General features: G+C 41.1%; 9 protein-coding genes across 10 annotated transcripts; all 9 read left to right on the forward strand.

The window, feature by feature from the left end:
• The first annotated feature begins 349 nt into the window (after positions 1 to 349).
• On the forward strand, positions 350 to 4,547 carry LOC117665600 (disintegrin and metalloproteinase domain-containing protein 21-like). Its single transcript, XM_034417671.3, has one exon. It carries the CDS (start codon positions 608 to 610, stop codon positions 2,708 to 2,710), a length of 2,103 nt encoding a protein of 700 aa, XP_034273562.1. The 5' UTR covers positions 350 to 607; the 3' UTR covers positions 2,711 to 4,547.
• A 1,750-nt stretch (positions 4,548 to 6,297) lies between these two features.
• Positions 6,298 to 10,240, forward strand: LOC117665599 (disintegrin and metalloproteinase domain-containing protein 20-like). Its single transcript, XM_034417670.3, has one exon. The coding sequence runs from the start codon at positions 6,381 to 6,383 to the stop codon at positions 8,655 to 8,657; it is 2,277 nt and encodes a 758-aa protein (XP_034273561.1). The 5' UTR covers positions 6,298 to 6,380; the 3' UTR covers positions 8,658 to 10,240.
• A 5,386-nt stretch (positions 10,241 to 15,626) lies between these two features.
• On the forward strand, positions 15,627 to 19,908 carry LOC117665597 (disintegrin and metalloproteinase domain-containing protein 20-like). The gene has a single exon (XM_034417668.3). The coding sequence runs from the start codon at positions 16,803 to 16,805 to the stop codon at positions 18,981 to 18,983; it is 2,181 nt and encodes a 726-aa protein (XP_034273559.2). The 5' UTR covers positions 15,627 to 16,802; the 3' UTR covers positions 18,984 to 19,908.
• A 441-nt stretch (positions 19,909 to 20,349) lies between these two features.
• LOC117656738 (disintegrin and metalloproteinase domain-containing protein 20-like) lies at positions 20,350 to 24,381 on the forward strand. Its single transcript, XM_087876107.1, has 2 exons — positions 20,350 to 22,285; positions 23,916 to 24,381. Exons 1-2 carry the CDS (start codon positions 20,513 to 20,515, stop codon positions 23,997 to 23,999), a joined length of 1,857 nt encoding a protein of 618 aa, XP_087732233.1. The 5' UTR covers positions 20,350 to 20,512; the 3' UTR covers positions 24,000 to 24,381.
• Positions 24,382 to 27,651: 3,270 nt separating this feature from the next.
• LOC132710704 (disintegrin and metalloproteinase domain-containing protein 20-like) lies at positions 27,652 to 31,158 on the forward strand. Its single transcript, XM_060687516.2, has one exon. It carries the CDS (start codon positions 27,896 to 27,898, stop codon positions 30,113 to 30,115), a length of 2,220 nt encoding a protein of 739 aa, XP_060543499.2. The 5' UTR covers positions 27,652 to 27,895; the 3' UTR covers positions 30,116 to 31,158.
• Positions 31,159 to 39,137: 7,979 nt separating this feature from the next.
• LOC148116440 (disintegrin and metalloproteinase domain-containing protein 20-like) lies at positions 39,138 to 42,117 on the forward strand. 2 transcript variants are annotated; one of them, XM_087891298.1, is made up of 2 exons: positions 39,138 to 41,412; positions 41,774 to 42,117. In XM_087891298.1, exons 1-2 carry the CDS (start codon positions 39,250 to 39,252, stop codon positions 41,927 to 41,929), a joined length of 2,319 nt encoding a protein of 772 aa, XP_087747424.1. In that variant the 5' UTR covers positions 39,138 to 39,249; the 3' UTR covers positions 41,930 to 42,117. The 2 variants fall into 2 exon arrangements, with proteins under 2 accessions (XP_087747424.1, XP_087747427.1); XM_087891301.1 differs by lacking the exon at positions 41,774 to 42,117 and having other exon boundaries at positions 39,257 to 39,858; positions 41,327 to 41,386.
• A 2,397-nt stretch (positions 42,118 to 44,514) lies between these two features.
• LOC148116441 (disintegrin and metalloproteinase domain-containing protein 20-like) lies at positions 44,515 to 47,292 on the forward strand. Its single transcript, XM_087876125.1, has one exon. The coding sequence runs from the start codon at positions 44,534 to 44,536 to the stop codon at positions 46,724 to 46,726; it is 2,193 nt and encodes a 730-aa protein (XP_087732251.1). The 5' UTR covers positions 44,515 to 44,533; the 3' UTR covers positions 46,727 to 47,292.
• An 8,028-nt stretch (positions 47,293 to 55,320) lies between these two features.
• Positions 55,321 to 58,212, forward strand: LOC132710613 (disintegrin and metalloproteinase domain-containing protein 20-like). Its single transcript, XM_087876130.1, has one exon. The coding sequence runs from the start codon at positions 55,391 to 55,393 to the stop codon at positions 57,644 to 57,646; it is 2,256 nt and encodes a 751-aa protein (XP_087732256.1). The 5' UTR covers positions 55,321 to 55,390; the 3' UTR covers positions 57,647 to 58,212.
• Positions 58,213 to 60,078: 1,866 nt separating this feature from the next.
• LOC148116442 (disintegrin and metalloproteinase domain-containing protein 20-like) lies at positions 60,079 to 63,368 on the forward strand. Its single transcript, XM_087891303.1, has one exon. The coding sequence runs from the start codon at positions 60,600 to 60,602 to the stop codon at positions 62,979 to 62,981; it is 2,382 nt and encodes a 793-aa protein (XP_087747429.1). The 5' UTR covers positions 60,079 to 60,599; the 3' UTR covers positions 62,982 to 63,368.
• Positions 63,369 to 70,557: the final 7,189 nt, after the last annotated feature.

The raw sequence follows: 70,557 nt of genomic DNA on the forward strand, positions 1-70,557 counted from the left end.
CAAAGCTACATGGATATTGCTGAGCATTCCATCTGCTATCCAGTAGATAGTTAAGCTTACTTATTGTTAAGTATAGTTAAGCTTGCTTCCCTTGCCTTTAATCAGTAAGATAATAATCATAACATGTCTTTGCTCTTGAGTTCAGTTTTCCAGGATGTATCTAAATAGAATACATGGTTGTATCCAATGGGATGGCCAGTGGAATGGGGAGGGAAAGAAACTTGAAGATATAGAGGTTTCTTAAAAGCACCTATTGTCCCCATCCCTCTAGTGTTGAGAATGAAACTTTGCTTCTTTCAGTGACTTGGGACTAGGGTGGTTTGGAATGACAAAATAGCCTACCTGATGGAATAGATCAATCCTATTGGACTCTGCCTGCCAACTAGAGGGAGGGGCTTTCCTGAAAGTTCTGGAATGCCCTCCAAGAAGATACAGGAAAAAGCCGTTTGCTGTACAGCCAAAGGGAACTCCATGGCTGCCCTCCTCCCACTACAGTGGTGGCGGCGGAGTTTTATTTTTATCCTCTGCCTTCCACCTTGCTGCTTCCATCACTGTCACTCTCCAACGTGAGGCAAGGCCTCCCCTCCCTTGGCCCCTGAAGGGAGAAATGGGGTTGGGTAGAGGATTTTTCTGTCTCATTCTTGCCTCTGGGATATTCTGGAGTCAGCCCATTTGTCATGTACCACCTCAGGGCTTTCCCTTCATTTCTTACGAAGTTATTATCCCAAGAAGGCTGGCACCCCGACGAGGCCGGGAACCGCAAGACCTTACTTATTTAATGGAGATAGAAGGGAAAGGCCATGTGGTACACCTCAGGCAGAAGAGGAATTTCGTTCCTAAACACTTCCCTGTTTTTACCTATAATGAGGATGGAGACATTGAGGTGGACTACCCTTTCATCAAGAATGACTGCTTTTACTATGGCTTTGTACACAACGAGCCTTCCTCTCTAGTCACCCTCAGCAGTTGCTCAGGAGGACTAAGAGGCTTTCTACAAGTGGGTAATAAGCTCTACGAAATCGAACCTCTGCAGACATCTACTTTTCAGCACATGGTCTACAGACTGGAAGAGAAGGGGAATGATATCCCAATCAGGTGTGGAGTAATGGAAGAAGACAAACATCACCAGGAGGCCATGATCCAGAACAGAGAGAATATTGTAAGCAAAAGTCCTTTGAGAGGACTATGGCAAACATATCCCAGGTACATGAAGATAGCGATTGTAGTAGAACATGAACGATATGTCCAATTTGGTAAAAACGAAACCGTCACTGCTAGGCAAGTCCTGGATGTTGTTCACCTTGCAGATTCGCTGTATAAGCCTCTTGGGATTCATCTGGTGGTGGTTGGATTAGAAATATGGTCACAAAAGAACCTCATTGCAATAGCCAAAAGCATCGACGAATTGCTTGACACATTCAATACATGGAGGAAAACGATACTTGTCCAGCATCTAAGGCATGATGTTGGCCACTTATTTGTATATAAGCATTTTGGGATTAAGTTTGGATTATCGTTTGTTGGATCTGTATGTGATCCTAACTGGGCATCTGCTGTTGAGGCATTTATTACTTCTAGTTTATTTTCTTTCACAATAACTTTTGCTCATCAACTGGGTCATAACCTTGGTATGCAGCATGATGAGAAATCCTGCACCTGTAAACAGCATTCTTGTATTATGGCTCCCTTCCAAAGCAACACAAGTAAGTTCAGCAACTGCAGTTATACCAGTTATTCTAAGCTAATGGATACTAGTAGAAAGCAATGTCTGTTAATTCCGCCAGAACATGAGAAATTGTATGACCTCAAAAACTGTGGCAACAAGGTGGTAGAGAGTGGAGAACAGTGTGACTGTGGTTCAAAGTTCCATTGTGAATCGGATGCATGTTGCCAGTCTAACTGTATGTTGCGTTCAGGAGCCACTTGTGCTTTTGGAAAATGCTGTGCTGACTGTCAGCTTCTTCCAGCCGGAACAGTTTGTAGAGAAAGGACTAACATGTGCGATCTTCCCGAATACTGCACAGGAATTTCAGAGTGGTGTCCTGAAGATGTTTATGTACAGGATGGAGCTCCGTGCTCTGATGGGGGCTATTGCTATCATGGAGAATGCTCTACTCACAGTGAGCAATGCAAAATTCTCTTTGGCAAGGAAGCAATGGTTGCCCCACTGGAGTGCTTCAAAGCAATAAATTCTCGAGGTGATCGTTTTGGCAATTGTGGCGTTTTTCCTGGTAATATGTATAAGAAGTGTCGGAACAATAATGTCTTGTGTGGCAGAGTCCAGTGTGTAAACATTGGTGAAGTGCCTAATTTGAATGAGCAGACCACCATCATTCAAACTCCTCTTAGCAACCATTTGTGCTGGGGTACAGATTCTCCAAGTGGAATTGGTGTAGCTGATATTGGAGCGGTGAAAGATGGCACACGGTGTGGCCTCGGCATGATATGCATTAATGGTGATTGCATCAAGGTCTCCCTCCTGAACTATGATTGTAATCAAACCAAGTGCCACGACAGAGGAATATGCAACACTCATAAACATTGTCATTGTAACTCTGGTTGGGCTCCTCCATACTGCCTAAAGAAAGGCAGTGGTGGCAGCACTGATAGTGGGCCTCCTCCACCCAGCAGTGTCAGTGAGAGAAGGACTAAAGGCATTGTAATAGTTATTTCTGCTGCTGTTCTTCTAGCTGGGTTTGGCATCTTATAAAAAACTGAATGTCAGATGACAGACTTTGATAACTCCGATTCCGATACGAGGACAAGTGTCCAGCCTGATTATAAACTCTTAGGAGGCTAGGAGGATATAAGAAATATCCTTTCAGTGCATTGTGCCGGAAATAATGCAATTTGTTTCTTGCAATTTGGCCTCTAAAGATAGTTTTACGATCTTTATCTCTGTAGCTTTCTAGGCTTATTGCCTTATGAAAAGCCTTATGACACTCTGAATGTCATGTGAGGTGGGCTGAACATTTAGAAATTACTGGGGAATATCCACAAGAGCGCTGTTGCGGTTCATTCCCCTCCTTATTGAAATGAGTGGTTGTTGCAGACTATGTGGATGTAATCCAGGCTATTGGGAAAACTATCAGATAAAAATATACTAAAAAAATTCAAACCTCATCCACTACTTTAAATGGCTCTTCCTATAAAAATTGCTGTATGGAGGGAAGAACCATACAGTTTCTTGTTCTTGTTAAAGCTGAACCCACACGGTACTTAGCAAATTGGTACCATAATATTTTGGATTCAAATACTTTTGGAAGTATTTCTTGAAAGTATATGCAGCTTATAAAATTTGATTGGAAATGGACAATGATAGAGCTGCTTAGAGAAGTAAAATGGGTACCTAGACAGATCAGGTTCACAATGGCATCTTCAGTTGATTTATCTGAATGGCCTATTATGATGAGATGCATCTTTACACGTGCACATTTTAAATGCCATTTTGAAAAGGCAAAAGTGCAGCTGGAGCTGATCGTTGTATATGTACTGTGAATGGGAAAAGGACCAGATGATGAAGTAGCAAAGTCAAAGGTCGCATTTTGCTCAGAAGGAACATTGCTCTAAACTCTACAGTAAGCAGTACCATTGGGCTCCTAGTGTTTGACATTTCTTTAGAAAAGAATACCTCAAAATTGCACACCCAAGAACTTTTTTCTCAAGAGCTGTACGGGTATCATTAATTACAGAGATTTGCAAAGGTGTTGAACACGAGATCAAATACTGCACAGAATCATAGTATAAATAATCGACCACAGACCACATTAACCTGTGACAATATATTTCTTCTAGTGGGGTTTTATATATTTAATGCAATATTTGAGGTAGTGGTGAAATTGTTTGGTGCTCGTACCAACATTCCCATTGACTTCAATGATATATAATCATGTGTAACTGTATTGGGAATCGCAGCATCTGCTTGCAGCTTAATTGTTACCTGCTATTCTGTAGTGACTCCAGTGTATTAACATCGATTGAGAAACGGTTTAGTAAGCATGAGAATAAATACGTTATTGTAAAATTGTGATGACAAAAAATTTAGTTTGTTCAGATTTTTTTCTGTAGTTTTTGCAGAAAACACAAGTGCAAACCAGCAGAGTTTAATATGCAATAGCAGCAATGCTCCTTCAGCAATCAAACATCTGAAATGAATACATTATTTCTGGAATTGGGTAATATAATATTGCTGTCATTATTTAGGAAAACTCAACCTAAATTTTAACCGTTCTGTATCATTTACAGTCTGCCTTGCCCACTCTTTTATCTTTGAATTTCCTTTCATAATCTGTACACGACCACTGCATTTGTTATCACTTGAGTTTCCTGTAAAAATTATTTTGTATTTCTGAACAGTAACACTTCTTCAAAACAGACCCAGTTTACTATATATCTTTAAAAGAGGGATCTCACCCAGCTATCATATATTACTTATCACATTGTATAATACAGTAACTACTTTCAAATGTGCTTTGTTATTGTATAACCATGAGAATTATTTCTTTTAGGGATTATTTCAAATTATTTAATAAATTATTTTATACTTATTCAGTTGTTGCGCTCTATAGATTTTTATTCTTCGGTAGTGATTTAATTAAAAAGGCATGTGGTTATTTCTCAGAGTATAACATGTTATTCAAAGTTTACTGAACCAGAGGTTTTGCTATGAATGCATCTTAGTCTCCTGGACCATGCAGCATCCATCCATAATCAAATTTTAGTTAATTATCTGTTTATTTGAAAATAGTACCCAAAGAACAAACCATTGTACATGATTTGTATGTCTGATGCTCTATTGGTACAGTGTTCTTCAGTCGAATGAATATCCATTTTATGTGGATAATGTATTGATTTAAAACTGAGTGTTTAAGAATAGAAAAGGGGTTTAATATACTAATTACATTGTGTTCAGTGTTCATTCAATTTTTCATAAAATTTCAGTTTTTAATTGTATGTGTGATAGAAGCTCTATTTCATCCTAAATTCTTTGCTAATGAATAAATATTCCAAATAGTTCTTTGTAATAGAGGAAGCAGAAAACAGTTTGTTTTTTTAAAAATCAGAATTCTCCTCAAATATTTTGCACCTAAATACTGAAAATTGGCATTATTATTCAAATTGCAAATAACAAGACCATAGTAATATTGCTGTGGCCTACTAAAGGAGGTTCATAGTCACAATACTAAACCAGTCACAATGCTAAACAAGTGCTTGCAGGGTAACTAATTCCCTTGGTTTCATGAACTTAAGGTACGTAATAATTTTCTTATCACAGGACTGCTGATCATTAGATCAGAATGCTTAATAGTACTTTTCTTAGGAGAAAATGGAAATAAATAAGAAAGCTATATCCCGGGATGGGAGGAGGAAGCTTTACTTTTCTCCTCATTCAATACGTTGCCAAATTTTTGAGGAATGACCCTAGATTGTAAAATACTCTTCCATGCTTTAATGCTGGGTACTTCATAGGTGTGGGTGGCAAACTTTGAGAGTCCTTTCCAAGGCACAGACAGATGTGTATGCATGTATATTTTTATGAATATTTCTATGTGTTTGTACATATATTTATTATTAATATGACATGAGTACATCACATACACTATATACAAGTAGAAAGAAATTTCCATCCACGTTGGAAGTTGGAATTCTAATTTAGAGACAGAAGGACATTTTTTATGGTGTTATGATTAAACAAGTGGAATGATAATCCTTGTTATATCATTCAGTAATTTATGCGTAGGTTATAATCTTCTGACTTCCCAATGCTGCTTTAGAGCCATTGAAAACAGTGACTATAATGCTCTTGCATGCAGCATACATAGCAATAGGAACCTGTCAGCAGGTGTAACCTTTAAAAATTAAAATGGCTTCCTCTAGGTAATGCGAAACCTCTTATAAAGAGGAGAAAAACATGAACAAGAAAAATAATTCAGATCTGCTGCTTTTCCTTCCCCAAGATATAGGATTGGTTTAATGGAATATTCATTTGATCATATTTTGATTCATATCTTTATTAATCCACAGAATCTGTGTCAAAATAAGGCCATCTATTTTTTTTTCTTAGTTTTGATGCTTTCTGAACTCATGTCTACGTTACCAAGTCATGATGAAATGTCTTAATTTATTTTTTTTTAAAAAAATATTTATTTATTAAATTTATTTCCCAATCATCTTGTTTCAAAGTAACTTGACATGGAACAGTATACTCTCTTCCTGCCTGTCTGTTCCATTCTTCATCGTGCAAGCTCCACCCACATTCCAAAGGAAGCTACATAACTGTTGCTATATACAGAATCCTTTTCATCATCTTATTTACATCTGAGATTCTTTCCAGCTTCTTACTACTCTGTCATCTACTTTAAGAGTGCTTCCTTCTGGAAATGAAATATGAGAATGTGTGCTTTCAAGATTTCCTTCAGCCTCGAAAAAAGACCATCCATCTTCTGTGGCTCTTGATATTTCTCAGTAATCTAACTGTGACTACCAGACAAATACTTCCTCGGGGCTTTATTTATGCTGCTTATGAGGTAACCATCCCACAGTTATTAACTCTAAAACCTGGACAACAGGAACGACAGAATGTCACTTGTCTCCTTCAGTTTGAGGGAAAGAAAATCATCATACACCTCACACAAAAAAAGAATTTTGTTCCTAAGCATTTGCCCATCTTCACCTACAGTAAGGATGGGGATCTGCAGCTGGACTATCCATTCTTCAGGGATGATTGCTACTACCATGGTTTTGTGCAGGACAGACCCTTCTCTCTGGTCACTCTCAGTATTTGCTCAGGAGGTCTCAAAGGGATACTGCAGTTAGAAAATAAGACATATGAAATTGAACCAGTACAGGGATCTCCTACCTTTCAGCATGTGATATTTCGTTTAAAAGAAAAAGAGACTGCTATCCAAATGAGATGTGGCCTAACACAGGTAGAGCAAAAACATCAAGAGACCATGTTCCAAAACATAGAGAATGTAGTTTCCAAAACTGCATCCAAAGGAGACTGGTGGCTACGCACTCGATATGTAGAAATTGCTTTTGTAATTGAACATGAATGTTATTTAATGTTTGCCAGAAATGAAACTGTTACTGCTTTGCAAGTTCTTGACATTATTCATATTGCTAATTCTTTTTATGAACCTCTTTCTATTCAGTTATCTGTAGCTGGACTGGAAATTTGGTCACAAAAGAACTTCATAACGATTTCTCCTGCCATAGATAGCACCCTTCAGGAGTTCACCGACTGGAGGAGAGACTTCTTGGTTAATCATCTAAAAAGTGATGTTGGTCACTTATTTGCATATAAGTCTTTTGAATTTTCACTTGGATCAGCTTATGTAGGAACAGTTTGTGATGAAAGGATGGGATCTGCTGTTATCTCATATAAGACTACCAGTCTGTCCATTATCAGTAGCATATTTGCCCATGAATTAGGGCATAATCTTGGCATGCAGCATGATAAACAGTACTGTAGTTGTGGTAACGCTTACTGCATTATGGCTCCAGTTCATGAAGTGACTGATAAATTTAGCAATTGTAGTTATAATGACTATTTTATCACAATGAATGCTCCATGCTTGTTAAGTCCTCCAGACCCTGATAGAATCTTTAAAATCAAATCATGTGGCAATAAAGTAGTAGATAAGGAAGAGCAATGTGACTGTGGTTCAGAAGCTCAATGCAAGCTGGATCCATGTTGTCAGTCTAATTGTACATTTCGTTCTGGTGTCAGTTGTGCTTTTGGTGAGTGCTGTGCTAAGTGTCAATACCTTAAGTCTGGAACTATTTGCAGAAAGAAGACTAAGTATTGTGATCTTCCTGAATACTGCAATGGGACTTCTGAGTGGTGTCCCGAAGACGTTTACATGCAGGATGGTGCCCCGTGTAGTAAAGATGCATACTGTTATCGTGGAAACTGCATATCTGAAGATACACAGTGCAAAATGATTTTTGGCTTCAGTGCAAAAACTGCTACAGATATTTGCTTCAGAGAAATGAATGCTAAAGGCGATCGCTTTGGCAATTGTGGCCTTAAACATGGAATTTACCACAAATGTCAAACTAAGAATACCCTGTGTGGCCGAATCCAGTGTGAAAATGTCCAAATCTTACCTTCTTTGGAGGAACACAGCACCATAATTCAAGTCCCCCTTGGTGATAAGCAGTGCTGGAGTACAGACTACCACAGTGGAATGAAGATGGCTGATATTGGAGCAGTGACAGATGGAAGTCCTTGCGGCAAAGACAGGATGTGCATTAACAGGAAATGTGTGAGCGTCTCTCTCTTGAATTATGATTGTAACTTCACCAAGTGCCATAATCGGGGAGTATGCAACAGTCACAAACATTGTCACTGTGATTATGGCTGGGGTCCTCCAGACTGCCTGAAGAAAGGGCATGGTGGTAGCATTGATAGTGGGCCTCCTCGACCACGCAAACGTTTAACCACTATTGCAAAAGCTGGGATTATTGGAGGGATTATATATGTCCTTTCTTCTGCTTTTGTTTTGGTTAGCGTAGGGATATATTTCAGATATGGATTTGTTCGCTTATTTAGAAGGCTTAGAGGAACTGAGTCAGCTACAGAAGTGAGTGTCAATCAGAAAAATAAAGTATATCAAATATGTTCAGAAGAGTTAATGGACATTATTATATAAAATGTATTTGAGCCTCTGAAATTTGAGTATTAATTTATAATGCTGGAAAAAAAATTGAATTTAATTTCAGGCAGTGTCATTTCTAAAAGTTCTGTTTTATTGCCTGGGAACCAACTCTCCGGTAAATGCTGAAAACATTTCATTGGGAATTTACTACATTAATTAATTACCAAAGAAGAAGAAGAAAATAATAATAATCTAACATTGCCTTTTCAAAATTCTAGCTGAAACATAGTATGGGTGTTTAGGAGAAGCTGATCCTCCTGAAGCAGGGTCTTCCAGCCTGGAAGTCAACTTCATAGCAGCCATTGCTCAAAGAGGAGGAAAATGTTGCAATGACCAAAAAAAAAAAAATCACTCATGATTTTTATGGATTGCACAAGTATCACCCTATATCACATTTACTACTAGTAGTACTCTTCTCATCATCTTTCCCATGTCCTAGACTTATCTTCTTCACATCAAGGGCCACCTGTACAAACAGCACACACTCTGTGTAGGAAAACCCCAAGCATGAACATGGCAGATGGCAGTGAGTTCAAGACTGGACCCTGCCCTGTGTGCTGTGCTGGAAGACTCCATGGAAGAATCAAATTTGAGGAGAGAATTTCTCTTGATAGGAAGTCTTCTTTATATAAGACACCCCTGTGCTTTAGAACTGATCGCTAGTCCTCTGTAGCATGAGGGACACCGATACCCTCCTTTGATTGTTGATCTGCAACAAAACCAAGTACCATCGTATCCTCCAGTGTTATCAGAGACAATGAATGGGAAATCACACAAGACTACTGAATGGGTCAGGAAGATGTCTTTCAGCCACAATAAGTGAGTACCTGCAATTTGGGGGCAGTTTTAGAAGAGATAACTGAGACATTTCCTAGTTCATGGGGTTCATGATGAAGAACCCCAATAGAGGCTTTTTTTCCTAAACTGAAATGGACATTTGCAACGGTTCAAGAAAAGACATTAGCCAGTGAAACTGCACTGCGCAAGTGACAGAAACCAGAAAGAGAAACTAAGGTACATGGTATCGCACTGAGTGGATTAAAAATGCAAAGCAACAAGCCCAGATAACATAAGAAATGCCTTCTTCGCAACCATTGAACATAGATTCAGACGTATCAATCTCTGTTTACACTGTAGAGGATTATATATTCTGCGCACAGATTGAAGGATGTAGAATGTAGCCGTTTATCAATAAGGTGATATGCTGTACAAGGTTCTTTAATATGACCTCAACACTGTACTAAGAAGTCAGATCACCTAGTTTCAGATGAACTTGATTTTTCACAGGATAATGAAGATCAGCAGCTGCATCATGTTCAGAATGTGTGTAAGAAGTAGCCAAGATGATGTAACAATGTTAATTGAAGCTTAGTAGACTTGAGATGAATGTTGACTTGTTCTGGACTACATTATGCATAGTTAGCAAGGATAATTTCTACTGCATATTTTCAAAAGAGCCTCCTCTCAAATTTATTTATTGATACATTAATTTATATGGACGTCCATCTATCCAAAAAACTCTGTGCAGCAAACCAGATGAAAACAAAGGGTTCCAATAAACCTCACCAAACAATGAATACAAATATACTGAAACTCATTAAAACTGCAAAATCACTAACTACATTCAACCAGCCCACTACTAACATCTTGACTCTGATGCCTATAGGAAAAACCCTTTTGAAAGACCAGTAGAGTTGAAGCTGTTCACATTCGGGGGTGGTGACGATGCTGTTCCATAGGCCAGGTGGCATAACAGAAAAGGCATGCTTTGGGGGATCACCAGAAGACATTGTTTTTTCAGTAGACCCCAAAGCATGCCTACTTTACCAGACCTGGTAGGATGGGCAGAAATCACCAGGGAGAGGCAGTCCTGCAAGAAATCTGGTCCTAAGCTATTTAGCACTTTAAAGGTAACAACAGTCTTCAACTGTCCTCAAGACTATTAGGAACCAGTACCATTTACACAGTAGTATTGTTGCAGAGGTATTAGATATGTATGACACTGCACTCCGGACCAGCTGAATGCTGTTCAAGGGCAGCCCCATATAGACCATGCTGCAGTAGTGCAATCAAATTACTAAGGCTTGAGTGACTAAGAGCATTGTCTTTCTATTTACAACTGATGCACAAGATGTAGCTCTGCAAAAGTTGTCCCAGCTAAGGCTGCAGTGCCACTGGCTTCTTGAGCAAGAATTGTGAGTCCAGGAGAACCCCCACATTATGCATCCTGACTGGAGGCATGTAATCCCATTCCCCATTATGGAAAATCACTAGATCCAGGGGAGGGGGCTAAAACACCCACTCAGTCTTACCAAGGTAGAGCTGAAGGCTTATCCATCCGGATTTACATAGCCTCCAGGCATTGGGAAGACATCTTGTATCACTTGGCCAGGCCAAGTGAGTATCTTCACCATGCTGATGATACTTAATCCCATGCTGAAAAATGACCTCACCCAGCAGTTTCATATAGAGCACGTATGTCAAATGTTGCTGTCATGTGATGTTTCATGACATTTTTCCCATTCACAGAGCTGGGGTGGGTATGGCCTGTGAGTGACGCATCCGGCCCGCGAGCCAACAATTTGACATTCCTTGTGTAGAGATTCCTGTAAATAGGAGGGAGGAGACAGTTGTGCTCTCTGGCAGCCCACTATGGCTAGACCATTCCTGTTCTACTAGTACTGATTGGAAGCAGCCTTCTAGGGAACAGGAAAACCACTGAAGACCTGGGCATCCCTCACTTAACTCTCTGAACTAGTTGAACACTTTGACTGGTGGTACTGAAAGCTGCCAAGAGATCAAGGAAGATCAGGGTGGATACAGTAGCCCCTTCCCAGGCCACAAGAGTAAACTAATATGATAACTGTTGTCAATGCTATATCTTGATATGAAACCCAACTGCTAGAGATCCAGATAATCCATTTCTTCCAGAGCGTTTTGGAGCTATGCATTCTCAGTTATGATCCCCAAAAAGAGAAGGTTGGTGTCTAGATAAGAATTGTCCAGTAGAGTTGAAACCAGTAATCGTCTTGTGAGTAAGGATAAAACTATCATCTTCTTGAAGACAGGTGGAACAACCTCCTTCCTACAAAGAGGCATCTGCCACATTGTAGTAGTCTTTATTTTATTTTATTATTTATTCAACTTACACAGCTGACCATCTTACACACATGACTTTAGGCAATGTATAATACAATAAATAAATCACATAATACAAAAAACACATAGCAACTGAACATATAAAATGACCACCAACACAGCCAAGAGGCAGGCTTTATCACACACCCCTAACCCCAATCCCAGGCCAGGGCACAAATCCAAGTTTTCAGCACCTTGTAGAAGGCCAGCAGGATCAGGCCCATCTAATGTTGGAAGGAAAGGTCTAAAATGCAGGTGCCATGGCATAAAGACTCTCCTGAGTCCTCCTAGGTGACATACCTTAGCTGCTGGCTATGGTCAGCGTGTGGAAGTTGTCATGTTTTATCTGTGATTATGCTGAAAAGAAAGTTGTTGGAAGCAACAATATAGATGTGTGGTATCTCTTTCCCAAATCTTCCAGATCATTGTTATGAAATAGGAAATTTTAAGAAGGAGCTCATTCTTATCAGAAGGAATCAACTCAAGAGATGAATATCATCGGTATTGGTCAACACTCACTCAAAGCGATTAATAGATGTTGAAAATCTATTAGTTTCTCTGAGGAATTGGGAGACTGTCGCAGGAAAGTACTGTTATACCATTTCAGTGTATTTGTTGAACCAATTCACATAAAATCCAGATATTCGCCTTTTGTCTTATGTGGAAAAATTGAACAAGAACTTGAAAATCATGTTAAGCATAAAGGTGTGGAGCAAAGATGCAGCAGCTATGGCCATTGTGGCATTGTTAAAACCTAATGGGAAATAAGAACTACAGAAACATAAATAAGGTACTTAAACATTTTATAATATATATTCCATCTTTATTTTCTACAAATAACTGAAGAAGACAAACATATCAAACACATTTTCCCCCTACAACAACTCTTGCTATACTTGCTACATAGAGTGTTTGCACAATTTTACCTAACTGAACCGTATCAGCAACTGGCTATTAATGATTTGATAATGAATGTCCAAACTGTTATTATCCATCACAGAGTATTCAGAGTTAAGCATATTCTGTTTGGAATCCCTGAGGTCGCAAAAATTTCAACATTTCATGGAGATTCCACATTTTGGGGAAATTCAATATTGTGTTATACTATGTTAATATTCTGGTTTGGGAATCAATAGGGGAGGAATTTGATCAGTGTGGTATTCATTAAAAGAGAAACAAAAATGGAATTTCCTCTATCCCCTTCTTAGCTGCCTTTATTGATGGTTTGGTGTAGTGATCTAATCAAGATAAAATATTAGCAATGCTTGATGCTCCAAAATTAAACGTGGCTTCAAGTTCCCTAGGATTCCTTAATTTTTATAATGAAAACAACTGGTGAGTCACTTCATCACTGTACTAGGCACTTCATCACTTGCTATACAAAGAAATTATGTGACTTTGGGTTTGCATCATAATGCTAATAGAAACACAAACCATCTTGTTACTCGGATCAAAATCAAATCAAATCAAATCAAATCAAATCAAACCTTTATTGTCAATACACATGTGTACAATGAAATTGAATGAGCCTCCCTTGGTGCAGCCCCCACGAAACACAGAATACATCTCAATAACTTAATAAATAAAAGAAAAAGAAATCCTTAAACCTAAATAAGTAATAACTAGCACACATTCCCATATACATATATGTACAGTATATAGCATTGTATTATATTACACCAGTATGAACATGTTGCACGTTGCGCTGGCCCTGCAAGTCTATCATATTAAACCTAATTGTAATGTTATGTTGCGTTCAGAAGCCTGACGGCCCACGGATAAAAGCTATTTTTCAGCCTATTCGTTCAGCTGGCTATGCTTCTATATCTCCTGCCCGATGATAGGAGAATAAGGAAATGCTGACCCGGGTGTGCATCATCCCTGAGGATTTTCCTCACTCTGCTAAGGCAGTGGGTCCCGGTGATTTCTTCCAGTGGGGTCAGGGGACAGCCCATAATTTTTTGTGCTGTGCTCATGGCCCTCTGTAATGCTTTTCTGCCCATGGCTGTCAACCCAGCATACCATACTGTAACATAAATATGTGAGGATGCTTTTTATTGTAGACCGGTAAAAGGAAGTCATCAGTCGTTGTTCGATCTGATTTTTCTGCAAGACCCTAAGGAAACGGAGTCTCTGTTGGGCCTTCCTGACCACCTGAATCATGTTATTTTTCCAGGTGAGATCTTGGCTAAGGTGGACTCCCAGGAATTTGAAAGAGGAGACCCTCTCTGTACAGCCCCCCTTGATGTAGTGTGTGGCAGGTTCCTCTCTCTGCTTCCGGAAGTCTAGCACCATCTCCTTTGTCTTGCTGGTGTTTAGATCCAAATTGTTTTCTGAGCACCATGTGGATAACTTCTGGACTTTTTCCTATATGCTAATTCGTCCCCTCCTGTAATAAGACTCAGTACAGTGAAATCACATTAGATGGATCAGAAGACATGCAGTCATATGTGTACGAGTACAGGTAAGGACTGAGCACATAGCCCTGGGGAGAGCCAGTGCTGAGTTTCAGGGAGGAGGATGTGAAAGACCCAGCCCTCACTGTTTGTGGCTGGTCCATCAGAAAGCCTTCAATCCAATCACAGGTGAGAGAGGGGAAATTCAAATCAGTCAACTTTTCGATGAGGATGCCTGGCAAAATGGTGTTGAAAGCCAAGCTATAGTCTATAAAAAGCATTCTGACGTAGTTCCCAGGTTTCTCTAAATGACTCAGTACAGAATGTAGGGCAATAGCAATGGCATCATCTGTTGATCTATTTCCTCTGTAGGTGAACTGATGTTGGTTGAAGTTTGATGGAAAGCATGACCTGAGGTATTGAAGAACCAGTCTCTCGAAACACTTCATCACTATAGACGTTGGTGCAATGGTCTGTCATCATTCAGGCTGTTTATTGCTTTATTTTTGGGGGACTGGAATGATAGTTGCTGCTTTCAGACCCTGATGGAACACTGGCCATTTGCAGGGAGATGTTAAAAAACATTGTTAGAACCTCTGATAGTTGGTCAGCACAGGTATTTAGCACTATCCCCACCACCCCATCTGGACCTGCAGCTTTATTGGAATCCATGGACTTCAATACAGTTCTCACTTGGTGTTTAAGCAGGGTGAGTGGCTGAAAGTCAGAGGGCAAATGGGCTAGGGCTACAGGGTCAGGTCTCATGACCTCATAGCGGGCGAAGAAGGTGTTCAACTCCTCTACCAACTAGGCATCGGAATTGACTGTCTTCAGCATATTGCCCTTATAGTTGGATAGATGCTGCAGTCCCTGCCACACCTGCCTCAGATTGTTGTCTGCTAGATGGTTCTCCACCTTTTGTTTATATTTTTGTTTAGCTACCTTGATGCCTCTCCGTAGATTTGCCCTGGCCTCATTGTATTTATCTTTGTCCCTTGTCTTAAAGATGGAATTCTGGGCTCTCAGAAGTATCTGTACCTCTGCTAACATCCAGGGTTTACAATTCCCATAGACTCTGATGCACTTGTCCACTGTTACATTATCAGTGCATGTTTTGATATATGAGAGTACGGTGTTGGTGTATTCATGAAGTTCTAGATGTTCAAATATGCTCCACTCAGTGGTTTCAAAGCAATCCTGCAACTGACTGAATGCACCCTCAGGCCAGATTTTAATAGTTTTCATGAGTGGCTGCGTTCTTTTCCTAAGAGGGACATACTTTGGGCGTAACAGCAGAGAGAGATGGTTGGATGTGCCCAAGTTAGGGAGGGGAATTGCTCTGTATGCCTGTTTTAAGTTTGAGTACATATGGTCTAAAGCGTTCTTCCTTCTGGTTGGGGACTGCACACACTGCACAAACTTAGGGAGAATAGTCTTTAGACAGGCTTGGTTAAAGTCCCCAGCCACGACAAAAGCACCCTCGGGATGAGTTTACTACTACCTTGAGATGACGTCCTATAGCTTAGAGAGCACCATGCTAACATTGGCATCAAGTGGAATATAAACAGCGATAATAATTATCACAATGATTTCTCTAGGCAGATAAAATGGCCTACATATGACAGTCATTAATTCCACATCTGGGGAACAATACGTATATATTACTCTGCTGTTAGCACCAGTTGCTGTATATCTAAATGCAAAGTCTTCCACTTTTGCTCTTACCGGAGTTGCCATTTCTATCAAATGGAAGATGGCATGGTAGATGGCATGGCTAGTTAGCCCCACTGTTGCATTGAGTACAAGTGGATGTAGCCAGGTCTCCATGACAATCATCACACAGCATTCGCAGATAAGCCTGCTTACTGCTATCTGCAGCTCTAGTTCGTTGATTTTATGATGAGAGATCTGGCGTTGGTCAAAAAAAGTTGCTGGTCTGTGGGGCTGCTTCCGTAGCTGAGCTAACAGACCAGCTCTACATCCACACTTCTGTTTCCACTCCTTTCGCCACTGTCAACACCTCCCAGATCCAACAATGATCCATGGAGAACCTGGAAGTCTCACCATGCAGTTTAGTATGTTATGGGACCAATGTTTAGCAACTCTGCATGGGTGTAGACACGTTTTTCTCCATACACTCCACTGTTCACAGACATCCATACACACATTATTCCAAACACAGCCCAACACCGGGAGCTCAGGGCCACAGTGTCTGCACATGCCACCATCTTGGATTATGCATCCAAGTGCATCTTGGATTATGCAGCCAAAACTCCAGAAGCAATACACTCAAACAGGCAATTTAAATAATCGATCATTATCCATTTATGGATTGTTTCCAACTTTCCTGTAAGGGGCATGTGCTCAAATTCAAAACTCAGTATTGTCTGTTCTTTGGTTGTCAGTTTTTGTTCTTGCTGTATTAAGCTCCACCCATATTCCAAAGAATTCCATGTATTGTTGCTATGGTCAGAATCTTTCAACTTCTGATTTGTACACATCCTTCCTTATTTTTTTCTACTCCACAAAAGTTAGAATGGACTCTCTTTCCACGAATAAGGTGTCAGAGGTTCTACTTTGATGGGCTTCTTTCTCTTGATGGGAAATGGATATGTACATTTCATGGCTATTTGTGATGCTGTTGAGGAAGGCCTTGGCTGAGACCGTTGAAGAGAGATGGCCTCCAGGCTTCAGGCGTATTTCTTATGAAACAATCATTCCAAGGAAAGTGACTCCCAAGTCCGGACATGAGGAACCAGAGCATGTAAGCTATTTACTGCAGATTGGAGGGAATAACCAAGTGGTGCATCTGAGACAGAAGTGGGGTTTGGTGCCTAAACATTTCCCTGTGTTCTACTATAATGAAGAAGGAGATCTCCAGATAGACCAACCTTTCATCAGAGATGATTGTTTTTATCATGGCTTTGTTCAGAATAAACCCTCTTCTCTCGTCACTCTCAGCTTTTGCTCAGGAGGACTCAGAGGTATTTTGCAATTAGAAAATAAAACTTATGAAATTGAGCCAGTTGAGGCATCTGCTATCTTTCAGCATGTTGTATATTCTCTGGGAGAAGAACAAGCTGCTATCTCGATGAGATGCGGACTAACAAAAGAAGAGGAATGGTTTCAAAAGGCCATTATGCCAAAAATGAAAAACCTACAGGATAGAAGTGCTTCCAAGTGGTGGCCGCACACTAGACATGCAGAGATTGCTTTTGTGATAGATTATGAACGATATTTGAAATTTAACAGAAATAAAACTCTAGTTGCTATGAGAGTAATAGATATTCTTCATATGGCAAATTCATTATATGAGCCACTGTCTGTTAAGCTGTCTTTAGCTGGACTGGAAATCTGGACCCAAAGAAATCCCATAAACCTTAAGTGGGACATACACAAGACCCTTAGATCTTTCACTGATTGGAGAAGGCGATCACTACAAAAACGTCTAAGGAATGATGCTGCTCATTTATTTGCATTCAAGCATTTTAGTGAGCTAGGATTAGCATTCACAGGAGGAATTTGTAGAGATGACTATGGATCTGCTGTTGAACAATACATAACCACAAGCCTGTTCACTATATCTTTAATATTTGTTCATGAGCTAGGACATAATCTCGGAATGAGCCATGATAAAAAATACTGTTCATGTGAAAAAGTTCAGTGTATTATGGCTGAAGTTCTTTCAGGCTATGATAAGTTCAGCAATTGTAGCTATAAGGATTATTTCAAGAACAGAAATGCAAAGTGTTTACTAGATCTACCAAATCCAAGTAGAATATACACCATCAAATTTTGTGGAAACAAGGTAGTGGATGATGGAGAGCAATGTGATTGTGGTTCTGAAAATCAGTGCAAGTCAGATCCCTGTTGCCAATCTAATTGTAAGTTGCGTCCTGGTGCTACTTGTGCATTTGGCTTATGTTGTAACAACTGTCAGTATCGAGCAGCTGGAACTATTTGCAGAACAAAGACCAGCAGTTGTGATCTTCCTGAATACTGCAATGGAACTTCTGAAAGGTGTCCTGAAGATGTTCATGTGCTGGATGGTGCCCCATGCAGAGATGGTGAATATTGTTATAATGGGAATTGTAACACTCACAACAAACAGTGCAAAACAATTTTTGGCAACACAGCAATAGCTGCTTCTGATGTTTGCTTCAAGGAAATGAATACCAAAGGGGATCGTTTTGGAAACTGTGGCCTTAAAGATAAAAAATATAAGAAATGTAAAGTTGAGAATGTCCTGTGTGGCCGTATCCAGTGTGAAAATGTGAAACACTTGCCTTCTTTGGAGGAACACAATACGATAATTCAAACTTCCATTGACAATAAGCAATGTTGGGGTATCGACTACCACCTTGGAATCGACATGGATGTTGGTGCAGTGAAGGATAGCACCCCTTGTGGCAGTGGCATGATATGCATCCATCAGAAGTGTGTCAGTGTAGCCAGTTTAATGTATGATTGTAATGTCACAAAGTGCCATAATCGGGGAGTGTGCAATAGCCGTCAACATTGTCACTGTGATAACGGGTGGAAACCTCCCAACTGTCAATATGAAGGCTACGGGGGCAGCATAGACAGTGGATCACCTGGACAACTGGATATGAGTAGACATTTTGCAAAAACTAGAGTGATAGGAGGATTAATATATAGTCTTTGTGGTGCTGTTATTTCTCTTGCCTTGGTTGTACATTTCAGAAATACACTAATGTACGTGTTTCGTAAACGGGGGGGCAAAATTCATCCAACAGAATCAACAGAAGAAGAATATCAACACTAAAACATAAACCATAACAACATACAAGGTATCAGATAAAAAGCTTGGAAGCCATGGATAAAGACTAAATGAACTAACTTGGGGGGGGGGGTGTTTTTGGCATCTTAGTCTTTACATTCCATTTTAACATGATTTTTCTTTCAGATGGATTTATGAAAAACCTTTCACGTTTCACATGTTCCAATGTACAATTTTTGCAACTGTGTCTGATATGGCTTCAACTCAGTTTGGGCAATTTTGCTACAGTCCCTAATGAAAATTATAATTAAACTTTGATTTAACATGGTTTAATCCCTGCTTATATAGGTGTCGATTGCTGGTGACCATGTGTTCTGGTACCACTGACTATTATAATAACAAGGATTCATCACAGAATATAAATCAACTAAAGCCCTCCAAAGTATAAACCAAAGTAAACCAAGTAGACCCGGTAACCCCATGGGAAAAAAAAAACAACAGGAGTCATCTACAATATTCAGGGTAAGGACTGAAACAACTATTAGGTATGACAGACAGCAAAAGGCTAGCACAGCACAGCCATGAACACCAACTAGCAGCGAGAAGACACAATGAAAATCCCACAACACATGGAGAGACGCAACTATAATTTGAATGGGGAAACGGTCATCCTAGACCAAGCTCATTCTCAAAGTGCAAGGGAATTCTTGGAATCTTGGTATTCAAACAAATCAGCCATCAACAGGCACCTAGAAATAAAACAATATTTGTAGACCATTGGAAACAGATAATGAAAAAGTTAAAAAGGAAGCAAAGATACCAAAACAATCTATTTTTAGTAGGCTTTTGATCCCACTCAACATCAGATGCATAGAATCTATAGAATCAAATGCAATCTTTCTTGAACAGGACAATTATTCTTCTTGTTGATCTTTCATGTAACATAAAACCACAGTCTGTTCAGCCTTTAAAATTGGCTTATTTGTGCTAAGAGTGCAACTTTGTGGTCTTTAACAGATTCTCCCTCACTCCCCAATAGTTGTGAAAATTCTTAAGGCAAAGACTGAGCCACTTGGTATGAAAAAGCCTCAGATTCTTTTATAGCCAAAGATGACCTGGATGAAAGGAGGAAAAGCCAAATAAGCATGAATTAGAAATTAGAAGCTTCAGCAGGTTATTGATTTTGAGCTCTTACAAAGCCACATGTCTTCTGATGTGATAAGCTACTTCACTATCCACTAAAATTATTGAACTTCAATTCACACCTTGGGCCAACCATAGAAAATATACAATTTATTCCTGTTAGATAAATTAAAGAACACTAGGATATGAAAAGTAGTTATTCTACATTGGTTGTTTAAACTCCGCCTCCATTCCAAAAATCTATTGCATTTCTGTTGCTACCGGTATGTTCAGAATCCTCATTTTCAAATAGGTTTCTCCCTCTCTCCCTCTCTCCCTCTCTCTCTCTCTCTCTCTCCCCTCCCTCTCCCTCCCTCTCTCTCTCTCTTTCTCTCTCTCTCTCTCTCCCCCTTTTCCAGAATAATGTCAGGTTCTACCCTCGTTCTGTGAAAATGAGTACCTGTGTGGCATTGTTGAGTGTGGTATTGCTGAAGATCATCCAAAATGCAGCTTCTAGACAGGCACCGCCTCAGGGCTTCAGATATGCCTCTTACGACGTGATCATCCCGAGGAAGCTGTCTCCCAAGTATGGGCAAGAAGAACCCCAGCATGTCAGCTACCTCCTGCACATTGAAGGAAATCCCCAGGTGTTGTTCCTCAGGCAAAGAAGGAATTTCATCCCAAAGGCCTTTCCTGTCTTCACCTATGATACAGCAGGAGATCTCCAGGTGGATCATCCATTTATCAAGGATGACTGTTTCTACCATGGATTTATACAGAGAAAGTCCTCTTCTCGAGTCACCCTCAGTACATGTTCAGGAGGACTGAGAGGTCTCCTGCAAATGGAAAATAAGACCTATGAAATTGAACCAGTCCAGGAATCTTCTACCTTTCAACACGTGGTGTTTCGGTTAGAAGTAGAGGAAGGGGCTCTCCGAATGGCTTGTGGAGTAGGAGCGGAACAACAGAGTCATCAACAAGACATAATTCCTGAAACACAGAATCTTGGAAACAAAGACGTTTTTGGAAAATCCTGGTGGCCACATACGAGATATGTTAAGGTAGCAATTGTGATTGATCATGAACGATATTTGAAATTCCACAGAAATGTATCTTTTATTACTTTGCGAGTTCTAGATATTGTGCATGCTGCAAATTCATTGTTTGATGCACTTTCTGTTCATGTATCAATAACAGGCTTAGTGATCTGGTCACAAAAAAATCTCATAAAAATTTCCCATGTAGCAGATGACACACTTGCCTCATTTAATGAATGGAGAACATACAATTTAGTTAACATTTTAAAGAATGATGTTGGTCACTTATTTGCTTATAAAGATTTTGGGATAACAGTAGGACTTGCATATATGGGTACTATATGTAGCATGAATGGGGCAAGTGCTATTGAATCCTATAGAACTCCCAGTTTGTTTTATATGTCTGTCATATTTACCCATGAACTGGGACACGTTCTTGGAATGCAGCATGATGAAGGATATTGTCATTGTGGAAAGAGTGAATGCATTATGGCACCCTATGCAGCAGAGAGTGATACATTTAGTAACTGCAGTTACAAGGATTATTTCCACTATAGAAACAGTGGGTGTTTATTTGTCCCACCAGACACTAACACAACATTTAAGTTTGAATCCTGTGGTAACAAAAGAGTGGAAAAGGGAGAGCAGTGTGACTGTGGGTCAGAAACACAATGCAAGTCAGATCCCTGCTGTCAAGCTAATTGTATGTTGCGCCCTGCGGCTGTTTGTGCCTTTGGACTGTGCTGTGCTAACTGCCAGTATCGTCAACGTGGAACTGTTTGCAGAGAGAAGATTAGCAGTTGTGATCTCCCTGAATATTGCAATGGGACCTCAGAGCACTGTCCAGAAGACATGCATGTGCAAGATGGCGCAGTGTGCAATAATGGCGTGTATTGTTATCATGGGAACTGCACGACTCATGATATGCAGTGCAAAATGATATTTGGTAGTGGATCAAAAGTCGCTTCTGAAGTTTGCTTCATAGAAGTGAATAATAAAGGTGATCGCTTTGGCAACTGTGGCCTTAAACATGGAATTTACAAGAAATGTGATACTGGGGATAGCCTGTGTGGCCGTATCCAGTGTGAAAATACACAAATTCCTTCTTTGGAGGATCACAGTACAATAATTCAAACTTCGACTGAATTTGAAGATTGCTGGGGCACTGACTACCACTCTGGGATGAAGGTAAATGATATTGGATCAGTGAGAGATGGTACTCCTTGTCGCAATAACATGATGTGTATTGAAGGTAGTTGTGTCAATGTGTCTACTTTGAAATATGACTGTAATGTCACAATGTGCCACAATCGGGGAGTATGTAACACTCTCAAACACTGTCACTGTGATGTTGGATGGGCCCCTCCAGACTGCAGAAATAAAGGCTATGGAGGTAGCATAGATAGTGGGCCACCTCCAGTTATGGTGCAGTCTAAAGCTAATATGAAAACCTCAGCTGTAGCTGCAGTACTCTGTGCTTTTTGTCTCACAATAGTTTGTGCTGGCCTGATTATCTGGTTCAAGGATGGACTAAGAATCCGATTTGGAAAATTTCAGGGAAGAGTCCATGCTACGAAATCAAAAGATGAGGGAACACAAGTAAAACTCACGCTTGCTTAGGATGCACAATGCATCGAGTATAATCACAAGAATTAACAGTCAATTTTTAAAAAGGCATCTAGAATTTCAATGTATTAAATTAAATTAAATTGTTTTAATTTTTTTACTTTAAAACTCCAAGTTCAACTTTGGGAGGAAGAGTTAATTCACCTTGTCCCAGGTTACCAGTTCCTATCAACATGCAAAAAGCTGTACTAGCAACAAAGCACAATTAAAATCCATCAGCTCTTTTATTACTGCTTCATTGTCTGCTAGAATATTTTTGTTCTCACTAAGAATTAATCCAGTCAGTCATAATAATAGGTTAAACCTGTTCTTCTCTTGCTGAAAATCAGAACATTTCTTTCCAGGATTGATGAAAAATTTGAAGGGTGCTTGTTCCTGTCCTCTCTATCATAGATCAATCCAGTAATAGAGCATCTCAAGTATCTTTCAAACAAGCAGTCTCTGGCCTGTTGTGGCCCATTTATGGATTGTTTCCAACTTTCCTGTAAGGGGCATGCACTCAAATTCAAAACTCAATATTGTCTATTCTTTGGGTGTCAGTTTTTGTTCTTGGATCACCTGGACAACTGGATGTGGGTAGACATTTTGCAAAAACTAGAGTGATAGGAAGATTAATATATGGCCTTTGTGGTGCTGTTATTTCTGTTGCCGTGGTTGTACATTTCAGAAATACACTAATGTACGTGTTTAGTAACTGAGGGGCATCCAACAGAATCAGCAGAAGAAGAATATCAACACTAAATCATAAACCATAACAACATACAAGGTATCAGATAAAAATCTTGGAAGCCATGGATAAAGACTAAATGAACTAACTTGGGGGGGGGTGGCATCTTAGTGTTTACATTCCATTTTAATATGATTTTTCTTTCAGATTGATTTATGAAAAACCTTTCTTTGAAAGGAAAGGACTTCTGATATATATTAATTTTATTAAAGAGGCATCCTTTTTATCTGAATTTCTGTATAACAAAAGAGGTAAACAGTTCTAAAATTAATTCATAACTTTCAATAGAAACTACCGAGAGAAACTAAATCCTGTGGTAACCTTCTCCAATTGGACAGTCACAATTGGAGTTGTATCAGCAGGAAATGATCAATGACACTTCCTCATAACCCAGAGATAAATCTCTTTCATCTCTACTACTAGTAACACTATGATGTCTTTGTATTTTTTGTCCTCATTTGATAGAATCATCTTCTTCACACCAAAGATCACTTGTACAATCAGCATGCTCTTGTTAGTAGGAAAAAATCACAAAAGACTACTAAATAGGTCAGGAAGATGTTTTTAACAGCTGTCAGGACCGAATCTTGGCTGGAAACATGTGAAATAGCCTTCTTGAGATGTTTGTTTCATAGTTCTTTGTGGATTTCTGCAACATTACGTTTCTTATTTGTGTTCCTGCTCTGCTTGTGAACTTGCATTCATTGCCACTCCTCTGAATATCCAATGCCAAAACCAGCTTTTTCTTCTCATCGCTCCTTTTTCTGAAACATCATACTTCCTCGTTTATTCCACATGCTGCAACATTTCTGCTTTTGCTTTGACAGTCCAAAGGCTTGTATTACTTATTTGTCCCCAGTACATTTATGTTATATTTATCCATTAATTTGCTTTCCAAAAATCCCTGGACTTAAATAAAGCTTTCAAAGTATCTTTTGATGTTTTCCTTCATAATGTAGAATACCTAGAAGAAACTGCTGTCATATTTCTTAATAGTTATTGCTTCTAGACTGGGAGGAGCTGTTTTCTTCAAGGCATCTGCCCATAAAAACTAACCAGGTCTAAAGTGCCACATGTATGTTGACTTCCACTCCCCATCTTTTTCTGCTACATTTACAGTATCATAGAAATTCACAGTGCTGCTTTTCCTAGAAATTCCAGTTGAGAGCCCTGAAAACTTTTTCTGAGGAAGATGACCATGGAAACAGCAACACATGGATTGAGAGGAAAAAGGAAGACGACAGCACTTCTTCAAGAACTGTAACAGTTTGTTCAATCCATGTTGTGTGCCAAGTCAGTTTCTTTGACAATGGATTTTTTTCCCTTTGATTCTTGCAGAAGCTTTCCCTTAACACATTTGGGAAACCATTTAAGTTCAATTTGAAAAGCCCCAGCCTAGAGGAGCAAATGATGAAAGGATATTTATACATATGCTTTTATTTTAGGAGGATGGTTGGAGTAGATGTAGAAAGTGGACATCTGTGTGTAACTGTGTAGCACACCCACACTTCCATCAATTCACAATCCAACCATCACCAGAAAATAATCAAAAGATGATGTTGATGATTTTCCCTATTCTTACAGTGAATGGGGTTCGTTCCACTGATCTAACTAAAGGCTTTGGATACCTGGAGATACAGTTGGGCTGGTGGGGGAGTTTGCAGTCAGAAATGTCAAGTCCAATAAATGTAACGCTTCCAATTATTTGGTAAATCCCTTAGGTATCACTCAAAGAGCTTTGATTACCATTGCCTTAATGGTTGTTCCTTTTCTTTTTTAAAGAAACCCTTGATTTTCTGTTTGTTTTTACTTTTTCCAATTGTTTTTCATCCTATTGACTATGTCCTAATATTGTTACAGTATATCTACAAATCACACTTTCTTATTTTTCAATAATAGTAATGCTGGCTATGGTGTCTTTCAGGTACATCTTCTGAATTTTAAAATCCCACAAGATCTCTTCCGCATCTTTTCAGGCATATGGTCCTAGTAATTGTAGATAACCGTCAAGCCAAACATTTCACATTTCACATGTTCCAATGTACAATTTTTTCAACTGTGTCTGATATGGCTTCAACTCAGTTTGGGCAATTTTGCTACCGCCACTAATGAAAATTATAGTTAAACTTCGATTTAACCCAGTTTAATCCCTGCTTATATAGGTGTCAATTGCTGGTGACCATGTGTACTGGTGCCATTGACTATTATAATAACAAGAATTCATCATAGGACATAAATCAACTAAAGCCCTCCAAAGTAAACCAAAGCGCGCACTTCCGAACCAGTAGAGAAGGTAAGTAGATTTCACCCCTGTATACAGGGTAAGGACTGTAACAACTATTAGGTATGACAGACAGCAGAACAGACAGCAAAAGACTAGCACAGCACAGCCATGAACACCAACTAGCAGTGAGAAGACACAATGAAAACTCCTTAATCCCAAAACACATGGAGAGATGCAACCATAATTTGAATGGGGAAATGGTCATCCTAGACCAAGCTCATTCTCAAAGTGCAAGGGAATTCTTGGATTCTTGGTATTCAAACAAATCAGCCATCAACAGGCACCTAGAAATAAAACAATATTTGTAGACCATTGGAAACAGATAATGAAAAAGCAAAGATGCCAAAACATTCATTTTTGGAATCTATTTTTAGTAGGCTTTTGATCCCATTCAACATCAGATGCATAGAATCTATAGAATCGAATGCAATCTTTCTTGAACAGGACAATTATTCTTCTTGTTGATCTTTCACGTAACATAAAACCACAGTCTGTTCAGTCTTTAAAATTGGGGTTGTTTGTGCTAAGAGTGCAACTTTGTAGTCTTTAACAGATTCTCCCTCACTCCCCAATAGTTGTGAAAATTCTTAAGGCAAAGACTGAGCCACTTGGTATGAAAAAGCCTCAGATCCTTTTATAGCCAAAGAATAGAGTAGAATAGAATAGAATTCTTTATTGGCCAAGTGTGATAGGACACACAAGGAATTTGTCTTTGGTGTATATGTTCTCAGTGTACATAAGGAGAATAAAATACATTCAAGAATAAAAAGTTACAACACTTAGTGATAGTCAAGGTTACTAATAAGCTATCAAATCAGACTAGGAAACTAATAAAAACAATATAAATTGAAAGATAAAAGCAACATGGTTATAGTAATAAGTGGGAAGAGATAGATACTAGTAAGGAAGAGAAGAATAATAGTAATACAGTCTTAGTAAATTATTTGACAGTGTTGTTGGGAATTGGTTGTTAAGCAGAGTGATGGCATTCAGGAAAAAACTGTCCTTGTGTCTAGTTGTTCTGGTGTGCAGTGCCCTATAGTATCGTTTTGAGGGTAGAACCTGAAACAATTTATGTCCAGGATGTGAGGGGTCTGCAGTATACAGATCCTCAATGGAAGGCAGGTTGGTATTAATTGTTTTTTCTGCAGTTCTAATTATCCGTTGAATTCTATGTTCGTCTTGTTTGGTTGGAGGTGCAGATAACAGACTCCATAATTGCTCTGTAGAACTGGATCAGCAACTCCTTGGTCAGTTTGAGCTTTCTGAGTTAGTTCAGAAAGAACATTCTTTGTTGAGCTTTCTTGGTGATGTTTTTGATGTTAGGTGTCCATTTTAAGTTTTGATTTTGCCTAGCTTGTCCTGCTGCTTCCTGTCTGTTAGGAAGCTTATGATCCATTTACAAGAGTGGTCAGGTACAGCTAGCTGATTTAGTTTAGTTATAAGAATATCTGGAATGATGGTATTGAATGCTGAGCTGAAGTCTACAAAGAGGACCCTTGCATATGTCTTTGGAGATTCAAGACGTTGTAGGATGTAGTGCAGAGTCATATTAACAGCATCATCTGTAAATCTATTTGCTCGGCAGGCAAATTGCAAGGGACCTAAAAGCAGATTGTTCTCAGGTGGTCGAGCACTAGTCTTTCATGACCTGGATGAAAGGAGGAAAAGCCAAATAAGCATGAATTAGAAATTAGAAGCTTCAGCAAGTTATTGATTTTGAGCTCTTACAAAGCCACATGTCTCCTGGTGTGATAGGCTACTTCACTAGCCACTCAATTATTGAACTTCAGTTCACACCTTGGGCCAACCATAGAAAATATACAATTTATTCCTGTTAGATAACTTAAAGAGTACTAGGATATTAATGGTAGTTATTCTACACTGGTTGTTTAAACTCCGCCTCCATTCCAAAAATCTACTGCATTTCTGTTGCTACCGGTATGTTCAGAATCTTCATTTTCAAATCTTAAGTCTCTCTCTCTCTCTCTCTCTCTCTCTCTCTCTCTCTCTCTCTCTCTCTCTCTCTCTCTCTCTCTCTCTCTCTCTTTCTCTCCCTCTCTCTCTCCCCCCCTCCCCCCCTCCCTCCCTATCTCTTTATCTATCTATCTATCTATCTATCTATCTCTATCTGTCAATATCTCTCTTCGTTTTCCAAAATATGGTCAGTTCCTACCCTCGTTTTGTGAAAATGAGTACCTGTGTGGCATTGTTGAGTGTGGTATTGCTGAAGATCATCCAAAATGCAGCTTCTAGACAGGCACCTCCTCAGGGCTTCAGATATGCCTCTTATGACGTGATCATCCCGAGGAAGCTGTCTCCCAAGTACGGGCAAGAAGAACCCCAGCATGTCAGCTACCTCCTGCACATTGAAGGAAATCCCCAGGTGCTGTTCCTCAGGCAAAGAAGGAATTTCATCCCAAAGGCCTTTCCTGTCTTCACCTATGATACAGCAGGAGATCTCCAGGTGGATCATCCTTTTATCAAGGATGACTGTTTCTACCATGGATTTATACAGAGAAAGTCCTCTTCTCGAGTCACCCTCAGTACATGTTCAGGAGGACTGAGAGGTCTCCTGCAAATGGAAAATAAGACCTATGAAATTGAACCAGTCCAGGAATCTTCTACCTTTCAACACGTGGTGTTTCGGTTAGAAGTAGAGGAAGGGGCTCTCCGAATGACATGTGGAGTAGGAGAGGAACAACAGACTCATCAAAAGGACATAATTCCTGAAACACAGAATCTTGGAAACAAAGACGTTTTTGGAAAATCCTGGTGGCCACATAGGAGATATGTTAAGGTAGCAATTGTGATTGATCATGAACGATATTTGAAGTTTCACAGAAATGAATCTTTTATTACCTTGCGAGTTCTAGATATTGTGCATGCTGCAAATTCATTGTTTGATGCACTTTCTGTTCATGTATCAATAACAGGCTTAGTGATCTGGTCACAAAAAAATCTCATAAAAATTTCCCATGTAGCAGATGACACACTTGCCTCATTTAATGAATGGAGAACATACAATTTAGTTAACATTTTAAAGAATGATGTTGGTCATTTATTTGCTTATAAAGATTTTGGGATAACAGTAGGACTTGCATATATGGGTACTATATGTAGCATGAATGGGGCAAGTGCTATTGAATCCTATAGAACTCCCAGTTTGTTTTATATGTCTGTCATATTTACCCATGAACTGGGACACGTTCTTGGAATGGAACATGATGAAGGATATTGTCATTGTGGAAAGAGTGAATGCATTATGGCACCCTATGCAGCAGAGAGTGATACATTTAGTAACTGCAGTTACAAGGATTATTTCCACTATAGAAACAGTGGGTGTTTATTTGTCCCACCAGACACTAACACAACATTTAAGTTTGAATCCTGTGGTAACAAAAGAGTGGAAAAGGGAGAGCAGTGTGACTGTGGGTCAGAAACACAATGCAAGTCAGATCCCTGCTGTCAAGCTAATTGTATGTTGCGCCCTGCGGCTGTTTGTGCCTTTGGACTGTGCTGTGCTAACTGCCAGTATCGTCAACGTGGAACTGTTTGCAGAGAGAAGATTAGCAGTTGTGATCTCCCTGAATATTGCAATGGGACCTCAGAGCACTGTCCAGAAGACATGCATGTGCAAGATGGCGCCGTGTGCAATGATGGTGTATATTGTTATCATGGGAACTGCACAACTCATGATATGCAGTGCAAAATGATATTTGGCAGTGGATCAAAAGTCGCTTCTGAAGTTTGCTTCATAGAAGTGAATAATAAAGGTGATCGCTTTGGCAACTGTGGCCTTAAACATGGAATTTACAAGAAATGTGATACTGGGGATAGCCTGTGTGGCCGTATCCAGTGTGAAAATACACAAATTCCTTCTTTGGAGGATCACAGTACAATAATTCAAACTTCCACCAGAGTTAATCAATGCTGGGGCACTGACTACCACTCTGGGATGAAGGTGAATGATATTGGATCAGTGAGAGATGGTACTCCTTGTGGCAATAACATGATGTGTATTCAGGGTAGTTGTCTCAATGTATCCATTTTGAAATATGACTGTAATGTCACAATGTGCCACAATCGGGGAATTTGTAACACTCTCAAACACTGTCACTGTGATGTTGGATGGGCTCCTCCAGACTGCCGAGATAAAGGCTATGGAGGTAGCATAGACAGTGGGCCACCTCCAGTTTCAATACAGGCTAAAGCCTATATGAAAACCTCAAGTGTAATTGGAATGCTCTGTGCTTTTTGTCTCACAATTGTTTGTACTGGCCTGGTTATCTGGTTCAAGAATGGGCTAAGAAACCCATGTGGAAAATTTCAGGGAAGAGTCCATGCTATGAAATCAAATGATGAAGGAACACCAGTGTAACTCACCTTTGGTAAGAATAAAAATCCCATCCAGTGTAAGCACAGTCAATTTGAAAAACAAAGACATCAATAATTTCATTGTTTAAAGATGTCTCCCAGACACATTTCGTATTAGGAAATTTGGCTTCTTCGGAGGGGAAGAAACCCCCTGATCTATGTAAAGTAGAGTTCAGTCAGAGTAAGTCAAGCAAATCTCTCATTTCTAAATTGTTTTAATTTTGGATCTTAAAACTCCAAGTTCAAGGTGGAAGGAAGAGATAATTCAGAAGCAGCTTGTCCCAGTGTGATGGTTCCTAGTTTCTATTAACATGCAGAAAGTTGTAGTAGCAAGAAATCACAATTAAAATCCATTATCAGTTTTTTATTAGTTCTTCATTTTTCTGCTAGAATATTTTTATTCCCACTAAGAATTAGTCCAGTCATATTAGTCATAATAGATTAACCCGTGTCTCTCTTGCTTTAAGTCAGGGAATTTCTTTCCAGGATTGATGAAAAACTGCTTGTTCCTCTCCCACCAAAGCCATTGACTAAAAAAAACTGCTACAGATACAATGAATAATAGGTGGCTTTTTCTGTAGCCTGATAAATACTTTTATTATTGAGTGAACTCTTAAATGAACTTTAGAATCATCTGAAGCTACTGATTGAGTCTGCTTCAGGATTGACCTGCAGTGATCATCAGTCGGTCTCTGAAGAGAAGTCTCCAGGATAGGCTTGAAAATGAAGCATGTGAGATGCAGATCCTTTGACCAATAGACAGCTATGCCAACAGTACATTGGATGTCAAGGAAAGATTGAGAGGCATTGTGGATTATAGGTAACTTGGGCTGCCAAAACAGCACTGCACACCAACCCTTCTCTAACTATGCCCTGGCCGGTAACATTAATGATGAAATTATTATGGATGTTCAGTACTGTGAAGCCACTCAGTGACAATTGGAGAAAGACATCTCCAACATGGTCCTCTGTGTTATTCAGTTACAATTGTTCTCATCAGTTCTACTATGATGTGATCGGTTTTAAATAAAATGTTTTTGGATGGTTGGTTTATGTTGGTTTTTACCCTACTGGAAACATTAGCTCTCAGTGTCATTAGTGTACCCATCTACCACTTCCTCACACACTGCAAAACACACACACACATGCAGAGAGAGAGAGAGAGAGAGAGACAGACAGACAGACAAAGAGAACAACACCTTCATATAAACCGACTCTCGTAGGTTCCCTCTCCTGCTGCTCTTAATCTGGTAGAGGGTTCCCTTCATTCATTTACCACCAAGTTGTCTTTTGGCTCTTACCCAGAACCAAGAATCAATCAAGTTTTAATGGTACCTCGACAAAGAAAGCCATGTTGATTCTTCCTTTCTTCCTCCTCCCTTCTCTGGATACCTGTAGGGCATTTGCCCTAGATAGGTTATTCAAAAAATATACTCAAACTCACCGGACAAAGAGTCATGAGGACAGCCCCAGTGTGGCTCCCTCCCCATTCTCCACCATAATGGGAATGTTAAGTGGACAGCCTTCCCTTTTGCTTCCAAGGCTGGCCAATTGTGCTTACATTCAACAGAGATCCAGAGTACTGTACTAACAAGAAGAAAGTCCACCAGTGAGTCAGCTCCAAATGCAGCAGATGTTCTTGCACAAAGATCTGTTCCTTCCTTGATCCATTGCTATGTGACTCAATTTTTGGTTTTTTTTTAAAAAAGCCACATCTTGATTCTCTGGTGACCAAGATCCCAATGCTACTAAGTCTAGCTGCCAGTCCTTCGCTGCCTTGTACTCTACTGATTTATTTTTAAATTGTGGAAAAACAGGATGTCACATCCAAAACATGTCACACTAAGTAAACGAAATGGAAATAAGGGACCCATAAGATAATTATTATTTTTTTGTTTTTATGCTATATCCTACTGCTGCCTTATCTAAAGTGGTACTGTGTTGAATTTGGTGAGGTTTTAATCTAAATTTTGTGCAGTTTTCAAGAGGAAAAAAATGTTCTACCTTCCACTCTCATTTTACCCCTTATTTATTTTGGGAAATGACAGGAATGCTATCCATGAAGATGATTCAAATGTATGAGAAAGACTAACCTGTCTTTCTGCATATTTAAGAATAAAAGATGAATGCCTGAAGGAAGCTCATTAATCTAACATGAGGGGATAAGCAGCAGTGAATGATACACATTTGGTACTGTCAGTAAGATAATTCACATAGCTGGTTCTGGATAGGCTATTCCTGGACATGAAGAGATGGCGGGTGAATTGGGAATTTATTATCAGTCTTAGTATTTGCCAATCTCTTCTTGTTGCGGTCTGGTGAATGGACATTTGGACAAGTGGATGGGGGCCAGACTTATGGTTCACTTTCAATCTTTGCTACTAAAATTCTCTAGAAGGAACTATGATGAACTATAATGAACCTCTCTGCAAAGGACTAAGAGTTAAAACTGCTGTAGTAGCTAGTTCCTTAATCCTTGTGGATGCTTTTTTTCCCCTTAAACTCTTCTAGAAGCTTTCCCTCTTAAAATTTTGAAAATTGTCCAAGTTGGTGGTGAACGTCACGGAGTTTAGATTGGGTATGTTCCATTTAACTGAAGCAGTGGTGAAATGTAAAATTTGTTACTACCGGTTCTGTGGGCATGGCTTGGTGGGGGTGGGTAATGTGACTGGGTGGGCGTGGCCAACTTTTTTTTTTTTTTACTTTTAAAGCCATTTTTTCTACAACCTCTTTGGCCGAAAAGGTTTTTTAAAAAATGCTTTTAAAAGCCTCTGACGATCCCAGCTGAGCCACACGATCATCAGAGGCTTTTTAAAAAAACTTTTAAAAGCATTTTTTCGGCGGAAGAGGTTATAGAAAAAATGCTTTAAATTTTTTTTTTAAAAGCCTCTGATGATTGCGTGGCTCAGCTGGGCATGGAGGTGGTGGCAGGGATGTTTGCTACCGGTTCTCTGAACCACCCGCCACCATTGCTATCAGATCGGGCAATCCAGTCCAAACCAGGAGCATTTCACCCCTAAACTGAACGGTTCTGTATCCTGGATGTACTGTGGGGCAGATGGGGGAGTTTGTAGTCAGTAGTGTCAAGTCCAATAAATGTAACACTTCCAAATATTGCTCTGCATTTTAAAAGTCCACAAGAACTCAAGATCTGCATCTTTTCTAAAACTTTTTTGAGTATGCGGTCCTGGTAGTTTTGTTAATAGTGAAGCCAAACTTTTCACCTAAATGCACGATTTTTGAATTTTTTCTCATGCTGTTGCTTCAAGTCAGTTTGGATAATTTTGCTAAAGCCACTAATGAGATCATATTTTCAACATTTATTTAATGTGGCTTAATCCCTGCTTAACTGGGTGTTAATTTCTGCTGACCTGGTGATCTGGTACCACTGACTACTATAACAACAGGGTATCACCATAGTGTGCAAAATAAATTAAAGCCCTCCAAAACACCTTAAGTAAAGTGGAAAAGCAGAAAGGCTGAGAGCCTGAAGAGCGGAGAGATTGGAAAGGTACAGCTTGATGATACAGAGAATATGAGGTGGATGATTTATGACTATGTGCCTTCCCTGGACTCCCCTGGATTTCAGTGAACTACCTTCTGTGTGCTGTGATCAGTTGGAGCTAAGGCCTGGCCTGAATGCCCAAGAGCTATCTCTTCCTGGGGAAGGAGGAGACGGTGGTCCACCTGAAGGGGCGCACTGAGGAATTTGTGGATTTTCTGGAAGACAACATCACTCAACTTTGTTCTGAATTAGATATTGGCATAGTTGCTAATCTGCTGGAGGCTCCTGGGGCAGATTCTTGCCCTGTTATCTGGAAACAGTTTCACTCTGCTGCTCTTGAGGAAGTGGACAGGTTCCCAGGATGGATGCATGCAAGCATCTTTGTTTTAGACCTGTTCTGCCCCAGCTACAAACCCCAAAGAACGCAGCACACACAAAGTCTGTACAAATCTTAGTTTACTAAATTAAATCAGTCTTTTTCAAACAAAGGCTGTTAATTAATTTTCTTAATAGCCTACAAGAATCCAAAGAATAAATAATCGTAATCTTACTATGGTTGGCAGAAAGCCCAGAAACAATTTGCAGGAAACTGATAAGAGAACTAAGATCCAGACGCGAAGGAGAGTGAACAAAGTTGTTCCCTGCAAATTGCTTCAGTCATTGTCCTTCCATAAATAAGCTAAAGGAGTGGCCAATTAGCCCCAAGCCTTACTCTCGAGGAGACCTCCTCCTGAGGAGCCACTCCTGCCTTTTGGCAGCTCTGCGCGCCCATGCATCGAGAAGACGCTCCTCCTCTTCTTCCTCTTCACCCATGGAAGCTTCTGGAGGTTCTGAAGGCCCTGGCTGAATTCCTGCCTCTGGCGCCACATCTTCACCAGCCTTCTCATTGTCTGACTCGAGTGCCAGCTGCACAGGCTGCTGGTGCAGCACCATACCAGCCTCCTCGCTGTCGGAATCAGCTACTAGCTGCACAGGCTGTTGATGGGCCACAACAAGACCCATGCTCCTCCTGGCTTGTGAAAGCTTCCTGGGAGATGACATGTGGTTAGATTCTGGTGGTGATTAATGCTTCTTTACAGGAGAGGGTAGTGCCCCAGCACTTTAATAAGGCTGCGGTCCACCCTCTTATTAAGAAGGTTGGACTGTTTTCAACTGTTTTCATTTTGGGGAAGGTTGTTGAGAAGGTAATTATGTGGCAGCTCCAGAGGTTTCTGGATGAAATGGATTATCTAGACCTCTACCAGTCAGGATTCAGGCCTGGATATGGGACAGAAACAGCATTGGTCAGATATTTTGATGGTTTCTGGCAGGAGCAGGATGGGGATAGTGCATCCATCCTTGCTCTACTTGGCCTCTTTCAATACCATCAACCATGGTATCCTTCTGGAGTGACTTCAGGGATTGGGAATAGGGGACTTTGTGGTATCCTGGTTAACTTCCTCCCTCCCTCCCAGTGTTAATAGGAAGCAAGAGGTCCAGTCCTTGTGCACTGTCTTGCGGAGTTCCACTGGGCTTCCTCCGCTGCTATTTAAAATCTACATGAAGCCATTAGGTGAGATCATCCATTACTATGGACTGAGATATCATCAATATGCTTATGATACTCAGCTATATATTTCAGTCCATGGGGAGTTAAGTGATGCCCTGATCTCCTTCACATAGTACCTGGAGGCTGTTAGGGACTGGTGGGGAAAAAACAGGTTGAACCTGAACCCTGGCAAGATTGTGTGAATCTGGGTTTGGGGCTCTTTGGTCCATGGACAATTGCCATCTTTGGTCTTGGATGGGGTGGTTCTGCGCCAAACAGACTGAGAGAATAAACAGGGTTCTCCTGGATTTGCGATTCCTGCTTGAAAGAGCAGGTGGCAGTTGTGTGCAGAGGGGCTTTGCACAATGCAAGTTGTGCACCAGTTACATCCTTTCCTGGACCAACAATCCCTATTCACGGTTATTCATGCCTTAGTCACCTGTCTTGACTACTGCAATGCACTCTACATATAGCTGCCCTTGAAAAGCCTCCAGAAGCTCCAGTTGGTTCAGTTTCCATTGGTCTCCATGGTTTTGTGCAGACCTCTATGTGCACATGTGATACCTCTCACGTGGGAATTGCATTGGTTGCCAATTTGCTTCTGGGTGCAATTCATGATGCTGGTTGTCACCATTAAAGCCCTTCATCCTTGGGACCAGGTTATCTGAGTGACAGTCTCTTGCAGAATGGCCCCTATAGTGGCTCCGTCTCTCTGGAACATTATCCCTCCAAAAATTAGACTGGCGCCTGACATTCTTTCATAAGGAACTGAAGATGTGGTTTCACCAGCAGGTTTGAAGAACAAAGAATGGAATAGAGCCCTTTAAATGGCTGATTTGATTGTGTATAGTCACTGACAGGGCATTATTATTTTATTTTACTTTTATTATTATATTTTACACATATTCTATTGTCTATAAGCCACCTAGCATCACTGTGAGTTAATAGGCTGCTATATACATTCTCATAAATGAATGAATGAATGAATGAATGAATGATAAACAAACCAACTAACCAAAAAAGAGGTGTCATATACAATATACAGGGTAAGGACTGCAGTGGTGGGTTCCTCCCGACTCCTCCTGGTTCCGCCGAGCCGGTAGCGGTGACGATATGATGTCACTGAACCGGTTCTAACCCCCCGTCCCCGCCACCCCCACATTATTTTTACCTTTTATTTGGCCCCACCCCCAATCTATTGCTGCCTCCTGAGTCCCAGCTGATGGCTAGAGGGAAAAAAACTGTTTAAACTCTTGCCACGGGGCTTCAAAGGGCCGCCCTACAGCTGATCAGTGTTAAAAGAAAACAAATGAGTAGACCGGTGCCTGCAAAAATAAATAGGTAGACCAGTGCCTGCAAAAATACATGAGTAGACCAGTGCCTGAAAAAATACTTGAGTAGATCAGTGCCTGAAAAAATACATGAGTATATATTAGTGTTATTAGTTATGAGTACATAATAGGGAAGTCCGGGGGGGGAGGGTTAGGGAGGGTCAGGGAGGACGGGAAGTTTGGGGAGGGAGGTGGGGGGGTGAAAAAAAAAGGGTGAAAATGTAATTGTAAAACTTTTGCAATAAAAAAAAAAAATACATGAGTAGACCAGTGCCTGCAAAAATAAATGGGTAGATCAGTACAGCCTGGTAGACCAGTACCTCTGCTAAATCCTAAATAATTGTCACATGATCATCAAGCCCCGCCCACAAAATAAGCCACATCTACAAAATAAGCCATACCCACAGAACCGGTAGTAAAAAAATTTAGAACCCACCCCTGAAGGACTGTATCAGCCACTAGGTAGGATAGACAGCAGATGACCAGCACACCACATCCATGAACACCAACTAGCAGAGAGATGACACAATAAAACTCCTTAATCACATAACACACGGATAACACACAAATAGACTCGACCATAATTTGAATGGGGAAACAGTCAGCATCCTCAACAAAGTTAAAACCCAAAGTGCAAGGAAATTCTGGCAAACCTGGCAAAACATCCATTTCTGGAATCTAATTTTAGTAGACTTTTATTTATTTATTTTTAATTTTTATTTGTTTCCATTTCTATACCGCCCTTCTCCAAATAGGACTCAGGGCGGTGAACAGCCAAGTAAAAACAGAACATACAAAATTTAAAAAACAGTTTAAAATAATTAAATATTTTGGCCATAAATTAAAACAACCCAATTTAAAATCAATTTAAAATTTAACTCAAGCCAGCCCAGCTAGTTGAAATAAATAGGTTTTCAGGGCCCGACGAAAAATCTGGAGGTCTGTTATTGTATCTCTGGGGGGAGGTTGTTCCAGAGGGTGGGCACCGCCACAGAGAAGGCTCTCCCCCTGGGGGTCGCCAGCCAACATTGTCTGGCGGACGGCACCCTGAGGAGGCCCACTCTGTGCGAGCGTACTGGCCGGTGGGAGGCTATTGGTGGCAGAAGGCGGTCTCGTAAGTACCCCGGCCCTAAGCCATGGAGCGCTTTAAAGGTGGTAACCAACACCTTGAAGCGCACCCGGAAGACCACTGGGAGCCAGTGCAGCTCGCGCAGGAGAGGTGTCACATGGGAGCGCCTCGTCGCCCCCATAATCCCCCACGCGGCCGCGTTCTGGACCAGCTGGAGCCTCCGGGTGCACCCCAGGGGGAGCCCCATGTAGAGAGTGTTGCAGTAGTCCAGGCGGGAAGTGACGAGTGCCTGAGTGACTGTGCGTAGGGAGTCCCGATCTAGAAAGGGGCGTAACTGGCATATCAGGCGAACCTGATAAAAAGCCCCCCTGGCCACGGCTGTCAAATGATCTTCTAAAGACAGCCGTGCGTCCAGGAGGACGCCCAAGTTACGAGCCCTCTCCGTGGGGGCGAGTGATTCGCCCCCAATAGCCAGCAATGGCGTCAGCTGGCTATATCGGGACGCCGGAAGCCACAGCCACTCGGTCTTGGAGGGGTTGAGTCGGAGCCTGTTTCTCCCCATCCAGGCCCGCACGGCCTCCAGGCACTGGGACATCACTTCAAGGGCATTGTTGGGGTGGCCTGGGGTGGAGATGTACAGCTGGGTGTCATCAGCGTGACCCCACTTAACAGGAGTATTATGAATCTGTAAAATCCAATGCAGTCTTTGTTGAACAGGACAATTATTCTTCTTGTTTGCCATTTCATATAGTTTAAAACCATCTCATTTTATACATGACATACACTTTTGCTGTTTTTCTTCCTCTTGTATATTGCTGTCCCATTTCAAAAATGAAAAAGAGTTCAGTGTGATCAGCCTTTTAAGTGGGTTTTTTATGCTAAGAATGCAAGCTTATGGTCCTTAATATAATTTCACCCATCAGGTACAACCTTTAGGGAAAAATACCTGTAAAACGAAGTATTTTGATTATTGGAATTGTTTTCTGTAGTCACCTTACAACATCTATTCCAAAACCTTCTGTTGCTTACTTCAATCATTCCAAGCATCATTACTTCCTATCAACAAGAGATTGGTAATAAATTCAGATAACTTGCCCTACACAAAGATTCTGTTTAAAGCTCTGAAATCTTGAATGAAATTTCAGTGATGTGATGGTAGATTGTGGTCCCCTCTTATATTTGAAGATCTAAGATTAGGTAGACTGACATACTTCTCTCTCTCTCTCTCTCTCTCTCTCTCCCTCTCTCTCTCTCTCTCCCCCTCCCCCCTCTCTCCATCTCTCTCCCTCCCTCCCTCCCTCCCTCTCTCTGCCTGCCTGCCTGTCTGTCTCTCTGTCTACTCAATTCAATAGCCTTGAAAATTCTAATGCAAAGGCTGGGCCATTTGACACGTAAAAGGTTTCTATATTTTTCTACCTATTTCACTTGAACTAATAGACATCAATTAAATAATGAGTCATCATAATAACATTTCATAAATATTGCTATGCTTTTGTATTCTATATTTGATTCTTTAAACTCCGCCTACATTCCAAAATCTATTGCATTTTCTGTTGCTATGTACAGAATCCTCATTTTCAAATGTTTAAGCCTGTCTGAACATCTCTGTCTCTCTCACACACAAATACACTCAATTCCCATGTGCCCATCCATATTCGGATTTGTTTTCTAGAATAGGGTCAGTTCCTACCCACATTCTGTGAAAATGAGTGCCTGTGTGGCATTGTTGAGTATGATATTGCTGAAGATCATCCAAAATGCAGATTGTAGACAGGCACCTCCTCAGGGCTTCAGATATGCCTCTTACAACGTCATCATCCCGAGGAAGCTGTCGCCCAAGTATGGCCAAGAAGAACCCCAGCATGTGAGCTACCTCCTGCACATTGAAGGAAATCCCCAGGTGGTGTTCCTCAGGCAAAGAAGGAACTTCATCCCAAAGGCCTTTCCTGTCTTCACCTATGATACAGCAGGAGATCTCCAGGTGGATCATCCTTTTATCAAAGATGACTGTTTCTACCATGGATTTATACGGAGAAAGTCCTCTTCTCGAGTCACCCTCAGTACATGTTCAGGAGGACTGAGAGGTCTCCTGCAAATGGAAAATAAGACCTATGAAATTGAACCAGTCCAGGAATCTTCTACCTTTCAACACGTGGTGTTTCGGTTAGAAGTAGAGGAAGGGGCTCTCCGAATGGCTTGTGGAGTAGGAGAGGAAGAGCACAGCCATCAACAGGACATAATTCCTGAAACACAGAATCTTGGAAACAAAGACGTTTTTGGAAAATCCTGGTGGCCACATACGAGATATGTTAAGGTAGCAATTGTGATTGATCATGAACGATATTTGAAGTTTCACAGAAATGAATCTTTTATTACGATGCGAGTTCTAGATATTGTCCACACTGCAAATTCATTCTATGACCCACTTTCTGTTCATCTGTCAATAACAGGCTTAGTGATCTGGTCACAAAACAACCCCATAAACATTACCTCTGTAGCAGGTAGCACACTTTCATTGTTTAATATTTGGAGAAGAAATCATCTGCTTAAAATTTTAAAAAATGATGTCGCTCACTTATTTGCATATAAGCATTTTGGAATAACAGTAGGACTTACTTATGTTGGAACTATATGTAGCAGTCACTGGGCAAGTGCTATCGAATCATATAGAACTTCCAGTTTGTTTTTGTTTTCTGAAATATTTGCCCATGAATTGGGTCACACTCTTGGAATGGAACATGATGAAGGATATTGTCATTGTGGAAAGAGTGAATGCATTATGGCACCCTATGCAGCAGAGACTGATAAATTTAGTAACTGCAGTTATAAGGATTATTTCCACTATAGAAACACTAGGTGTTTATTTGTCCCACCAGACACTAACACAACATTTAAATTTGAATCCTGTGGTAACAAAAGAGTGGAAAAGGGAGAGCAGTGTGACTGTGGGTCAGAAACACAATGCAAGGCAAATCCCTGCTGTCAAGCTAATTGTATGTTGCGTCCTGCGGCTGTTTGTGCCTTTGGACTGTGCTGTGCTAACTGCCAGTATCGTCAACGTGGAACTGTTTGCAGAGAGAAGATTAGCAGTTGTGATCTCCCTGAATATTGCAATGGGACCTCAGAGCACTGTCCAGAAGATGTGCATGTGCAAGATGGCACCGTATGCAATGATGGCGTGCATTGTTATCATGGGAACTGCACGACTCATGATATGCAGTGCAAAATGGTATTTGGTAGTGGATCAAAAGTCGCTTCTGAAGTTTGCTTCATAGAAGTGAATAATAAAGGTGATCGCTTTGGCAACTGTGGCCTTAAACATGGAATTTACAAGAAATGTGATACTGGGGATAGCCTGTGTGGCCGTATCCAGTGTGAAAATACACAAATGCCTTCTTTGGAGGATCACACTACAATAATTCATACTTCCACCGGAGTTAATCAATGCTGGGGCACTGACTACCACACTGGGATGAAAGTAAATGATATTGGAGCAGTGAGGGATGGTACTCCTTGTGGCAATAACATGTTGTGCATTGAGGGTAGTTGTCTCAATGTGTCCATTCTGAAATACGACTGCAATGTCACAATGTGCCACAATCGGGGAATTTGTAATACTCTCAAACACTGTCACTGTGATGTTGGGTGGGCCCCTCCAGACTGTAGAAATAAAGGCTATGGAGGTAGCATAGACAGTGGGCCAATTACAGTTTCAGTACAGGCTAAAGCTAATACGAAAATCTCAGCTACAGTTGGAATATTCTGTGTCTTTTGTCTCATAGTTGTTTCTTCTGGCCTGATTATCTGGTTCAAAGGTAGACTGAGAAACCTATTTGGAAAATTTCAGGGAAGAGTCTGTGTTAGAAAGGTAAATTTATTTTAAATTCTGTTTGTCTTGTGCTTTTAATCAGGCTGTACACCGCCCTGAGTCCTTCGGGAGAAGGGCGGTATAGAAATAAAATTAATAAATAAATAATAAAATAAATGATGAAGGAACACCAGTGTAATACACCCTTGTTAAGAATGAACAACACATCCAGTATAAGGACAGGAATTAATAGACAAACTGAAAAACAAAGAAATTTGAAATTTCAATGTTTAAAAGATGTCTTCCCGACACATTTCCTTTTGAAAAATTTGGCTTCTTTGAAGGTGAAGAAACCTTGTGATACATTCTGTGAGAATGAGTTGAGTAAATCTCTGATTTGTAATGAAAAATAACTCCCCAGGATAGGCTTGAAAAGGAAGCATCTGAACTGAAGATACCTCAAGCAATAGCCAGCTATACCAACAGTAGATTGGATGTCAAAGAAAGATCAAGAGGCATTGTTGATGATAGAGAATATGGGCTGCCAACACAGCACTGCACACCGACCCTTCTCTAATTCTGCCCTGTTAAGATTAATGATGAACTTATTATGGATGTACAGTATTGTGAAGCCACTCAATGACTATTGGAGAAAGACATTTCCATCATGGTCCTGTGTTATTCAGTTACAACTGTTCTCATCAGTTCTACTATGATTGATCGATTTTAAATAAAAGGTTGTTTAGGTTTTCACCCCACTGGAAACAGTAGGTCTCAGTGTCATCAGTGTACCCATCTACCACTTCCTCACACACTGCAAAACACACACACACATGCAGAGACAGACAGACAGACAGACAAAGAGAACAACACCTTCATATAAACCGACTCTCATAGGCTCCCTCTCCTGCTGCTCTTAATCTGGTAGAGGGTTCCCTTCATTCATTTACCACCAAGTCGTCTTTTGGCTCTTACCCAGAACCAAGAATCAATCAAGTTTTAATGGTACCTCGACAAAGAAAGCCATGTTGATTCTTCCTTTCTTCTTCCTCCCTTCTCAGGATACCTGTAGGGCACTTGCCCTAGATAGTTATTCAAAAAACGTACTCAAACTCACCGGACAAAGAGTCATGAGGACAGCCCCAGTGTGGCTCCCTCCCAGGGGTGAAATCAAAATTTTTTCCCTATCAGTTGTGTGGGCGTGGCTTGGTGGGGGGGTGTCCTGTGACTGAGTGGGTGTGGCCAACTCGATGTCACTCACAGCCACGCCCACTCAGTCACAAGACCTCCTTCCAACAAGCCACGCCCACAGAACCCGGTAGGAAAACTTTTTAAATTTCTTTCTCCCGCGGCTCCGCCCACCCGCCCCATTCCCGGGACTCACCTTTCTCCCACAGCTGGCTGTCAGGGAAGGCAAGTGCCCGAAAGGTAGCGGAGTCACTCACTCTCCTTCTTGAATGAGCCGCTCTGGTCCACGCGCCGGCTACGCAAGCACACAGTTTATTTAATTCAGTGGCAGGTTGGATGTGCACTTGTGCAGCCGGCATGTGGAGCGACACTGGTACCTTTCAGGCGCTTGTCTTCCCTGACAGCCAGCCGCGGGAGACAGGTGAGCAGTAGGAGTCAGAGAATGCACCATTCCACAACTCCGGCCTTGCTGCAGAACCGCTGCCTGCTCGCCCTTCGCCACATGGCTCCGCCCACCTGCCCAATACCCCGGAGTTGGGGAATGCACCATTCCCAGACTCCTACTGCTCACCTTTCTCCCACGGCTGGCTGTCAGGGAAGGCAAGCGCCCGAAAGGTAGCGGAGTTGCTCACTCTCCTTCTTGAATGAGCCACTCTGATGCACGCGCCGGCTCGCAAGCGCACACCCAACCTGCAGCTGAATTAAATAAATGATGTGTGCTTGCACAGCTGGTGCGTGGACCAGAGCAGCTCATTCAAGAAGGAGAGTGAGGGACTCCGCTACCTTTCAGTTGTTTGCCTTCCCTGACAGCCAGCCGCGGGAGAAAGGTGAGCAGTAGGAGTCCGGGAATGGTGCATTCTCCGAGTCCGGGGAATGGGGCGGGTGGGTGGAGCCTCCAGCTGCCTTTGCTACCGGTTCTCCGAACCACCGGCCATCATCGCTACCTACTCGCCCGAGCCGGTCCGAACCGGGAGCATTTCACCCCTGCTCCCTCCCCATTCTCCACCATAAAGGGAATCCTGTAGAACTCCCAGTTTGGTTTATATGTCTGTCATATTTACCCATGAACTGGGACACGTTCTTGGAATGCAGTATGATGGGCAATTTTGTCCTTGTGAAAACAGTGAATGCATTATGGCACCCTATGCAGTAGAGACTGATAAATTTAATAACTGTAGTTACAAGGATTATTTCCACTATAGAAACACTGACTGTTTATTTGTCCCACCAGACACTAACACAACATTTACATTTGAATCTTGTGGTAACAAAATAGTTGAAAGGAAGAGCAGTGTGACTGTGGGTCAGAAGCACAATGCAAGTCAGATCCCTGCTGTCAAGCTCATTGTATGTTGCGCCCTGCTGCTTTTTGTGCCTTTGGACTGTGCTGTTCTGGTAGATTGTGGTCCCCCTTAGATTTGAAGATCTGAGATTAGCTAGACTGACATACTTCTCTCTCTCTCTCTCTCTCTCCCTCCCCCCCTCTCGCTCCCCTCCCCCCTCTCTCTCCCCCTCCCTCCCTCCCTCCCTCCCTCTCTCTGCCTGCCTGCCTGCCTGTCTCTCTGTCTACTCAATTCAATAGGCTTGAAAATTCTAATGCAATAGCTGGACCATTTGACATGTAAAAGATTTCTATGTTTTTTCTACCTAAAAGTGATCTTTGTGAACGGAGGAACGGAGCCACATCTCTCCTGGTATGATAGGCTATTTCACTTGAACTAATCGACATCAATTAAATAATGAGTCATCATGATAACATTTCATAAATATTGCTATGCTTTTGTATTCTATATTTGATTCTTTAAACTCCGCCTACATTCCAAAATCTATTGCATTTTCTGTTGCTATGTACAGAATCCTCATTTTCAAATGTTTAAACTTGTCTGAACATCTCTGTCTCTCTCACACACAAATACACTCAATTCCCATGTGCCCATCCATATTCGGATTTGTTTTCTAGAATAGGGTCAGTTCCTACCCACATTCTGTGAAAATGAATGCCTGTGTGGCATTGTTGAGTATGATATTGCTGAAGATCATCCAAAATGCAGATTCTAGACAGGCACCTCCTCCGGGCTTCAGATATGCCTCTTACAACGTCATCATCCCGAGGAAGGTGTCTCCCAAGTATGGCCAAGAAGAACCCCAACATGTGAGCTACCTCCTGCACATTGAAGGAAATCCCCAGGTGGTGTTCCTCAGGCAAAGGAGGAACTTCATCCCAAAGGCCTTTCCTGTCTTCACCTATGACACAGCAGGAGATCTCCAGGTGGATCATCCTTTTATCAAAAATGACTGTTTCTACCATGGATTTATACAGAGTAAGTCCTCTTCTCGAGTCACCCTCAGTACATGTTCAGGAGGACTGAGAGGTCTCCTGCAAATGGAAAATAAGACCTATGAAATTGAACCAGTCCAGGAATCTTCTACCTTTCAACACGTGGTGTTTCAGTTAGAAGTAGAGGAAGGGGCTCTCCGAATGGCTTGTGGAGTAGGAGAGGAAGAGCACAGCCATCAACAGGACATAATTCCTGAAACACAGAATCTTGGAAACAAAAATATTTTTGGAAAATCCTGGTGGCCACATACGAGATATGTTAAGGTAGCAATTGTGATTGATCATGAACGATATTTGCAGTTTCACAGAAATGAATCTTTTATTACGATGCGAGTTCTAGATATTGTCCATGTTGCAAATTCATTCTACGATTCACTTTCTGTTCATCTGTCAATAACAGGCTTAGTGATCTGGTCACAAAACAACCCCATAAACATTACCTCTGTAGCAGGTAGCACACTTTCATTGTTTAATTTTTGGAGAAGAAACCATCTGCTTAAAATTTTAAAAAATGATGTCGCTCACTTATTTGCATATAAGCATTTTAGTGAAGGTATAGTAGGCCTGGCCTTTGTTGGAACTATATGTAGCAGTCACTGGGCAAGTGCTATCGAATCATATAGAACTTCCAGTTTGTTTTTGTTTTCTGAAATATTTGCCCATGAATTGGGTCACACTCTTGGAATGGGACATGATGAAGGATATTGTCATTGTGGAAAGAGTGAATGCATTATGGCACCCTATGCAGCAGAGACTGATAAATTTAGTAACTGCAGTTATAAGGATTATTTCCACTATAGAAACAATAGGTGTTTATTTGTCCCACCAGACACTAACACAACATTTAAATTTGAATCCTGTGGTAACAAAAGAGTGGAAAATGGAGAGCAGTGTGACTGTGGGTCAGAAACACAATGCAAGGCAAATCCCTGCTGTCAAGCTAATTGTATGTTGCGTCCTGCGGCTGTTTGTGACTTTGGACTGTGCTGTGCTAACTGCCAATATCGTCAATGTGGAACTGTTTGCAGAGAGAAGATTAGCAGTTGTGATCTCCCTGAATATTGCAATGGGACTTCAGAGCACTGTCCAGAAGATATGCATGTGCAAGATGGCGCCCTGTGCAATGAGGGCGTATATTGTTATCATGGGAACTGCACGACTCATGATATGCAGTGCAAAATGGTATTTGGTAGTGGAGCAACAGTCGCTTCTGAAGTTTGCTTCATAGAAGTGAATAATAAAGGTGATCGCTTTGGCAACTGTGGCCATAAACATGGAATTTACAAGAAATGTGATACTGGGGATAGCCTGTGTGGCCGTATCCAGTGTGAAAATATACAAATGCCTTCTTTGGAGGATCACACTACAATAATTCAAACTTCCATCGGAGTTAATCAATGCTGGGGCACTGACTACCACACTGGGATGAAGGTAAATGATATTGGATTAGTGAGAGATGGTACTCCTTGTGGCAATAACATGATGTGCATTGAGGGTAGTTGTCTCAATGTGTCCATTTTGAAATACGACTGTAATGTCACAATGTGCCACAATCGGGGAGTATGTAACACTCTCAAACACTGTCACTGTGATGTTGGATGGGCCCCTCCAGACTGTAGAAATAAAGGCTATGGAGGTAGCATAGACAGTGGGCCAGTTACAGTTTCAGTACAGGCTAAAGGTTATATGAAAATATCAGTTGTAGCTGGAATATTCTGTGCTTTTTGTCTCATAATTGTTTCTACTGGCCTTATTATCTGGTTCAAAGATAGACTGAGAAACCTATTTGGAAAATTTCAGGGAAGAGTCCATGCTACAAAAGTAAATGATGAAGGAACACCAGTATAACTCACCCTTGTTAAGAATGAACAACACATCCAGTATAAGGACAGGAATTAATAGACAAATTGAAAAACAAAGAAATTTGAAATTTCAATGTTTTAAAGATGTCTTCACGACACATTTCCTTTTGAAAAATTTGGCTTCTTTGAAGGTGAAGAAACCTTGTGATACATTCTGTGAGAATGAGTTGAGTAAATCTCTGATTTGTAATGAAAAATAACTCCCCAGGATAGGCTTGAAAAGGAAGCATCTGAACTGAAGATACCTCAAGCAATAGCCAGCTATACCAACAGTAGATTGGATGTCAAAGAAAGATCAAGAGGCATTGTTGATGATAGAGAATATGGGCTGCCAACACAGCACTGCACACCGACCCTTCTCTAATTCTGCCCTGTTAAGATTAATGATGAACTTATTATGGATGTACAGTATTGTGAAGCCACTCAATGACTATTGGAGAAAGACATTTCCATCATGGTCCTGTGTTATTCAGTTACAACTGTTCTCATCAGTTCTACTATGATTGATCGATTTTAAATAAAAGGTTGTTTAGGTTTTCACCCCACTGGAAACAGTAGGTCTCAGTGTCATCAGTGTACCCATCTACCACTTCCTCACACACTGCAAAACACACACACACATGCAGAGAGAGAGAGAGAGAGAGAGAGACAGACAGACAAAGAGAACAACACCTTCATATAAACCGACTCTCGTAGGCTCCCTCTCCTGCTGCTCTTAATCTGGTAGAGGGTTCCCTTCATTCATTTACCACCAAGTCGTCTTTTGGCTCTTACCCAGAACCAAGAATCAATCAAGTTTTAATGGTACCGCGACAAAGAAAGTCATGTTGATTCTTCCTTTCTTCTTCCTCCCTTCTCAGGATACCTGTAGGGCACCTCCCCTAGATAGTTATTCAAAAAACGTACTCAAACTCACCGGACAAAGAGTCATGAGGACAGCCCCAGTGTGGCTCCCTCCCAGGGGTGAAATCTAAAATTTTTCCCTATCAGTTCTGTGGGCGTGGCTTGGTGGTGGGGTGTCCTGTGACTGAGTGGGTGTGGCCAACTCGATGTCACTCACAGCCACGCCCACTCAGTCACAAGACCTCCTTCCAACAAGCCACGCCCACAGAACCCGGTAGGAAAACTTTTTAAATTTCTTTCTCCCGCGGCTCCGCCCACCCGCCCCATTCCCGGGACTCACCTTTCTCCCACAGCTGGCTGTCAGGGAAGGCAAGCGCCCGAAACGTACAGGAGTCACTCACTCTCCTTCTTGAATGAGCCGCTCTGGTCCACGCGCCGGCTACGCAAGCGCACAGTTTATTTAATTCAGTGGCAGGTTGGATGTGCACTTGCGCAGCCGGCATGTGGAGCGACTCTGGTACCTTTCAGGCGCTTGCCTTCCCTGACAGCCAGCCGCGGGAGACAGGTGAGCAGTAGGAGTCGGAGAATGCCCCATTCCGCAACTCCGGCCTTGCCGCAGAGCCGCTGCCTGCTCGCCCTTCGCCATGTGGCTTCGCCCACCTGCCCCATTCCTGGACTCCTACTGCTCACCTTTCTCCCACGGCTGGCTGTCAGGGAAGGCAAGTGCCCGAAAGGTAGCGGAGTCACTCACTCTCCTTCTTGAACGAACTGCTCTGGTGCACACGCCGGCTATGCAAGCGCACACCCAACCTGCAGCTGAATTAAATAAATGATGTGTGCTTGCGCAGCTGGTGTGTGGACCAGAGCGGCTCATTCAAGAAGGAGAGTGAGGGACTCCGCTACCTTTCAGTTGTTTGCCTTCCCTGACAGCCAGCCGCGGGAGAAAGGTGAGCAGTAGGAGTCCGGGAATGGTGCATTCTCCGAGTCCGGGGAATGGGGCGGGTGGGTGGAGCCTCCAGCTGCCTTTGCTACCGGTTCTCCGAACCACCGGCCATCATCGCTACCTACTCGCCCGAGCCGGTCCGAACCGGGAGCATTTCACCCCTGCTCCCTCCCCATTCTCCACCATAAAGGGAATCCTGTAGAACTCCCAGTTTGGTTTATATGTCTGTCATATTTACCCATGAACTGGGACACGTTCTTGGAATGCAGTATGATGGGCAATTTTGTCCTTGTGAAAACAGTGAATGCATTATGGCACCCTATGCAGTAGAGACTGATAAATTTAATAACTGTAGTTACAAGGATTATTTCCACTATAGAAACACTGACTGTTTATTTGTCCCACCAGACACTAACACAACATTTACATTTGAATCTTGTGGTAACAAAAGAGTGGAAAGGAAGAGCAGTGTGACTGTGGGTCAGAAGCACAATGCAAGTCAGATCCCTGCTGTCAAGCTCATTGTATGTTGCGCCCTGCTGCTTTTTGTGCCTTTGGACTGTGCTGCGCTGGTAGATTGTGGCCCCCCCTTAGATTTGAAGATCTGAGATTAGCTAGACTGACATACTTCTCTTTCTCTCTCCCCCTCCCCCCTCTCTCTCCCCCTCCCTCCCTCCCTCCCTCTCTCTGCCTGCCTGCCTGTCTCTCTGTCTACTCAATTCAATAGGCTTGAAAATTCTAATGCAAAGGCTGGGCCATTTGACACGTAAAAGGTTTCTATATTTTTTCTACCTAAAAGTGATCTTTGTGAACGGAGGAACGGAGCCACATCTCTCCTAGTATGATAGGCTATTTCACTTGAACTAATCGACATCAATTAAATAATGAGTCTGTTGCAATATTTTCAGGATCAGACTCAATAAATTTAGCAAGAGTTAAAGGTTTAAATATATCTCCTTTTATTTACAATAGGCATTCTATATTCACTGAATATTCACAGATAGAAGCGAGGAAAAAGGGGCAAACAGCTCCTTATATATACAATGGGTGGAGCTAGACATGGGAGTGGTGAACTATGAATACATTAAGAAGTGAAGAATAAATTAACCCCTGATACCCTGTTCATATACTATTTACACATTAGAGAATAAGGCATTTACATCTGACAAATCCCCCTCTAAATGCCGATTCGTTATGCAACACCAATTACATTCAGATTCAGGACAATACAAAACATACAACTTAGAAGTTAAGTATTTATGCTGCTTAGAAGGTAAAGGCTTTGTCAATATGTCAGCTAATTGTTCAGAAGTATCACAATGCACTGCTTTAATAAATCAATCCTGAGATAATTGTCTCACATGTTTAAATTTTATATCTATGTGTCTGGACCTTTGTCCAATGGCGTCAGATCTAGATATTTCAATAGCTGCTTTATTGTCTTCATGCATAACAAAAGGCAAAGCAGGTTTTTTCCAAACATCTGAAATTAAATCATTAAACCATACAAGGTTATTTGCAGCTTTAGATAAACAAACATATTCCGCTTCTGTCGTTGAAGTGGCCACTAATTCTTGTTTACCAGTGTACCAGTAAACTGGACAGTCATTTAAGAGGAATACATAACCAGATGTACTTTTTCTACATGAGGTGTCTCCAGCCCAGTCCGCATCTGCATAACATGTAAGCTTTGGTTCTTTATTATCATTAGGTTCCAACATTAAACAAAAGTCTAGTGTACTTTTCAGATATCTTAATATTCTTTTAACAGCTTCCCAGTGGTACATTGTTGGCTTGCTGACATGTCTGGATAATAAATTGAGGGGTAAAGCGATATCTGGTCTTGTCCAATTAGATATATAAAGAAGTGAACCTATGACTGATCTATAAAATGTGTTATCTTTGAATTCAGGGGATGATTCATCAGCATTTTTTAGAAAGTCAGTCTGCATAGGAGTATCACAAGGTTTGGCATCACTTAGATTGCATTTGTTTAAGAGCTCTATGATCTTATCTCTCTGAGTAAGTTTGAATCCTCTTTTAGTCTTATTAATTTGAACACCAAGATATTTGTTTACTTTGCCTAAAGATTTCAATGAGAAATGTTCATTTAACTTAGTTACAAAAGTTTCTCTTCTCTCTTTATGTTTTCCTATGTATAAAATGTCATCCACATAGATCAATACAAATTCTATGTAATTATCACCCTTTTTGACAAAGAAACAGTTATCAGCAGTGGTAGCATTGAAGTCCATGGTTTTAAGTACTTTTACTAAACAATCATACCATCGTTTACCAGATTGTTTTAACCCGTATAAACTCTTGTTTAACAACCAAGTCTCATTCTTGTTTGTGTATTGACTGTGAGGTGCTCTTACATATATTTCCTTATCTAGTTTTGCGTGTAGATACGCAGTCTGTATGTCATATTGGAATACATCGAGATTGAGTGCTGATGCTACCACTAGAGCTGTTTTGACACTCTCAGTTCTTACTGTGGGGGAATACGTTTCAGTATAGTCCTCCGGATATTTCTGTGCATAACCTTGTACAACTAGTCTAGCTTTGTATAGGGTATTGCCTCCCTCTAAGTTCTTAATTTTATATATACACCTGGTACCAATAATTGTTTTATCTTTTGGTGCAATTGCAGGTGTAAATACATTTAATCCTTGTAAGCTTTCCATCTCTTTTTTCATTGCTAATTCCCATTTTTCTTTTTCTTTACGAGGGAGTTTTAACACTTCCTCATATGTATTGGGTGTCGTTGACTCACCATCCATATGCATTATGTAATCCTTGTATTTATTTGGCATCTGATTTCTGGTGTTTCTAATTGTTTTTTCAGGTTTACTATTGTTATCATGCAAATATCTTGCTTCCTTTTTTGTTAGTGTGTCTGTCTTTATCTTGTGTTGGCTATTTGTCCATGTTTTGTTTTTGTTTTTATATTTGTTGATATTTTGCTTTTCTATAGTCCCTTTCTCTTGAGATTTTGTATCTTTGTTGTTACTTGGAAATATTTCATTAAGATGTATTTTAGACCAGTTGGCCTGCTCATGGAACACAGCTGTTCTGGAGACTATAAATTTGTTATTATTATCAATGAATCTGTACCCTTTAGTGCCTGTCTCATATCCCATAAATCTGAGTCTTCTGGACACGTTTTCTCCCTTTCTTCTTAATTGCTTAGGTATGTGTACGTCTGCAGTGACTCCAAATATGTGCATGTGTGTCAATTTTGGTTTCCTATTATACATCACTTCATATGGTGTCTTATTTACAATGCTGGACCAGGTTCTATTCTGTGTGTAATTGGAATAATGTAGGGCTTCTGACCAGAATTGTTTGCTTAAGCCAGCATCTTCCAATGTGCATCTAATCATGGTTTGTAATGTTGAGTTCTTCCTCTCTGCAATCCCGTTCTGGAATGCAGAAAATGGACTAGACGTGTAATGTAACATTCCTTTGTCCTTTAACCATTGGGAGAATTCTTTAGACATGAATTCACATCCCCTATCTGTCATGATTTGTTTTATCTTGATATTATGTTGTGTTTCTATGCGTTTATAAAATTCTTTAAATTTTTGAAAGGTTTCATCTTTGTGTTTTAATGTATAAACAAATCCATAGCGGCTATAATCGTCTACTATGGTCAAGAAGTAACGTTTTCTATAAGTGATTGATGGAGTTAGTGGACCAACTAAGTCCATGTGTACTAAATCAAAAATTTTGTTGGTTGATCTAGTAGATTTTCTTGGCCTGGGACTCGTTTTTAGTTTTGTAGATTTACATACTGAGCATTCCAGATAGTTTTCACAATTTTTTATTTTAACACCTTCTGCGTGTTCAGTCATTTTTTGTACTACAGGAAAACTGGCATGTCCTAACTTCCTATGTAAGATGTGAGCACACTCATCATGAATTGGCTTACCTATTTTTGGTTTTTTTTCATTGTGTGCATCTTTGTGATCATGAGATATTTTACATTCATCATTGTCACTGTTGCTAATGTTTCCATCATCTACTTCAATACAATCTTCCATATTTGAATCAATGTTGTGCAACCATCTTTCCTTTGTTATTAGATAAGGTAGGCCTCCTTTAATCATCACAGTGCCTATATCTATTTTATTTTTCTCCAAAGTCGCTTTTCCTTTAGAAAAGACAATGTTAATATCAGAATCCCTACTTAGTTTTATGGCACTTAGTATGTTATGAGGTATTTCAGGTATTAGTAATACCCCCTCTATTTTTCCTAGACCAGGCAAGGTTACATTCCCTCTACCTAATACTTGAACCTTTTCTTGGTTAGCTACCTTTATTACAAATTTATCTTCTACAAATGAAGACAATATATTTTTGTTATTAGTGGTGTGATTAGTTGCTCCAGAATCAATAAGCCAATTATTGTTCTCATTCTGCTGTATGTTAGTAATGTCTTGTTTATTTAATCCATTCAGTGAACCAGATTTTCTATCCTTTGAATTATCTCTGCCCCCTCTATTCTCTTTGTAATTTGGTGGGCTTCTATATCTATGTCTTTCCATGGAAGACTGTCTATAATTGTATTTGTTTCTATATTCTGACCTATGTCTTTCTTTTGAAATTTTGGGGCAATCTCTTCTATTGTGTTCCCTGGATCCACAGTTGTGACATTTAAATGTTTCATTATATTTTTCTTGGAAAGCTACTTTCCTATATGGTTTGTGTTCTATGTGATTGTTAGAACGATTCCTTCTTGAATTGTCTTCTGCTATTAATTTATTGGATAGGCTTTCTATGGATAAGTATCCTAGATTGATTGTGTCTAAATGTGACATATAATTGTCCCATGATGGATCAAGTGAGTTGATAATAACACTTTTCATTGTTTGGTCTGAAATCACCTCCCCCCTTAAATGCAGCTCAGCTCTTATTTTGTTTAAAGATATTAAGTGCTCAATTATGGAAACCCCTGGTTTTATCCTAGATGAAAAGAAATCTTTAGACATCCTTGTGGTGGTAGCTACACTGTCACTATGAAACAAATTGAACATGCATTGAATAATTTCTGAAACAGTCAGATTTTGCTTAATGCTGTGATACATTGCAGGAGATACACTAGATATTAATAAGAAAAATGCTCTATGGTGTAAACAGTCTATTTTTAGAGTCCAAGGTCTTTTTGGGGGACTAGTGATAAAAAACATTAAGTTTTCCTTCATAAAGACAACCTGGAGCTGCTGATACCATTCTTGCAAATTAATGCCATCTATCCTTAGCTTTGGGAAGTCACAGGGTAAATTTCCGACATTATTAGGTCCATTACTTACAACCTGAGGTAGTCCGTGGTCTCGTAAATGCAGAAAGTTACAAAACGGCGTGGGGATGCTCGCAACGAGCCTGCACGGTCTCCTCGTCAATTCATGTCTTCCCGGACCGTCTGCGTAGTCTTGCGCATGCGCGTTGTCCATTTCTTCCTTGAAGTCGTCGTGAGAGGTTCTCCTCGTTGCGGCTCGCTCGCTCTGCTCCTCCTCAGACGAATCGGTCTCTGGCTCGATTTTGGGAGTCCTGACGATGGCGGCTGCTCTTCCTCTTCTTTTGAGGGCGTTGGTGCTTGCTTCGGTCTGTGGCGTGGGGCGGTATCGGCAGGGCTCTCTGGGTTCGGGTGTCGACGCTCTCGTAGTCAGGATGGGAGCGGGCAGGTCTTGAGGCATTGGCTTGCTCGCTCGCTTCTTCGTTAGCTTTTTAGTAATTTTTAATTTTGGCCCAAATGCAGCAAAAAGCGTTTTCATTGCTGATTTTATTTGATTGTTTGTTGAATCACCTTCACTTTCTGATTCTGATTCTTCTGAGGTGTTTGAATCTTCTTTTTCGTTTTCGTTGTCTGATAATGTTTTTCGCGCCAGAAATTTTGAATTGAGTTTTCTGATTGGCTCTGCTTCGCTCACCCTGGAGGTCTGTTGAAACCAAGATGGCTGCCATTCAAAATTTCGCGCGGGATCACCGTTTTTCTTCTTCACAATAATTTTTTCTGCAGTCATATCACTCACTATTTTTGGGTCTTTTGATTTTTCATTAGTGATGTGCTTCTCTCTCGCTGCTCCGCTGTTCTTCAGCATATCTTGGAGGTTCGCGATGAGGCTTTCATCATTCTTCTGGCTCTTCAATAGTTTTAATATCTCTGACCTGAGTTCGTTATTCTTTATTTCGATTTCCTCCTGGTCATCATTTTCATCTATTATTTCTTCGTCTTCAGTGGTGTATTCTTCGGATTCTCTCGAAATCGCGTTTGTGGATTCGTTGATTATTTCTTGTTCTGTTTCCATTTCTTTGCTGTATGCCCTGGTGTTGGGCCTATCTTTCTTAGACATTTTTAAGTTTTTATTGAGTCAATTAACCATCCTCTGCTACCAACTTGTTGCAATATTTTCAGGATCAGACTCAATAAATTTAGCAAGAGTTAAAGGTTTAAATATATCTCCTTTTATTTACAATAGGCATTCTATATTCACTGAATATTCACAGATAGAAGCGAGGAAAAAGGGGCAAACAGCTCCTTATATATACAATGGGTGGAGCTAGACATGGGAGTGGTGAACTATGAATACATTAAGAAGTGAAGAATAAATTAACCCCTGATACCCTGTTCATATACTATTTACACATTAGAGAATAAGGCATTTACATCTGACAGAGTCATCATAATAACATTTCATAAATATTGCTATGCTTTTGTATTCTATATTTGATTCTTTAAACTCCGCCTACATTCCAAAATCTATTGCATTTTCTGTTGCTATGTACAGAATCCTCATTTTCAAATGTTTAAGCCTGTCTGAACATCTCTGTCTCTCTCACACACAAATACACTCAATTCCCATGTGCCCATCCATATTCGGATTTGTTTTCTTGAATAGGGTCAGTTCCTACCCACATTCTGTGAAAATGAATGCCTGTGTGGCATTGTTGAGTATGATATTGCTGAAGATCATCCAAAATGCAGATTGTAGACAGGCACCTCCTCAGGGCTTCAGATATGCCTCTTACAACGTCATCATCCCGAGGAAGCTGTCGCCCAAGTATGGCCAAGAAGAACCCCAGCATGTGAGCTACCTCCTGCACATTGAAGGAAATCCCCAGGTGGTGTTCCTCAGGCAAAGAAGGAACTTCATCCCAAAGGCCTTTCCTGTCTTCACCTATGATACAGCAGGAGATCTCCAGGTGGATCATCCTTTTATCAAAAATGACTGTTTCTACCATGGATTTATACAGAGTAAGTCCTCTTCTCGAGTCACCCTCAGTACATGTTCAGGAGGACTGAGAGGTCTCCTGCAAATGGAAAATAAGACCTATGAAATTGAACCAGTCCAGGAATCTTCTACCTTTCAACACGTGGTGTTTCTGTTAGAAGTAGAGGAAGGGGCTCTCCGAATGGCTTGTGGAGTAGGAGAGGAAGAGCACAGCCATCAACAGTACATAATTCCTGAAACACAGAATCTTGGAAACAAAAATATTTTTGGAAAATCCTGGTGGCCACATACGAGATATGTTAAGGTAGCAATTGTGATTGATCATGAGCGATATTTGCAGTTTCACAGAAATGAATCTTTAATTACGATGCGAGTTCTAGATATTGTCCACACTGCAAATTCATTCTATAACCCACTTTCTGTTCATCTGTCAATAACAGGCTTAATGATCTGGTCACAAAACAACCCCATAAACATTACCTCTGTAGCAAGTAGCACACTTTCATTGTTTAATATTTGGAGAAGAAACCATCTGCTTAAAATTTTAAAAAATGATGTCGCTCACTTATTTGCATATAAGCATTTTGGAAAAATAGTAGGACTTGCTTATGTTGGAACTATATGTAGCAGTCACTGGGCAAGTGCTATCGAATCATATAGAACTTCCAGTTTGTTTTTGATTTCTGAAATATTTGCCCATGAACTGGGTCACACTCTTGGAATGGGACATGATGAAGGATATTGTCATTGTGGAAAGAGTGAATGCATTATGGCACCCTATGCAGCAGAGACTGATAAATTTAGTAACTGCAGTTATAAGGATTATTTCCACTATAGAAACACCAGGTGTTTATTTGTCCCACCAGACACTAACACAACATTTAAATTTGAATCGTGTGGTAACAAAAGAGTGGAAAATGGAGAGCAGTGTGACTGTGGGTCAGAAACACAATGCAAGGCAAATCCCTGCTGTCAAGCTAATTGTATGTTGCGTCCTGCGGCTGTTTGTGACTTTGGACTGTGCTGTGCTAACTGCCAATATCGTCAATGTGGAACTGTTTGCAGAGAGAAGATTAGCAGTTGTGATCTCCCTGAATATTGCAATGGGACTTCAGAGCACTGTCCAAAAGATATGCATGTGCAAGATGGCGCCCTGTGCAATGAGGGCGTATATTGTTATCATGGGAACTGCACGACTCATGATATGCAGTGCAAAATGGTATTTGGTAGTGGAGCAACAGTCGCTTCTGAAGTTTGCTTCATAGAAGTGAATAATAAAGGTGATCGCTTTGGCAACTGTGGCCATAAACATGGAATTTACAAGAAATGTGATACTGGGGATAGCCTGTGTGGCCGTATCCAGTGTGAAAATATTCAAATGCCTTCTTTGGAAGATCACACTACAATAATTCAAACTTCCACTGGAGTTAATCAATGTTGGGGCACTGACTATCACTCTGGGATGAAGGTAAATGATATTGGAGCAGTGAGAGATGGTACTCCTTGTGGCGATAACATGTTGTGCATTGAGGGTAGTTGTCTCAATGTGTCCATTCTGAAATATGACTGTAATGTCACAATGTGCCACAATCGGGGAATTTGTAACACTCTCAAACACTGTCACTGTGATGTTGGATGGGCCCCTCCAGACTGTAGAAATAAAGGCTATGGAGGTAGCATAGACAGTGGGCCAGTTACAGTTTCAGTACAGGCTAAAGGTTATATGAAAATCTCAGTTGTAGCTGGAATATTCTGTGCTTTTTGTCTTATAATTGTTTCTACTGGCCTTATTATCTGGTTCAAAGATAGACTGAGAAACCTATTTGGAAAATTTCAGGGAAGAGTCCATGCTATAAAAGTAAATGATGAAGGAACACCAGTGTAACTCACCCTTTTTAAGAATGAACAACACATCCAGTATAAGGACAGGAATTAATAGACAAATTGAAAAACAAAGAAATTTGAAATTTCAATGTTTTAAAGATGTCTTCCCGACACATTTCCTTTTGAAAATTTTGGCTTCTTTGAAGGTGAAGAAACCTTGTGATACATTCTGTGACAATGAGTTGAGTAAATCTCTGATTTGTAATGAAAAATAACTCCCCAGGATAGGCTTGAAAAGGAAGCATCTGAACTGAAGATACCTCAAGCAATAGCCAGCTATACCAACAGTAGATTGGATGTCAAAGAAAGATCAAGAGGCATTGTTGATGATAGAGAATATGGGCTGCCAACACAGCACTGCACACCGACCCTTCTCTAATTCTGCCCTGTTAAGATTAATGATGAACTTATTATGGATGTACAGTATTGTGAAGCCACTCAATGACTATTGGAGAAAGACATTTCCATCATGGTCCTGTGTTATTCAGTTACAACTGTTCTCATCAGTTCTACTATGATTGATCGGTTTTAAATAAAAGGTTGTTTAGGTTTTCACCCCACTGGAAACAGTAGGTCTCAGTGTCATCAGTGTACCCATCTACCACTTCCTCACACACTGCAAAACACACACACACATGCAGAGAGAGAGAGAGAGAGACAGACAGACAGACAAAGAGAACAACACCTTCATATAAACCGACTCTCGTAGGCTCCCTCTCCTGCTGCTCTTAATCTGGTAGAGGGTTCCCTTCATTCATTTACCACCAAGTCGTCTTTTGGCTCTTACCCAGAACCAAGAATCAATCAAGTTTTAATGGTACCGCGACAAAGAAAGTCATGTTGATTCTTCCTTTCTTCTTCCTCCCTTCTCAGGATACCTGTAGGGCACCTCCCCTAGATAGTTATTCAAAAAACGTACTCAAACTCACCGGACAAAGAGTCATGAGGACAGCCCCAGTGTGGCTCCCTCCCAGGAGTGAAATCTAAAATTTTTCCCTATCAGTTCTGTGGGCGTGGCTTGGTGGTGGGGTGTCCTGTGACTGAGTGGGTGTGGCCAACTCGATGTCACTCACAGCCACGCCCACTCAGTCACAAGACCTCCTTCCAACAAGCCACGCCCACAGAACCCGGTAGGAAAACTTTTTAAATTTCTTTCTCCCGTGGCTCCGCCCACCCGCCCCATTCCCGGGACTCACCTTTCTCCCACAGCTGGCTGTCAGGGAAGGCAAGCGCCCGAAACGTACAGGAGTCACTCACTCTCCTTCTTGAATGAGCCGCTCTGGTCCACGCGCCGGCTACGCAAGCGCACAGTTTATTTAATTCAGTGGCAGGTTGGATGTGCACTTGCGCAGCCGGCATGTGGAGCGACTCTGGTACCTTTCAGGCGCTTGCCTTCCCTGACAGCCAGCCGCGGGAGACAGGTGAGCAGTAGGAGTCGGAGAATGCCCCATTCTGCAACTCCGGCCTTGCCGCAGAGCCGCTGCCTGCTCGCTCTTCGCCATGTGGCTTCGCCCACCTGCCCCATTCCCGGACTCCTACTGCTCACCTTTCTCCCACGGCTGGCTGTCAGGGAAGGCAAGTGCCCAAAAGGTAGCGGAGTCGCTCACTCTCCTTCTTGAACGAACTGCTCTGGTGCACACGCCGGCTATGCAAGCGCACACCCAACCTGCAGCTGAATTAAATAAATGATGTGTGCTTGCGCAGCTGGTGCGTGGACCAGAGCGGCTCATTCAAGAAGGAGAGTGAGGGACTCCGCTACCTTTCAGTTGTTTGCCTTCCCTGACAGCCAGCCGCGGGAGAAAGGTGAGCAGTAGGAGTCCGGGAATGGTGCATTCTCCGAGTCCGGGGAATGGGGCGGGTGGGTGGAGCCTCCAGCTGCCTTTGCTACCGGTTCTCCGAACCACCGGCCATCATCGCTACCTACTCGCCCGAGCCGGTCCGAACCGGGAGCATTTCACCCCTGCTCCCTCCCCATTCTCCACCATAAAGGGAATCCTGTAGAACTCCCAGTTTGGTTTATATGTCTGTCATATTTACCCATGAACTGGGACACGTTCTTGGAATGCAGTATGATGGGCAATTTTGTCCTTGTGAAAACAGTGAATGCATTATGGCACCCAATGCAGTAGAGACTGATAAATTTAATAACTGTAGTTACAAGGATTATTTCCACTATAGAAACACTGACTGTTTATTTGTCCCACCAGACACTAACACAACATTTACATTTGAATCTTGTGGTAACAAAAGAGTGGAAAGGAAGAGCAGTGTGACTGTGGGTCAGAAGCACAATGCAAGTCAGATCCCTGCTGTCAAGCTCATTGTATGTTGTGCCCTGCTGCTTTTTGTGCCTTTGGACTGTGCTGTGCTGGTAGATTGTGGCCCCCCCTTAGATTTGAAGATCTGAGATTAGCTAGACTGACATACTTCTCTCTCTCTCTCCCCCTCCCCCCTCTCTCTCCCCCTCCCTCCCTCCCTCCCTCTCTCTGCCTGCCTGCCTGTCTCTGCCTGCCTGCCTGCCTGTCTCTCTGTCTACTCAATTCAATAGGCTTGAAAATTCTAATGCAAAGGCTGGGCCATTTGACACGTAAAAGGTTTCTATATTTTTTCTACCTAAAAGTGTCCTTTGTGAACGGAGGAACGGAGCCACATCTCTCCTAGTATGATAGGCTATTTCACTTGAACTAATCGACATCAATTAAATAATGAGTCATCATAATAACATTTCATAAATATTGCTATGCTTTTGTATTCTATATTTGATTCTTTAAACTCCGCATCCAAAATCTATTGCATTTTCTGTTGCTATGTATAGAACTCTCATTTTCAAACGTTTAAGCCTGTCTGAACATCTCTGTCTCTCTCACACACAAATACACTCAATTCCCATGTGCCCATCCATATTCGGATTTGTTTTCTAGAATAGGGTCAGTTCCTACCCACATTCTGTGAAAATGAGTGCCTGTGTGGCATTGTTGAGTATGATATTGCTGAAGATCATCCAAAATGCAGATTGTAGACAGGCACCTCCTCAGGGCTTCAGATATGCCTCTTACGACGTCATCATCCCGAGAAAGCTGTCTCCCAAGTATGACCAAGAAGAACCCCAGAATCTGAGCTACCTCCTGCACATTGAAGGAAATCCCCAGGTGGTGTTCCTCAGGCAAAGAAAGAACTTCACCCCAAAGGTCTTTCCTGTCTTCACCTATGACACAGCAGGAGATCTCCAGGTGGATCATCCTTTTATCAAAAATGATTGTTTCTACCATGGATTTATACAGAGAAAGTCCTCTTCTCGAGTCACCCTCAGTACATGTTCAGGAGGACTGAGAGGTCTCCTGCAAATGGAAAATAAGACCTATGAAATTGAACCAGTCCAGGAATCTTCTACCTTTCAACACGTGGTGTTTCGGTTAGAAGTAGAGGAAGGGGCTCTCCGAATGGCTTGTGGAGTAGGAGCGGAACAACAGAGTCATCAACAAGACATAATTCCTGAAACACAGAATCTTGGAAACAAAGACGTTTTTGGAAAATCCTGGTGGCCACATACCAGATATGTTAAGGTAGCAGTTGTGATTGATTATGAACTATATTTGCAGTTTCTCAGAAATGAATCTTTAATTACGATGCGAGTTCTAGATATTGTCCACACTGCAAATTCATTCTACGATTCACTTTCTGTTCATCTGTCAATAACCGGCTTAATGATCTGGTCACAAAACAACCCTATAAACATTACCTCTGTAGCAGGTAGCACACTTTCATTGTTTAATATTTGGAGAAGAAACCATCTGCTTAAAATTTTAAAAAATGATGTCGCTCACTTATTTGCATATAAGCATTTTGGAATAACAGTAGGACTTGCTTATATTGGAACTATATGTAGCAGTCACTGGGCAAGTGCTATCGAATCATATAGAATTTCCAGTTTGTTTTTGATTTCTGAAATATTTGCCCATGAACTGGGACACGTTCTTGGAATGGAACATGATGAAGGATATTGTCATTGTGGAAAGAGTGAATGCATTATGGCACCCTATGCAGCAGAGACTGATAAATTTAGTAACTGTAGTTACAAGGATTATTTCCGCCGTAGAAACACTAGGTGTTTATTTGTCCCACCAGATACTAACACAACATTTAAATTTGAATCCTGTGGTAACAAAAGAGTGGAAAAGGGAGAGCAGTGCGACTGTGGGTCAAAAACACAATGCAAGGCAGATCCCTGCTGTCAAGCTAATTGTATGTTGCGTCCTGCGGCTGTTTGTGCCTTTGGACTGTGCTGTGCTAACTGCCAATATCGTCAACATGGAACTGTTTGCAGAGAGAAGATTAGCAGTTGTGATCTCCCTGAATATTGCAATGGGACCTCAGAGCACTGTCCAGAAGATATGCATGTGCAAGATGGCGCAGTGTGCAATGATGGCGTGTATTGTTATCATGGGAACTGCACGACTCATGATATGCAGTGCAAAATGATATTTGGTAGTGGAGCAACAGTCGCTTCTGAAGTTTGCTTCATAGAAGTGAATAATAAAGGTGATCGCTTTGGCAACTGTGGCCTTAAACATGGAATTTACAAGAAATGTGATACTGGGGATAGCCTGTGTGGCCGTATCCAGTGTGAAAATACACAAATTCCTTCTTTGGAGGATCACACTACAATAATTCAAACTTCCATCAGAGTTAATCAATGCTGGGGCACTGACTACCACACTGGGATGAAGGTAAATGATATTGGATCAGTGAGGGATGGTACTCCTTGTGGCAATAACATGTTGTGCATTGAGGGTAGTTGTCTCAATGTGTCCATTCTGAAATACAACTGTAATGTCACAATGTGCCACAATCGGGGAATTTGTAATACTCTCAAACACTGTCACTGTGATGTAGGATGGGCCCCTCCAGACTGCAGAAATACAGGCTATGGAGGTAGCATAGACAGTGGGCCACCGTCAGTTACAGCACAGTCTAAAGCTAATATGAAAACCTCAGCTGTAGCTGCAATACTCTGTGCTTTTTGTTTTACAATTTTTTCTGCTGGCCTTACTATCTGGTTCAAGGATCAACTAAGAATCCGATTTGGAAAATTTCAGGCAAGAATCCATGTCACAAAATTTAAAAAAATGAAGGAACCCCAGTGTAACTTACCCTTGCTAAGAGTCCACAATGCATCCAGTATATGCAAAGGGATTAACAGTCAATTTGGAAAACAAAGAGATTTCAAATTTCAATATTTTAAAGGTGTGTCCCAGACACTTTTGAAAAATATGGCTTGTTTAAAGGGGAAGAATCCATCCAATCTATGCAAAATAAGTTCTGTGAGAATGAGTTGAGTAAATCTCTGATTTGTAATGAAAAATACTGTAAGTCTCTGGGACAGCCTTGAAAAGTAAGCATCTGAACTGAAGATACCTCAACTAGTAACTGGCTATATCAACAGTACATTGGATGTCAAAGAAAGATTAACAGGTATTGTTGGTTATAGATAATTTTGGCTGTAAATAGAGCACCGCACACTGACCCTTCTCTAACTTTGCTCTGGTACGATTATTGATGAAATTATTATGGGCATCCAGTATTCTGAAGTGATTCAGTGACAATTTGAGAAAGACTTATTCAATGTAGCTCTGTGTGTTATTCACTTGTAACTTTTCTCATCATTTTTATTATGTTTGATCCGTTCAAAATAAAATGTTCTTTAGGTTTTCACCCCACTGGAACCATTAGCAATCAGTGTCATCTGTGTACCCAATTACCACTTCCTCACACAGTGCAAAACACAGCCACAGAAACAAACATACATTGAAAGGGGGGGGGAGGGAGGGAGGGGGGAGGGAGGAGGAGGTGAGAGAGAGAGCACAACATATTCATATAAACAAACTCTCATAGACTCACTCCCTTGCTGCTCCCCTGTAGAAGGGTCCCACCCAGAAGGAAGAATCGGTCAATTTTTAATGGTACCTCAACAAAGAAATGGAGCCATGTTGCTTCTTCTTTCCTTCTTCTTTTCTTTTCAGGACACCAATAGGACACTTGCCCTAGATAGGTTATTCCAAAAAATTCACCACACAAAATGAGGACAACCCCAGTGTGGCTCTCTCTCCTTTCTCCACCTTAATGGCAATCCTTCCCTTTTGCTTCCAAGGCTGGCCAATGATTCTTATGTTCATCAGAGATCTGGACTATTAATAAAGAAGAAAGTCCACCAGTGAATCAGCTCTGAATGCAACAGATATTCTTGCATAAAGATCTGTTTCTTCCTTGATCCATTGCTATGTTACTCACCTTGTGGTTTTTCTTTTTGAAAAGCTACATTGTGACTCTGTGGTGACCACGATCCCAATACTACTAGGTTTAATTGCCAGTCCTTAACTGCATTATACTCTACTCATGTATTTTTAAATTGTTGTCATATCCAAAACATGTCACACTAAGTAAATGAAATGAAAATAAGGGACCCAGAAGACGATTCCTTTCTGTTTTAATGTTATAGCATGGGCTGCTGTGAAAGACCAGGAGCAAAGTCACACACACACACACACACACACACACACACACACACACACACACCGCGCTTCCTCCAAATGAAAAAATGTCAGGAGCAAGTGTGCACTTCTTTTTGCACTTGCTCCTGATGTTTTTCCATTTGGAAGACAGAGAGAAGCAGGAAGAAGAAGATTAGGGCAACGATCCCCGGCTCATGAAGTAAGGCGTGAAAATCTGCAGCAGGAAGCTCAGGTTGAATGAAAAGGGGGAGCAGCCGAGTGCTTTGTTTCCCTCTCTCTCTCCCCCCCGTCATCTCCCAGACTGGGGGCCAAGGTGGAAAGGCAGGTAATCTTTGGGGCTAGAAGGTGTTGGGTCTGGCTTCGCGAGCGGAGTCAGGCTGGTCAGGTGCTGATCATCGGAAACACTTTTTACTTTTTAAAGCATTTTTTACTACTTAAAAATACTTTAAAAAGTAAAAAAACAAACAAACAGTTGGCCATGCCCACCCAGTCACATGACCACCAACAAGCCACACCCACCAAGCCACGCCCACAGAACCGGTGGCCAAAAAAAATTAGATTTTCACCACTGCTATGGCTGCCCTATCTAAACTTTTAATATATGGAATTTGGTGGTGTTACAATCTTAACATTTCTACAGATTCCAAGAGGGAAAGATGTGCCGTGCTACTTTCGACTCCCATTTTACCACTTATCTATTCTGGGGCATGACAGGAATGCTCTCCAAAAGGATTATTCAGATATATAAAAAGACTAGCCCATTTTTCTGCTAATTTAAAAAAAAAAGATTTTTACCTTCTTTGGAGGATCACAGTACAATAATTCATACTTCCACTGTAATTAGTCAATGCTGGGGCACTGACTACCACACTGGGATGAAGGTAAATGATATTGGAGTAGTGAGGGATGGTACTCCTTGTGGCAATAACATGATGTGTATTGAGGGTAGTTGCCTCCATGTGTCCATTTTGAAATATGACTGTAATGTCACAATGTGCCACAATCGGGGAGTTTGTAACACTCTCAAACACTGTCACTGTGATGTTGGATGGTCCTCTCCAGACTGCAGAAATAGAGGCTATGGAGATAGGATAGAATGGGCCACTTCCACTAATGGTACAGTCTAAATCTAATATGAAAACCTCAGCTGTTGCTAGAATACTCTGCGCCCTTTGTTTCACAATTATCTGGTTCAAGGATGGGCTGAGATTTTCAAGGAAGAGTCTATGCTATGAAGTCAAAAGCCGAGGAACACCAGTGTAACTCATTCTTGCTTAATCACAGGAATTAACAGTGCATTTGGGGGGGGGGGAAGGCATCTGGAATTTAATTTAATTTTATTTAATGTATTAAATTAAAATTGTTTTCATTTTGTAGTTTAAGAGTCCAATTTCAAATTTAGGAGTGTGATGCTTCCTACTTCCTAGCAACATGCAGGATGTTGTAGTAGCAAGAAAGCACAATTAAAACCCAAATGCAGTTTTATTACTTCATTTTCTGCTAGAATATTTTTATTCTCACTAAGAATTAGTCTAGCCAGTCACCATAATATATTAAACCTGTTGTCTTTCTTGCTGAAAGTCAGAGCCTTTCTTTCCAAAAACTGAAGGACATTTGTTCCTGTCCCCATAAAGCCATTGACTGAAACATCTGCTAAACATACAATGAATAACAGGTTACCCTGTAGCCAGATAAATACTTTTATTAACACTTGAGTGAGCTCATAATGAACTTTAGAATCATCTGAAACCATTTGATTGAGTCTGGCTGTGCATCGACCTGCAGTGACCATCAGTGGGCCTCTTAAGAGCACTCTGCAGGATAGGCTTGAAAATGAAGCATATGTGCTTCAGATACTTTGACCAATAGACAGCTGTGCCAATAGTACCTTGAGTGTAAAAGGAAGATTGAGAAGCCTTGTCAATTATAATTAATTTTGGCTGCTCAAGACCATTGCACAATGACCCTTCTCCATGGGTGAAATCCAGCAGGTTCTAACAGGTTCTGGAGAACCAGTAGCGGAAATTTTGAGTAGTTTGGAGAACTTGGCAAATGCCACCTCTGGCTGGTGCCAGAGTGGGGTGAGAATGGAGATTTTGCAATATTCTTCCCCCAGGAGGGGAGGGAATGGAGATTTTGCAATATCCTTCCTCTGCCATGCCCACCAAGCCATGAACACAGAACCGGTAGGAAAAAAATTCGGATTTCACCCCTGCCCTTCTCTAACTGCACCCTAGTAAGATTATTGATGAAATTATTATTGACATTCAGTATTGTGAAGCCACTCAGTGACTATTGGAGAAGGATATCTCCAGCATTGTCCTCTGGGTTATTCAGTTACAATTTTTCTCATCAATTCTACTATGATTGCTCTGTTTTAAATAAAAGGTTGTTTAGATTTTCACCCGATAGGAAATATAAGCTGTCAGTGTCATCAGTGTACCCAGATACCATTTCGTCACACTTTGCAGAAAATACAGGAACTCCCTCTTCCTGAGACCATGGTCTGCGAGCTTTCTTTAAATACCACATTTCGCTTCTTACTATGTTACAGAGCCCCCGATTATGACATCGTACATGCGAACAAGTTAACTTCACTACTAACATGGGCAGCCTCCTGCCCACACCCTCTTACCTTTCTTGGTGACCTCAAGCTACCTCTTATTAATTGGACCCTAAACAAATGTATAACTGAACTGATACGTGCAACCCTATACTATGCTGTAACTAATCTGGGGCTGGATCAACTAGTAATTAATAATACTAGACTCAACATCTGCCTTGATCTCGTTTTCCGCAACAGTTTAAATTCAATTTATGGACTACAAAGAAAAGAACCCTTTTCCAACAGTAACCAGAGCATGATTGACTTTTGTTGGGGGATTGATAAAGTGATGGTATGATCTCCTTCGAACAGTACCTGGAGGCTGTTAGGAGCTGGATGGGGAGAAACAGATTGAAATTGAATTCTGACAAGATCATGTGACTCTAAGTTTGGGGCTCTTTGGTCAATGGACAGTTGCCATCTATGGTCTAGGTCTAGGAGGAGGTGGCACTGCCCCAAACACAACAATGCATAATCTGGGGGTTCTCCTGGATTTGAGACGACTCCTGCTCAAAGAGCAGGTGGCAGTTGTGGCTAGAAGGACCCTTTCCTGCCCCAACAATCCCTATTCACTATCACTCATGCCTTAGTCACTTGTCTTGACTATTGCAATGCGCTCCTCATGGGGCTGCCCTTGAAAAGCATCCGGAAGCTCCAGTTGATTCAAAATGAAGTGGCCCACATGTGCAGACCTCTATATGCACGTGTCACATCTCCCATGGGAGCTGCATTGTTAGCCAATTTGCCTCAAGGTGCAATTCAAGGTGCTGGTTGTCACCTTTAAAGCCCTTCATGCTTGGGACCAGGTTATCTGAGTGACCGTCTCTTGCCGATAACATCCAGCTGACCCATTAGAGTGTGGAGGAAAAGAATCTTGCAGGTCGTGTCCTCTAAGAATGTACATCTGATGGGACCTAGAAAAAGGGCCTTCTCCATAGTGGCTCTCTCCCTCTGGAATATTATCCTTCCAGAAATTAGACTGGCCCCCACTCTGAAACTCTTTTGTAAGGAACTGAAGGTGTGGTTTCATCAGCAGGTTTGGGGAATGCAGAATGGGATGGAGCCCTTTAAATGGCTGATTTATTGCATGTACTGGCTGAAGGGTGTGTGTGTGTGTGTGTGTGTGTGTGTATGTGTGTGTAGTGGCTGAAGGGGGTGGGCGGTTACTATTTTATTACTTTATTTATTATTATTTTTTAATACATTGTTTATTCATCTGTAAGCCACCTAGACTCACTGTGAGTGAATAGGTGATTATAACAGTGGTGAAATGTAAAATGTGTTACTACCGGTTCTGTGAGTGTGGCTTGGTGAGGGGGTGGTGTAATGTAACTGAGTGAGCATGGCCAACTTTTTTCTATTTTTAATTTTTAAAACCATTTTTTCTACATCCTCTTCAGCTGAAGAGGTTGTAGAGAAAATGTTTTTAAAAGCCTCTGACAATCCCAGCTGAGCCGCGCGATCATTAGAGGCTTTTTTAAAAAACTTTTTTACTTTTTTTACTTACATTTTTTCTGCCAAAGAGGTTGTAGAAAAAATGCTTTTAAAAATAAATTTAAAAAAAAGCCTCAGATGATCGCATGGCTCAGCTGGGCATGTGGGGGCCAGGGATTTTTGCTACTGATTCTCCGAACCACTCGCCGCCATCGCTACTGGATCGGGCAATCTGGTCCAAACCGGGAGCATTTCACCTCTGGATTATAAGCATTCTCTAAAATAAATAAATGAATAAACCAAAAGACCCAAAAAGAAAAAGAAAAAAAAAAGAGGTGTGATCTACAATATACAGGGTAAGGACTGTATCAGCCAGTAGGTAGGTGAGACAGCAGAAGACCAGCACACCACATCCATGAACACCAACTAGCAGAGAGATGACACCATAAAACTCCTTAATCACATAACACACGGATAGACTCGACCATAATTTGAATGGGGAAACGGTCAGCATCAGTGGTGGGTTGCCCCTGGTTCGCACCGGTAGTAAAAATTTGTAGTAGTTCGGAGAACCTGTAATAACATTGGCTGGCCATGCGCCCGAACCGGTCCCCGGCCCGGTCGCTTATCCCGCCCACCTCATCAGAGGCATTTTTTTTTTTTACTTTTGAAAACATTTTTTCTACAACCTCTTCGGCCAAAAAATGCTTTTAAAAGTAAAAAAAAAAAAGCCTCTGATGATCGCGTGGCTGAGCTGGGATCATCAGAGGCTTTTAAAAGCATGTTTTCTACAACCTCTTCGACTGAAAATGCCTTTAAAAGCCTCTGGCGATCCCAGCTGAGTTGCCTGATCATCAGAGGCTTTTAAAAGCATTTTTTTCTGCAATCTCTTAAGGTTGTAGAAAAAATGCTTTTAAAAGTAAAAAAAAAAAAAAAAGTTGACCACGCCCACCCAGTCACATTACCCCCCACCAAGCCGTGCCCACAAAATAAGCCACGCCCACAGAACCGGTAGTAAAAAATTTTAGAACCCACCCCTGGTCAGCATGCTCGACCAAGTTAAACCCCAAAGTGCAAGAAAATTCTGGTAAATCTGCTATTCAGACAAGTCAACAATCAACAGATACATAGAGAAGTAAAAAAGAAAGCTAAGAGAACAAAACATTCAATTCTAGAATATAATTTTAGTAGGCTTTCAATCCCACTTAACAGGAGGTGTATAGAATCTGTATATCCATTGCAGTCTTTGTTGAACAGGAAAATTATTCTTCTTGTTTGCCATTTCATGTAGTTTAAAAACATCTCATTTTATAAACGACACAAACTTTTGTCGTTTTTCTTGCTCTTGTATCTTGCTCTCCCCTTTCAAAAATGAAAAAGAGTTCAGTCTGATCAGCCTTTTAAGTGGGGTTTTTGTGCTAAGAATGGAAGCTTATGGTCCTTAATACAGTTTCACCCCACAATTCTTATAAATATCATCAGGTACAAGCTTTAAGGAAAAATACCTGAAAAACAAAAAGTATTTTGATTATCGGAATTGTTTTCTGTAGTCATCTTACAACTTCTGTTCCCAAGCCTTCTGTTCATTACTGTCAATCATTCCAAGCATCATTATTAAATTCTTATTTATTGATATGTTCCCCTATGCAGAGCTTCTGTTTAAAGCTCTGAAAGCTTGAATGAAATTTCAGTGGTTTCATTATACTTCATACAAGATGATCAGAACTAAATAGCAAATCTAATTCATAAATTTGATGTTTTGCTGATAGATTGTGGTCCCCTTTTAGATTCGAAGATCTGAGATAAACTAGGGTGACAGGCTTCTCTCTCTCTCTCTCTCTCCCTCCCTCCCCCTCTCTCTCTCACTCCCGCTCTCTGCTTGCCTGTTCCCTGCCTGACTAGCTGTCTGGTTTTTTTGGTATTTTCAATACCAAGGTTGAATATTCTTAAGGCAAAGGCTGGGCCATTTGGTATGTAAAAAGACTCAGTACTTTTTATATCTAAAAATGACCTTTGTGTTTGGAGGAAAAATCAAACTACCTTGAATTAGAAATCAGAAAGACTTCCTGTGGTGCTGCGAACGCCAATGGCAGCTCCTTTTGGAGCTCCAGCCCCGAGATTTCGTTAGCCGCTAGAACAGCGAAAAACAGCTATCTAGCGGCTCAAAACTCTCCCCCGGGGGAAAAGGGGGAGAGAAGAGCAGAAGGGTTTGGGTAGAGCTCCCCTAGATCCCCAGGCTTTCTTTTTTTTTAAGCCTGGGGGTTGCAGGGTGAGAGCTCCCTGGAAGCCCTTCAGTGCTCCGGATCCGGGACGTATCTGCCTCAGGCAGAATGGGGCGACCACACCAGCAGCAAAAGATTAAAG

The sequence above is a fragment of the Pantherophis guttatus genome, chromosome 1 (assembly GCF_059756535.1).
Source record: "Pantherophis guttatus breed Tessera chromosome 1, ASM5975653v1, whole genome shotgun sequence".
Classification (NCBI taxonomy): Eukaryota; Metazoa; Chordata; class Lepidosauria; order Squamata; family Colubridae; genus Pantherophis; species Pantherophis guttatus.

What these genes read in the sequence shown, in the direction of transcription:
- LOC117665600 (XM_034417671.3), top strand. Translation starts at nt 608, where the DNA reads ATGGGGTTGGGTAGAGGATTTTTCTGTCTCATTCTTGCCTCTGGGATA.
- LOC117665599 (XM_034417670.3), top strand. Translation starts at nt 6,381, where the DNA reads ATGAAATATGAGAATGTGTGCTTTCAAGATTTCCTTCAGCCTCGAAAA.
- LOC117665597 (XM_034417668.3), top strand. Translation starts at nt 16,803, where the DNA reads ATGGATATGTACATTTCATGGCTATTTGTGATGCTGTTGAGGAAGGCC.
- LOC117656738 (XM_087876107.1), top strand. Translation starts at nt 20,513, where the DNA reads ATGAGTACCTGTGTGGCATTGTTGAGTGTGGTATTGCTGAAGATCATC. An exon ending in ACTACCACTCTGGGATGAAG is followed by an intron (nt 22,286 to 23,915) that starts GTAAATGATATT and finishes CTCATTTGATAG; the next exon opens with AATCATCTTCTTCACACCAA.
- LOC132710704 (XM_060687516.2), top strand. Translation starts at nt 27,896, where the DNA reads ATGGTCAGTTCCTACCCTCGTTTTGTGAAAATGAGTACCTGTGTGGCA.
- LOC148116440 (XM_087891298.1), top strand. Translation starts at nt 39,250, where the DNA reads ATGAGTGCCTGTGTGGCATTGTTGAGTATGATATTGCTGAAGATCATC. An exon ending in GAAGAGTCTGTGTTAGAAAG is followed by an intron (nt 41,413 to 41,773) that starts GTAAATTTATTT and finishes ATAACTCCCCAG; the next exon opens with GATAGGCTTGAAAAGGAAGC.
- LOC148116441 (XM_087876125.1), top strand. Translation starts at nt 44,534, where the DNA reads ATGAATGCCTGTGTGGCATTGTTGAGTATGATATTGCTGAAGATCATC.
- LOC132710613 (XM_087876130.1), top strand. Translation starts at nt 55,391, where the DNA reads ATGTGCCCATCCATATTCGGATTTGTTTTCTTGAATAGGGTCAGTTCC.
- LOC148116442 (XM_087891303.1), top strand. Translation starts at nt 60,600, where the DNA reads ATGAGTGCCTGTGTGGCATTGTTGAGTATGATATTGCTGAAGATCATC.